The sequence below is a fragment of the Capsicum annuum genome, chromosome 9, assembly GCF_002878395.1.
Source record: "Capsicum annuum cultivar UCD-10X-F1 chromosome 9, UCD10Xv1.1, whole genome shotgun sequence".
In the NCBI taxonomy this organism is placed as follows: Eukaryota; Viridiplantae; Streptophyta; class Magnoliopsida; order Solanales; family Solanaceae; genus Capsicum; species Capsicum annuum.
In genome coordinates this window covers 202,095,445-202,156,921 of record NC_061119.1, presented here as the reverse complement: position 1 = coordinate 202,156,921, position 61,477 = coordinate 202,095,445, and the positions used below count along the sequence as shown (strand labels likewise).

General features: G+C 31.1%; 3 protein-coding genes across 3 annotated transcripts; 2 read left to right on the top strand and 1 right to left on the bottom strand.

The window, feature by feature from the left end:
• Positions 1-1,003: 1,003 nt before the first annotated feature.
• Positions 1,004-6,975, top strand: LOC107842183 (putative late blight resistance protein homolog R1B-16). Its single transcript, XM_016685935.2, has 3 exons — positions 1,004-1,108; positions 2,518-5,306; positions 6,196-6,975. The coding sequence occupies exon 2, from the start codon at positions 2,527-2,529 to the stop codon at positions 5,296-5,298; it is 2,772 nt and encodes a 923-aa protein (XP_016541421.2). The 5' UTR covers positions 1,004-1,108; positions 2,518-2,526; the 3' UTR covers positions 5,299-5,306; positions 6,196-6,975.
• A 10,765-nt stretch (positions 6,976-17,740) lies between these two features.
• On the top strand, positions 17,741-30,460 carry LOC107842184 (E3 ubiquitin-protein ligase COP1). Its single transcript, XM_016685936.2, has 13 exons — positions 17,741-18,672; positions 22,258-22,335; positions 23,649-23,804; positions 24,136-24,495; positions 25,549-25,706; positions 25,807-25,872; positions 26,154-26,232; positions 27,496-27,651; positions 27,735-27,833; positions 28,804-28,908; positions 29,564-29,743; positions 29,853-29,963; positions 30,036-30,460. Exons 1-13 carry the CDS (start codon positions 18,364-18,366, stop codon positions 30,204-30,206), a joined length of 2,028 nt encoding a protein of 675 aa, XP_016541422.2. The 5' UTR covers positions 17,741-18,363; the 3' UTR covers positions 30,207-30,460.
• A 21,775-nt stretch (positions 30,461-52,235) lies between these two features.
• On the bottom strand, positions 52,236-52,634 carry LOC124887180 (secreted RxLR effector protein 161-like). The gene has a single exon (XM_047396367.1). The coding sequence runs from the start codon at positions 52,632-52,634 to the stop codon at positions 52,236-52,238; it is 399 nt and encodes a 132-aa protein (XP_047252323.1).
• Positions 52,635-61,477: the final 8,843 nt, after the last annotated feature.

Sequence of the window (61,477 nt, the reverse complement as noted above, 5' to 3'; positions counted from 1 at the left end):
TATTTTTTCATTATTTTCGGCTCAAAGATGAAAATAACATCTAATTTATTTTGTTATTGTGGAAAAAGAGCAATATTGAAGATTTATTAATTAGGCGGATCAGCCTCATATGAAAAAAGTAGAGGACGAATTTAAGTTATATAATATATCTAAATATTATTTATTTAAATATTAAATTAAAGATGAAACTATACCAATAATAAAAAAATTATAGTTTTAATAAAACGTTATTAAATTAATGTTATTAAGGATAATAGTAGTAGTATATTAAATTAACGTTATCAAATTAACGTTATCAAATTAACGTAATTAAAATGTTATTAAATTAACGTTATTAAAATGTTATTAAATTAACGAGGGACGGACCTATGTAGTTGCCATGGGATTCACCCGAACCCCCTCGGTAAAAAAATTATGTTGTATATATATAAGATAGAAAATGTATATTTATGTACGTATATTAATGTTGAACCACATGAAACAAGACACTTAGATAGCCCAGTGATGTTATTTGCTCTTATTGGGTGCTTCCTTCAGCCTACTGTGCGGGTTCGATCTCTGCTAGTGGCTATTTTATTTTTAATTAAAAAAAAAGTTATGTGTTGCTGCTATAGAAATAAATAAAATAATAATAATTTTTTAAAATTAAAAATAATAATAATAATAATAAAAATGGCGTCGTTTTAACACAAAAAGTAAAACTTTGACACTGCACATATATGACCTTTAACTATTCAAAACTACACAAATATGACCTCTCTTCAAGTCAGCCCTTTTAACGACGTGACATCGTGTGATTGGATTATCTTTCCACGGAGGCGTAAGTGAGACTCACGTATGGGGTTACAAAATCAAAGGTTATATTTATTCAAGTTTTGAATAGTTAAAGATCCTATTTGTTTACTATCAAAGATTAAGGTCAAAATTATAATTTGACGAGTTTATGGTGATTTTTATGTATTAACTATGACTTTGACCCATTAATAAAATATCTAGTGAATAGTCCACACCTACCAAAATTAAGGGGCAATAAAGTATTGTGAGCATTGAATTGTCTACTCTTACTGCTACTTTGCACTCTTCTTCTTCTTCTTCATTGCAATATCAGGTAGACTTTCTAATAATCACTGCTAATAATTTTCTAGTATTTTCACTATTATTTAATAGTACTTATTTGTAGCTATTGTTCCTTAGCAATATTTGTTTATCACGTATATTATATGTGTATACCATCTCTAGGATTGTTGATATTTGAGTTTCATATTTAACTATTAGGACTGTGAGTTTTCTATCTAAAATATCATCTCGTTCAAATAGGAAAAGGAAACAATCGATAGTTTAAGTGTGTTTTGATAAATAGTTGCCGGTAGTTCAACTAGGAAACTTACATACCTCAAAGTTCAGGTCTGAAACTCAAAATTTCAGAATGCTTTAGGTGCGTTTTTGACCATTAACTCATTTTTGTAGGGTGAATACGTTAAAAGACCCTAAACTATATCATACCAGTAGCGGAGTTAGAATTTTCACTAACTAAGGGGGTTTAAAATTAGAAAAACTAAATATACAAACTAGTCGAAGGAGTTCAACATTTACTAAATATACATTAAAAAAAATAAGTTTAACAGTTATAAATAGTATAATTTTCCCGCCAAAAAGGGTTAGAATGAACCCCAGACCTAAAGGTGGCTCCGCCCCCGGAGGATATGGTATGTTACGTGAACGTCACGCTTCAAAAGCTCCTCCGAAAAGTCTCAAGTTGCAGTACACGTGGGAAAAAAATGTGTAAATACTAAAAACCCTTCCTAAACTATTGTCATTTTATGAGTTGCATACCTAAACTATTTGATTGATGTTCGCAGAACCCCCGAATACCATGAGCTCATTGTGCCAAGTGCACTCATTTTTAAGAGTTTTTTCGTCTTCCATTTGCATTTCAGCAAGTTATCCCAAACATTTCACTACATAGCCAAATGGGGATTTTTAAATCTAAAGGGAGTAATAGTTTTATGGTTAACAAGAATACCTAATATTATAGGTATGAAACTCGCAAAATGATGATAGTCTAGGTTTTTTTAACCTATTTAATATTTTTTGTGAAGAGTTGAGGGTGAAAAACACAGGTAAAGTATTCCAGCGTTTTGAGTTTCATACCTGAACTATTACTAACTATTTATCTAAACAGGTCTCAACTATTAATTGTTTGAGTTTCATACCTGAGCTCAACAATAGTTTCATACCCCAACTATTGTTTATATGTTTCATAACACCATTTGCATATTGTAATTGGATATGTCAGGTTATCTACTTTGTTTCCTAGGTTACTGAATTTAGGAGTACTATAGACTGTGTTACCTGTTATTGCTGTCCATTTTAACCTGATACACTATCATGCACAGCAGTTGAACTCATTTTTTCATTAACAAAGTTTAAAAGTGATTAGAGAAGGAGTAATATTATGATGATTACAGAATACATATATCGTGGTAGACTCATCGTTTGGTTTATGTAATTTCTAAGGAAGAAGAAATGGCTTATGCTGCTCTGACTTCTGCTGTATGCTCGCTTGATCTATTCCTGAAATGCGATCATCCCTTACTGAATAATCTTCGGAGGAAAGAGGAGATCTTATCACTATGCAAAAGAATTATTGCTTTTCAAGAGTTCTTGACGGATTATGAAAAGATAAAGCATAGACATGAAGGGCTGAAATTGTTGGAAGGAAAGATCAACGAGAAAACATATCAAGTTGAAGATATTGTTGACTCAAAGCTGAGAAAATATTTCCTGGCTAAAAATGCAAACTGCCGAAGAAAGGCCTACTCAGTACTATTCAGGAGATTGCAAGTAGCAGTTGAAGAAATGGAATTTATCAGAAACGAAGCCATGAAAATTAAGGGTGACAAGATTAGCACTTTGAAGTTTCATTCTAAAGTTTCACCGGCTATGCTTGTACGTAGTCCAAGTGGGCAACAAAAGCCAGTTGGTTTCCAGGACGAATTGGAGAAAATAATTGATAGGCTCAGACATGGGCCGCGTGAACTAGATATCATTTCTATAGTCGGAATGGCTGGTATTGGTAAAACAACTCTTGCGAAAAGAGCATATAATGATCCTTTAGTTGTTAATCGGTTTGAAGTTCGTGCTTGGACCACTGTTTCTCAAGAGTATAGAGAAAAAGACATATTATTTGACTTCTTTTATCAAGTTGTTCCTCCAACCAATGAAATGAATCAAGAGAGTTACGAGCAAGCTGCTTATCAAGTGTATGATGGGCTGATGAATCATCCTCCGAAAGAAATATATGAAGGAAGTGAGGATGAAATTGCTGACCGATTGAAAAAAAGTTTAAAACGTAAGAGATTTCTCATTGTTGTCGATGACATGTGGAGCACTGCTGCTTGGGACAACATGAGCAGGTTGTTTCCTGATGATGAAAATGGAAGTCGTGTCATCCTAACGAGTAGGCTCATTGATGTAGCAACTTATGCTAATCCAGACCGGCAACCTCACCAACTGAATTTTCTAAATAATGATGAAGGTTGGGAGCTACTCTGTCAGAAACTTTTTGGGAAAAGAGGATGTCCGTCTGAATTGGAAGAGATCGGAAGAAGTATTGCAGAAAAATGCCAAGGACTACCTCTAGCAATTGTTGTGGTTGCGGGACATCTCTCGAAAATGAGCAAGACTCCTGATTGCTGGAACTCTGTTGCAGAAAGTGTGGGTTCCGTTGTAAATCGTGAGCCAGGACAGTGTTTAGACATACTTGCTCTAAGTTACAAATACTTGCCTCAACATCTAAAAGCCTGCTTCTTGTACATGGGAGCATTTCCTGAAGATTTTGAGATTCCAGTGTGGAAGCTGATCAGGCTGTGGATTGCCGAAGGCTTCCTTAATGCAACAGTGCTAATGACCGTGGAAGAGATAGCAGACGAATGCTTGGAGGATCTTATTGGTAGAAGTTTGATTTTAGCTGAAAAGTGGTCTAATGGAAAACTCAAAACATGTAAACTCCATGATATCATGCGAGACTTTTGCTTAGAAGAAGCTAAAAGACAAAACTTTCTACATGTCTTGAAGCACTCCCTCAGTGTTCTATCAGAAAGCGAAATAACAGCTCTGCGTCGAGTTAGTTTCAATTGTAGCACCATCTACGCAAGTTACTCTTTCCAACCCACTGATCGTACTGTTTCTGTTTCTCGTTCCATCTTGGGATTCAACATTTCCCAGAGTTCAATCTTTTCCTACATAGATTTCAAATTGCTCAGAGTTCTAGATATCACCTTCCAACATTTCCCACAGTTTCCCAGTGAGATAATGCAACTTGTTAATTTGCGTTACCTTGCATTGGCCACTGGTAGCGAATTCTTTCCACCGGTATCTCAGTTTTGGAGTTTGCAGACTTTAATCCTTCATGTGTATTCAAGAGACTCCACTTTGCCTAGGGATATATGGAAGATGCAAAACCTCAGACATCTCCGTGTTAAACCAAGCATCCGTTTGCCAAGTCCAATCAAAGAAGAACGTAAAAATTCCTCGGTTTTAAATAACCTACAAATACTTGCCAATATTGCCCATGCAGATTGTACAAAGGATGTCTTCTCAAGCACTCCTAATTTGAAGAAATTGGGAATATGTGAAACGGTCGAGTATACTTATCCAGTCCAGATTCCCTGGAGTGATTTTCTCTACACATCTGAAAATCTGTGGCCTTATTGTAGTGAATCAGTTTCAGCCTTGTGGTCAGATTGCATTAGAGACCTTGCTCTCCTGCCTCAACTCGAGGCGTTAAAGATTGTTGGATTGAAACCACCCGTACAAGTACCAAAATTAGCTCTTCATCTCGATGCACTTCCAGAGAATCTTAAGAAATTGACTTTGAGCTTCACTTACTTGCCATGGGAGAGCATGAGCTCTCTTTGTAGATTACCAAATCTCGAGGTACTCAAACTAAAGAATTACGCCTTCACAGGTCCAAAGTGGGAACACGTTGAAGAGGGGTTCGTTTCTTTAAAACTGTTGCTGATCGAGGTGTCCGATTTAGAGGAATGGAGTGCCTCAAATGATCATTTTCCTTGCCTAGAACATCTAGTTCTTAAGAGTTGCCTTCGCTTGAACAGCATCCCTCACGATATGGGAGATATTCCGACTTTACAGATAATTGAGGTGGAAAATTCAAGCCAATCTGCAGCGTTTTCAGCTAAAGAGATCCAAGAGGAGCAGCAGAGTTTTTGTAACGACACTCTAGAAGTGCGAATAGGGAGAAATTTTTGGAGAGTAAATGTTGTTGCAACACCTTAGTCCACAAGGCAAGTAAAGAAATGAATTTATTACAAGTTTTTATTGTTGATTTAATTGACAGCTTGAATATGAAATTTGTACTCTAGAAGTCTTGCTGATATTGAAAATTGAAAATTGGAAATAACAAAGGCATAATATAGACATACACTCAGATTTGGCCTTAGCTGGCTATTAAACATTCCAACTTTGAAGTATACATCTAGACGCCTTAACTTGGTCTCAACTGACAACTAAACACTCCAACTTGTCCCCGTTATATCTCATGGACCCACGATGCTGTCATGACATATAAATTATAGAGGTGTCTAGATGATTATTTTGTAAGTTGAATTGTTCATCTGATACCGTGGAGACGAGTTGAGGTGTCTAGATGTGCATACTCAAAGTTGGATTGCTTACTTGCCAGTTGAGATCAAGTTTGAGTGTTTGTTTATGTATTATGCCAATAACAAATGTGGTAACTCCTACTGCTAGCTATTTTAATTTGTTAACACCCAGTATTATTGTTCTTACTTTTTAAAAGTATGAAAAATGTTATTTATCTACTCCCATAAAATCTATTGTACCCATACTCTTCGAAAATACTGACAGGTGCTTGTTGGATCCTCCAGAAGTAGTGCATAACTGCATATTTAGAGGATCCGACAAGAGTGGCTTAGACATTGTATTCATATCAATTCATCCAGAAGTTCATGTATAATATTAGTGTTGGATTGTTGACTTGGATCTTGGTAGAGCAGAGAACTTTGAATTCTTCAATGATTTGCATATTGTTGTAATAACAATGTGTTGAGTGGAAATATCCTACCTCTTATATGCCGATGATACTATTGTGACATGTGATACTTTGAGATTGATTCTCACTGTTATGGTTATTGTAATGACAATCATTGGCAGGGCAACAATGATAAGAGAACTTTCTATGTAGTCAAGTGAAAGTCACTTATACTTAACAAGAAGGGGGATTACAGTCGGAACTTTGAGGCAACACAATTGTAGTTTAATGATGAATTGACCATGGAGATTCACTTCAGAAGAGCAGGCACTATGAAATGAAGTAACTTCAATCAATATAAAATATTGGTCTCAAGGATTGTGGACTACAAAAAGTAGTGATTACTCACAACAACATGTCCGGTGTTAGGGTCTGAGGAGGGATAGGATGTACGCAGACCTTACTCCTACCTTTGAGAGATAAAAGTGGTGTAAAGTTTTATTTTTTTATCAATGCCCTTTCCTGCTCTGGTCCACAGTAAGTTTATTTAGCTATGGACTGAAGCAACTGTCTTGTGATCGAATGACTCGTCACAGCTGAAGGATTGTGAAAACTGGCTCCTTTACTTTCTCATCCTCGACTTATTCTCAGATTGTAATGGTGGTAAGTGGTGACCCATCCCCAGCTTTAAACATGTTGAACGTTTTCAATGGGTAGTCAACGATTCTGAAAATTGAATCTATTTCCCAAGTCTATCTGAAACGTTCTCTCCTATTCTATTGCTGTGATTGCGTTAAAAACCATTTTTGTATCAATGTGGAAAACCTTCAATGTAAGGATAAATTCTCTTTGCTGATATAGTTCACAGTATCGGGGAGCCAGCCAAATGATATTGGGACATCCTGATGGTTTCGTTACAAGTTTGTATTTGTTAGAGGTTGATGAAGTCCTTGGTTGTGATAGTCCCCTTGTCAAATAATTGCATGAGAAACATGATTTAGACGCCTCGGTTCATCTTTATGTCATGTCTGCAGGATTTTCTTGTAACTCTAGACCATGACATTTGCCACGTAAATGCAGAACGTTTCCATTTGTGGAGATTAGCTCCTCTTGTTCTCTTCTAGTGAGCACCATAAAAGGGCCACTTAGTTACACTACTTGCTACAGATACCTGCAAGTTTTGAGCTGATGGCTTTTACTTTTTGTGTTGGAGTTGGAAGGATAAAGGGGAAAAATGAGTTGAGAATGCCTCTCTGGTCTCCAATTTATTAAAAGGAATGAGTGGGTCCGTAATATTAGCGGGTCAAGTCCTTCGAACAGTTAATTGCACACAATTGTTCGACAGTATTAGTTGTTTCGACCACGTTGTCTAACAACTTTGCACAATTGTTGAATTAATTTTATAGTTCTGAGGCGAAAGTAAAAAAATAAAAAAACTGAATTTTTTTAATCATTTTTATCTAATTTTTACAACTTGAAGAATACTCACTTAATAGACACTTATTTTGTCATGTTTGTTCGATCGTGGTTTTCTTTGTTCAGAGAAATAGTGTATTTTTGTGGGTTTACCTCGTGAAAGTTAAATATGAATCCATTTTAATTGTCGGTTATACATTCAATTTAGCAAATTTTTTTTTTGTTATGCTGATGTTTCATTTAAATTAGCGCTTAAGGTGTTTCTTCATCTTCTAAATATGTCAACTATTTTGAGACAATTTTTATAGCAAGTATGCCAGCTATTTTTTGGATGGAGAGAGTATTAGCTACAAGATTTCACATTGTTTCATATTATTTCAAAAATAAAAATCGAAGAGAATTTTTTTCAATTTAACACATACTAACCATGAAAAAAATTGTTTAAGTGAATATTCTGATTTTTTTGCTAGATAGACTCTTCCAAACTATTCATGACGTTTTTTGGAATTGTGAATTGCCTCAACCCCCAATTTGCCAGTAAAACTAAGAAACTTAACCATGAAAAAAAGCAAAATATTATTAACTTACTTTAATTCATCTCCGATTCCAATACACTAAAATTCATTACCATAAATCCACATATTAAGTTTGTTTGTATGTTCAAATCAAATACTACATGAAGAAATTTTTTTCATGAAAATAATTCCCAACACTTGATCGTCTCCATTTCGTAAGACCATGCGGCTTTGTGAGGCATGGTGAGTTGATTTCATACATGTACAATTTTCAAGCATTTCTAAAGTTTGTGCATTGTTTCTCAACAAAATTAATGGTCTAAAATAAAATTTCTACAAATTTTTTTTAAGTATATATAATATAATTATTTAGAATTATTTTTAAAATTTTACTTGTTATTTTTAGTTTTGTATTCTTAGAAAATATAAAATCTTACAATAACCTTAAGTAGTAATGTAATTATTTATATAACCAAGAATTAATTCTAGTTGTTTAGTTGGTATGATGTTAGTCATGCGTTTATAATATATTACCTTGGATGTTGTTCTAAAAGTTTTTATTATTAATATGAATATTCAAATTGTTTATTCTAAGGTTCTAAAATATCCAGTATATATATATATATATATATATATATATATATATATATATATATATATATATATATATATATTTTGAGAGAGAGAATATAACATAAGTTCAAAACAAAAAAAAAATATAGTATATGTCCAATTTCAACATAACATACATATATATGATTCAACAGAAAAGAAAAATCTAAGGGTGTATTTGTTTTTTTTAAGATTAAGACGTCTGAATCTGAATGTATGGCTAAATGATTAAGATGTTGTTTCTAGATCTGAATACTGAATGATTAAGACTGTTTGTTTTTTTAACATCTGAATATATATAATTTATTTATTTATTTGTAATAAATATGCAATTCAAATTTAAAAAGTAATAAAATATTATATTATATGAAAAAAATATTTAGATAAAGTGTTAACTTAAACAACAAACATTATTTGAGTGATAATTAAAATATTTAAAAATATAAATAAATAAATTATGTTAAATATAATCATTGAACTATCTAAATTATTAAAAAAAGATATATCGATTAAAAATTATTGTGATAAGAAGTAATCATAAAATGAATTACTACAACAGTGAGAGAGTTTTGAGGTGTAAGTTAGAATTACTAGAATAGTTCAATATTTGTAATAACAAAGTGAGAGGAAAATAAATAATTCAATACGTGAATTATTAGTATTATAATCCATTGCATTATAATTCATTTGGTATCTAAGAAAGCATTAATAGCCTGTGGTGGCTGGTGGATTCAACCTTGCTGAACTTGCATTGTGGAATAATGGTGTTATACTTAAAACTTGTGTGAAATTCGTGTAGGAAAAAAGACAAGCTCTAAGTGCAATGGGTCCGTGCCTACTATATTAACTAACTATTCGTGATCTCACTAACACAAGAAAACATATAGTAACTTACTAGGCGATTTTCAGAAGGTTGCTTGAAGGAGATTGATATGTAACAATTTTGGTGTTGCTAAGTGGATTTTTATACTAAGACTAGTTATGATGAATCAGTTATACACAAAAGACACTATTCATATCAGTAAAATGTGTGTCTTCGGCAGAAATGAGGTTGAATCTGTAGAGCACTTGTTCTTTAGTTGTCATTATATTGCAAACTTATGTGGATTGAGAACAATATCAAAGGTCGATTAACTATGTCTCACATATTCAGGATGGTGCTTGTTGCAAGTGTTTACTATATATAGAAGGAAAGGAACTATATGATCAATGATCTAAACTACTACCCCCTTGCTAACAGTCTGTTAATTGGATCAATTTTGGCTATATCAGGCTGCGCCATCAGTTTGGTAGATGATTTTTGTAATCAAATGAATATGTTAGTTACCGAAAAAAATATAAAATAAAAGATATTTTTAAACAAAAATTAGAATAAGAAAACTAAAAAGAATTTAAAATAATAGAAATCAAGAATAAATTAAAATAAAAAAATAAAAAGTAACCAACTTAGAAGTCATCAAAATTAATGAAAACTAATACCCTTTTCATTAATTTAAGAATTCTAAATCAACTAAAATTGGTTTTAAGACGATTTGAAAAATCTAGAAATAAATATGAACCGTTAGAATAAAAAAAATATAAGAAATACCAAATTTTTAAAAGTTTTTAGTAAGAAATCAAAGATTTTCTAAGGATTTAACTTTTAAAATAAGAAAAAAAATTAAATATAGTAAAAAACAATTGTACTACAAATATGGTTCAAATTGATGTATCTCTCTTAGTCTCAAACAACAACAAAAAAAGGTATTGTATGATATGATCTATTAACTACTTGAAATTTTTTGTGGTAAAATATAAATGTGCTTACAATAAAATATATGTTATGTTTACATTATTATATTAAAGTATGAAGGATCTTTGAGAAGTGAACTCAACTTTTTGTATTTTATTAAAAAATCTTCACAATAGACAAAATCATCTAATTTTAAATAATCAAAAGTTACACGTGTGAGGCACGTGCAACTAAACTATTATAACTAAAAATGGTGGGGGGGAAACACATGTTTCTTTCTCTTTGCTTTTATTGTTGTTTTATCTCTCTTTGCTTCTATTGTTGTTCATTGTTGATGTTGTTTTCATCATGTTCTTATTCATTATCATCTTCTTCTTTATCATTATAACCTTTTCTTGTTCATCATCTTCTTCTTCTTGACCGTTGTTGTTGTTGTTACCGCTACTACTGCTACTAGATCAAATTTTTTTAGGTCAAATTTTATTTGTATATCACTTGGGCATTACCTCAGAGGTGATTTTGGTAAGTAAAATTATGATTTTTAGTTAAATTTCTCATCTGAGTGTACCTGCTAATGTTGTTTTTTCAACAACGGATAGAACCTGTTACATGAATCCAACAGATGACTCATCTGTTGGATTCATGTTATAGTGTTGTAACATGAATCCAACATATGGGTCATTGAAAAAACAGCAATAGCAGATACACCCAAATGAGAAATTCAACTAAAAATCATAATTTTACTTACCAAAATCACATATGAAGTAATGCCCAAATAATATACGAACAAAATTTGACCTAAAAATATTCAAAAATTTCAACAGGGGCACAACGAATAAGTTAAGCAAATGAAAAATTTCATGAAATAGGCAGATAAGAAAAGAATAGTATATCACACATCAAATGCAAAAGGATCAAGGGAACAAACATTTGAGTTCTCCTAAAAATGTTTGAGTTCCCTAGTATTTTAATTACTTTCCAACAGATGACTCATCTGTTGCAACATGTTAGTCATCTGTTGCAACAGATTTTCTATCTGTTTGATAATTTTCAACAAATGAGTCATTTGTTGCAACAGGTTAATCATCTGTTGATTTAATCAAGCAATTATTAGTAATACGTAAATTGATTTAACTAAAATTAAAGACAAGTCTTTGAGACAAAGGGACAAACGTTTGAGTTTCCTAGTATTTTAATTATTTTTCAATAGATGACTCATACTTTGCAACAAGTTAGTCATTTGTTAGTTTAAATTAAGCAATTATTAGTAATAACTAAATTGATTTAACTAAAATTAAAGACAAGCCTTTAAGACATGACCTTGGACAAAGGGACAAAGTTCTCCTAAAAACATTTGAGTTCCCTAGTATTTTAAATTATTTTCCAACAGATAGGTAATCTGTTGTAACAGATATTCTATCTGTTTGATAATTTCCAACAGATGAGTCATTTGGTGCAACGGGTTAGTCATCAGTTGTAACAGGTGTCTATTTGATAATTTCCAACAGATGAGTCATCTGTTGCAACAAGTTAGTCATATGTTGCAACATATGTCTATATATATTTGATCATTCCCAACAAATTACTCATTTGTTGCAACAGATGAATCATCTATTGCAAAAGATACCTTTATTTGTTTGGTCATTTTCACTAAATTACTCATCTGTTGCAATTTGCAACATGTTAGTCATCTATTTATTTAAATTAGCCATTATTAGTAATAACTACATTGGTTTTACTAAAATTAAAGACGAATTAATAAGCTCAATTATAATTTCAATTAATCTCATAGTAATTACACGATCAACTAAGTGTGTTTCTCCTGAGTAGAATGATCAATTGGCCAATTTTATTTGAAATGATTCAAATTAAACCATTATTATTAATAACTTTGTTAATTTAACTAAAATTAAAGATGAATTAATAAGTTCAATTACAATTTTAATTAATCTCATAGTAATTACATGATCAACTAAGCGTATTCGTCTTTAGTAGAATAATTAATTGACCAATTTTATTTGAACTAATTCAAATTAAACCATTATTAGTAATAACTATATTAATTTAACTAAAATTAAAGATAAATTGATAAGTTCACTTACAATTTCAATTAATCTCATAATAATTACATGATCACTAAGTGTATTCTGCATGAATAGAGTGATCAATTGACTAATTTTATTTGAAATGATTCAAATTAAGCCACTATTAGTAATAACTAAAATTAAAGATGAATTGATAAGTTCAATTACAATTTTAATTAATCTCGTAGTAATTACATGATCATCTAAGTGTATTCGCTCTGAGTAAAGTGATCAATTGACCAATTTTATTTGAAATGATTCAATTAAGCCATTATTAGTAATAACTAAATTGATTCAACTAAAATTAAAGATGAATTGATAGTTCAATTACAATTTCAATTAACCTCATAGTAATTACATGATCATCTAAGTTAACCTACTGCAACAGATGAGTCCTCTATTAAAAATTATCAAATAGATATACACATTTATTGCAACAGATTGGTTGATTTAACTAAAACTAAAGATGAATCGATAAGTTCAATTATAATTTCAATTAATCTCATAGTAATTACATGATCATCTAAGTGTAAAACCTACTGCAACAGATTTAACCTGTTGCAACAGATAAGTCATATGTTGGAAATTATCAAACAGATATACACATTTGTTGCAATAGATTGGTCATCTGTTGCAACAGATATCTTTATCTATTTGGTCATTTTCAATATATTACCAATCTGTTGCAACAAATGTCTTTATCTATTTGGTCATTTTTAATAGATTACTAATTTGTTGCAACAGATGACCAATCTGTTACAACAATTCTTTTTATTGTTTGGTCATTTCCAACAAATTATTAATCTATTGCAACAGATGATCAGTTTGTTGTAACATATATCTTTATTTACTTGATTATTTTCAACAAATTATCCATCCGTTGCAACAGATGGGTCATCTATTACCAATCTGTCTTTAACTTTGTTGTAATAGTAAATAGTCTTGTGTTGTTATTTGGTTTTAGTCTATGACTTTGATAATTTTAACTCATTGTTAGCAATGTATGTTGGCATTTGTTACAACAGATGAGCCATCTGTTGGAAGAACTTAAAACCCTTGTTGCTGGAGAAATTGTGTCAAATTCAATTAGATTTTTTGTGATCTTGTTGAATTGATAGACTCAATGAATTGTCATTGAAAAATTCATCAAATAGATTTCTTGTGAGATTGTTTATGTGATAGACTCAATCAAACACTTTCTTTCTTGTAATTGATTCTTTTCACTCCCAAACGCTCAAAACCCTACACCTCTCAATGAATAAATAAATAAATAAGAATAAACTAGTCAATCAAAAGTAGATTTTCTCATTCATTAGATACAAAATATTTATGACATTAGGCAGATCCGATAAAAATAAAATAAAATACATACGATAAAAAAATACATGACCTAATTATTATTATTGTTGTTGTTGTTATTGTCAACTGGAAATCCATTGAGCTGCAGGTCCCTTCGCCTTCGAATCTCAAGAAGTACCCTTGCTTTCGTAGCGTCCAACTCCACTAGAGTTTATGAACTAGCCTTTCAAGTTTCTTCACGGTGTCGAGCAGAATTGCCATGTCCCAAACCGGATCAGCCATATTTAGAACATGCATGGAAAAAAAACGTAAAACACTAAACAACGTATACTACCAACTGATAGTTTAATCGAAAAATGTGAAACTTAACAAGAAAATGGACGCATGTTAACAATTTTCATATTAGAACAAGAAAATAAAACATGCATCAACAGATAGAAAAGAAATTTGCTTTTGAAAACGACGTGGTTGAAGATGTAATGACGTTTTTATGCAAGACAAGATGCAAGAAATAGAGCGGAGGAGACCTATTTATAGAGGATTGAATGAGTGAGTAGTGTAGTGTGTTAGGCAACAAATCACGATCTTTCACCTCTTTTTATAATTATATCCCTTAATTAAATCAAATTTGGTGACTTTTCGATTATATAAATTTAAAAAATTAGCTACAAAATTGTGTTTAGCATTTTTTTTCTTATTATTATTTATTTACAAACTATTTTTTTATTAAATAATCGAAAAGTCATGACTCTTTAGTTTTTCAAACAGATGACCCATCTGTTGGAATAACTCAAAACTTGGATTGAGTTCTTCCAACAGGTTTTGAGTTCTTCCAATAGATGACCCTTCTGTTGCAACACATAACTCATCTGTTAGAATAATTAATTTGCTTTTGCAACAGATGGTTTATCCATCTATTGCAGTAGATAATTCATCTGTTGCAACAGATGGTTCATCTGTTGAAAAAAATAAATCAGTAGCAAGATTTATGCAATAGAAACAACAACATTATCACCATTTATCAATACACCATATTTACTAAGACTAACAACAACAACGTTGTACAAGCACACACCGAGAACATCAATATTTACCAACAACACCAACATTTTGCAAACACAAACGACAAAAAACTTCAAAAAAAGAACACCAACAAATCAACTGTTGTTTGTTAGATTTGGTCATAGTAGATGTATCCGAAAAAAAATTAAAATTCAACTCTTGCTATTTTTATAACAATGTTCGACAAAAAAAACTACAGTAACAACAAAAAGTCATATTTCACACCGAAAAGAGAAGAGAAGAAATACCACAAATTAGGATTTTCTTGAGTCTCCATTTCAAATTTAAGCAACAACTATTGAAATTGTTAACCCATAGTAGAAGAGAAGTTAACTAAAGTTCCTCATTTTCTTCATAACTAAAAAATTCTAATTTTTTACTTGTGAAAATAAAAAAGGAACGATGAAGAACTCGAAACTGTTGTCGCCAAAAAATGTTGTCATGTCGACTGACTGTTGAAAGTCGAAAAGAGACGCTCAACAACTCGAAACTATTTGTTGTCGGAGGTTGAAACTGCCGGAGATTGAAGGGAGAAATTTATAGAACTGTTGATTGGGGGAAGTTTAAGAGAGAAACTGTCGAGAGAGAGGAGAGACGGTTGATTTGGAGAGAGAGGGGAATTTTGTGGTGTGAGTTGATTTATATTTTTAAAAAAATTAGAAAGTTTTGAAAATATTAATTAAGTTCATAATTAAATTAATCAAATTTCTTAATTATGTTTTGACCCTTTAAGTTGGTCAATGTCACCAATATCTAAATACAAACTTAAAAGACACCTTTTGTTCAATTTTCTCTAGTTACAAGCATAATTCAATGTACTTGTTATTTTATATACTTAAAATGTGTGGTAACAATGGTTGCATTCTCAATGGGTCTCGACAATATGTTGGTTGGTCCTAAATGTAGAGATTTAATGGTAAGTACTAATTTATCCTTTATTACAGATTTTAGATTTGAATTTCAAAAATAAAATCGCCTTTGCTAAAGCACTTTACTCTCAAGAGAGACTTTTCAGTGCGATTTACGATTAATTGCGGACCAAAACATTTCAGAATACCAATAAAATGAGCACAGACGCTTCTTTGTGGTGCAATGGTTTCAAGTTTTTTGTTTGTCCTGTTTGCTAAAGCAAAGCAATTACTTCATATGAAATTAAAGGTGGTTCATTACACAAGGTTTAATTGTGATGATATAGTTCCATAATAGTTTTTGCAAAATTTAAATAAAACATGTAAAGTAGTGTAGTTTCAAAAAAGACAATATCCAATTCCACTGTTCCATGACAAATATAGATTTCTTTTATATTTTATTTTTAATATTATAGACAAATAAAAGTGACCAAAAAAATATACATATAAAAAAATTCATTTTATTTTATTTTATTTTAAATTAACACACAAAATGAATATCAAGCTTATGCGAAATGGCTCGTAAGCTATTCCAACGATCTGCTTGCTAGTAGGAATGTCAGGAAAATTATAACATAATTTAGTATGTTAAGTGACATTCTTTTCAACCATAGTAAAAAATAATTCTTCTTCTTCTTTTTAAAAATCTTTTCATATTTGATAATAATAATAACTTATTTTAAATATTTCGTTTACTCTTAATAATTTTTATTTTTGATTTCTCATCCGCTGTTTGGTGCGTGCATTGGAGCGCGACTAATCCGGATCGCGCGTTGCAGGGCTCATTAAGGTGGCAACGCTCCCAACAGAGTTTTCTCCATACCCAGGGTCGAACCCTTAACCTCTGGTTAAGGTGAAGCAGCCCCATCCACTGCACCACAACCCATGTTGGTTACTCTTAATAAAATTATTTATGCCATATAAAATTTTTATGTTTTGTTTAGATCATCAATTTTAGACTTTTTTTTGTAAAAAAATCATATTCAATTAAACAACTTCAAATAAATTAAAATGAAACAAACCATCCATAAAATTATTATAATGTGATATCATATCACAAGTTCAAATTCAAATTTGGGAAACAATTTCTCCAATAAATACAAACAAAATTGCTTGTATAATTAAGTCATAACGGATTAACATGTCTTTTTTTTTTTTTTTTTAATTTCCCGTCCAATATTCGATATTCATATTGGAGTCCAATTAATTTGAACTCGCATCGGGTAGATCCCATTCGAGGGGTAGCGCTCCTTACCAAGGATTTTTTCATACTCAGGGCTCGAACCCGAAACCTCTGATTAAGGGAGAAGCAGCCCCATTCATCGATGGTAACATGTCCTTTAATTTGCTTGTATAATAAAATCATATATATATATATATATATATATATAGGATTAACATGTCTTTTTTTTATTTTATTTTCCATCCGATATTCGATATTTATATTGGAGTCCGATTAATCTGAATTTGCCTCGGGTAAAGTTCCATTCGAGGGGTAGCGTTCCCTACCAAGGATTTTTTCATACCCAGGGCTCAAACTCGAAACCTCTGGTTAAGGGAGAAGCATCCCCATCCATCTATGTTACCATGTCCGTTAATTTGCTTATATAATAAAGTCATATAATATATATATATATATATTTATTTATTTATTAATTTATATATATATATATCCATTCTATGACTTTGGGTTGACGCAAGTAGACATTTTAATAAAGTTGAACAAATAACTACATGCATTTTTTCGTGGTTTGTTACATTGCTAGTTTGCATCTTAAGTGGCATCACACGTATATTATGTCACGTAAGATACAAACAGTGATAGAGTCAAGATTTTCATTAAGAAGGTTAAAAAAAAAACATATAAACTAATTGAAGGAGGTTCAACATTAATTATATATAATATAATTTTTCAATGAAAGAGAATCATATGAAAAACTTGAATATAGACTAGCTCTGTCTTAAATATGAAAATCTATTTATTCAATTTTATATAAAATTAAGTATCTGCTTATACACATTTAAAATTATCTTAAATAAAAGTTTAACATGCCTGTAATAAATGTTTGTGATGGGATCCTTCGTTCAAACTGAATGACCAATCCCAGGCTGCTTACGAAGTGAAGATTAGGAGAAAACGTGGGTACTATAGGTTCCACACCTTCACCAAATTCTTTCCTTTTCGTGGGGCCTTTTACCACTCCTTTGTACCTCCACCACAAAATTCCCTCTCCCCCTCCCAAATATAGTAGTAAAATTTTAAAGCAAAAATAGTAGAAAATTCCACTTCAGTTCTTCAATTTTATCACTTGTTCACTGATTAATAGTTCCACTTCCACTACTTTAACAAATAAAAAGCAGAAAATTATTGCAAAATTTGTTTGGGGTTGAAGTGTAGTTGATTCTTGTAAATATCCAATTTGCAAAAATACCCATTTTGCAAAAGTCTTTTTGGGGTTGAGGGGTAGTTGATTCTTGAAAATACCCAATTTGCAAAAATCTTGTTTGGGGGTTGAGGGGTAGTTGATTCTTGGAAATACCCAATTTTCAAAAAACTTTGTTTGGGGTTGAGGCAAAGTTGATTCTTGAAAACACCCAATTTGCCAAAAAAAATTTGTTTGGGGTTGAAGAGTAGTTGTTGTTTGGGGTTGAGTGCTAGTTGATTCTTGAAAATACCCAATTTGGTAAAATATCCAATTTGCTATTGGGAGTGTAGAGGGAGATGGTGGAAAGTTCAATAGGAGGGGTGGTGCCAGCAGTGAAGGGGGAGGTGATGAGGAAGATAGGGGACAAGGAGGAAGGGAGTAGTGTAAGGGATGAAGAAGCCGGGACAGCAACAGAATGGGAAATGGACAAGGAATTGTTGTGTCCTATATGTATGCAGATCATAAAGGATGCATTTTTAACAGCTTGTGGGCATAGTTTTTGCTATATGTGCATAGTTACTCATCTTCATAACAAGAGTGATTGTCCCTGTTGTTCTCATTATCTAACTACCAATCAACTGTATCCCAATTTCCTTCTTGACAAGGTTTGTTTAATTTAATGTTGTTTCTTACTAGCAAGTATTTATGGATTTGTTATTGTTGTATATGTTGAAAATTTGTACGGAATGGATTTTAATTATTCATATTTTCAACATAGTAGTAGTAGTTGTTTAGTGAAGTGTTGGTATATGTTGTTGGGGACCGAAATCTAAATAGCTAACCTGACTAAGTCCATGGTGTTGAAGGGCATAGTACACTCACAAATTTGTGTATTGGTTTTTAATGTAACCGGTTAGCTAAGTGGGTATAACTATTCATATTGCCAGCATAGTAGTAGTAGTTGTTGTTTAGTGTAGTGTTGGTATTGGTTGTTGGGGACTGAAATCTAAATAGCTGACCTGAATAAGTCCATGGTGTTGAAGGGCATAGTACACTCACAATTTTGTAGTATTGGTTTTTAATGTACCCGGTAAGCTGAGCGGGTATTAACTATCCATATAGCCAACATAGTAGTAGCAGTTGTTGTTTAGTGTAGTGTTGAAATTGGTTGTTGGGGACTCAAATCTAAACAGCTGACCTGACTTAAAGTGCATGGTGTTGAAGGGCGTAGTACTATCACAATGTTGTAGTATTTGCTAAAATACTACAAAATTGAAAATGTTTGGGTGAAGATGTGGATGACCTCCTGCTTCAATGTCAGGTGACAACTTGCTTTTGGTGTGAGGTTTTGAGATTGTTCGGCCTACCATTGGTGCTGTCGGGCATAGTGGAGGATGCACTCTGCATTTGGATATTTAGATAAAGGAAGAGAAGTCGAAGTGTGTCGGACAAAAGAAGAGAAACAAAAGAGTTTTTGAAGAGATGGAGAATGACTATGCATGTTTGAAGGATATCATCTCATTCCTAGTCGCTTTTGCATCCAAAAGTTCCAATACATAGAAGATTGGTTGTTCTCTGTTAAATCTTTCAACGAAAAGCTTTTGCAGAGCGACGAGGTTACATTCTCATGTAGATCGATTTGAGTCCCCAAAGTTTTGAGAAAGGTGTGTTTATTCACTTGGCTAGCAGCTAGGGGTTTATTTTGACAATTGAGAACTTTAGGAAGAGGAAAGCCACCTATGTCAGTTGTTGTTTTATGTGTGAAAGGTCAAGCGAAGATATTGATCATCACATCATACATTGTTTAGTAGCTTCGAGGTTTTGGTGGCAAACTCTTAATTGGTTTGAAGTTCTTTTGATGATGCCTGGCACTGTGAAACATGTTTTGTTATCCATTGGAGTGTTGGTAGAAAGAGAAGAAGACACAACGCGTGGAATTTGACACCGTTACCATATATGAGGCATAGAAATAAATTTTGTACAATTAAGTAGTATTCTTTTGTCCCTTATTTTCTTTTGGTGCATTCATGATATTTCTTTTTGTATAGAAGATAGGGTATTGTTTGTAGAAAATTATTACTCCCTTTTCCCAATCTATGTGGAACACTTTCCTTTTTTGTTTATCCAAAAAAGAATGGCACCTTCCTATAATTTGAAACAACTTAACTTTAAAATTTCCCTTTTACTCTTAATGAAATGATGTTCTTTTTGATAACCTATTATTAATGAAATGATTTATAGTCATACAAATGTCTAAAGTTTGTTTAGACCATAAATTTCAAGAGTCTCCCTTTCTTGCTTAAACTTTGTGCCAAGTAAAACGATGCCACAAAATTTGGGACAGAGGCAGTATCATAGTATCATTTTGTTACTTTTTGGTAGACTTCTTGTGTATGCCAGGCACTTACTTTGCCCACACTTTAATGGAATTTATTATTGAGTGCCTGTTTGGGATTGCTTATTTCCCCAAATAAGCACTTATTTTGAGAAAAAAAACACATTTTTTTTAAAACAAGGGTGTTTGGTTAACTTGCTAAAGTGCTTTTAAAAAGAAGCAGAAGCAGTTTTTTTGCTTCTCGAAAAAAGCAGAAACAGAAAATTATTTTTTTTCAGAGAGAGAGTATATATCCCTTATTAATTAATTAACATATCTTATAAGTTTGATTAAAGTTTAATTTTAAAATTTTATACTTCATATTTACATCATAATTCTTTATGAAATAACTTTTTCCATATGTAGTGATTTAATTTATGGAATAATTTTTATATTCATTTTTGTTTGATGTTTTTAAATAATATTTAAATTATTTAAGTAATATATCATTATTTAATACTTTTAATGTATTTATGTATATAAATATTAATTGAAAATTTTATAGTACATACTTTTTAATTAAATAAAAGTAAAATTTTAATTAAAAATATTATAATAGATATTTACAATAAATTTTCTCTATAAATTGATTTTAGTAGTAAAAGTCTTTTTTGGTCATTTGTCTCAAGCTATTTTAGAAAGTGCTTCTCAACTGAGCAGTTTTGTAACAACAATCCCAAACGGGCTCTGAATTAAAAAGATGTACAGAAGATTGATTATGGTTTGTAGAGGATCTTATTATGACATAGATTCTCTACTTTTTGATACATTACTTGTATATGGGAGATTCTCCATTATTTATGAAGTTGTTTACCTTATAAAAGAACATGCGAAGGGTATTGATAGGGACATGGCAACATTTAGTAGCTCTCCTTTTATGTTATATGGGAATGATGTCTTGTCTTCTAGTCAATACTACACGTTTTCTCTAATAGGTAAACGAGATTATGCTGAAAAATTAATTTTTGACTTGAAAGATGTTTTATTGGTTTCTTATAGGAGAGGACAAATCTCTATTTCAATGCAAATTTGACAATTCAGATTTTTTCCTAATTAAGGGTTTATTATTTATTATTTGAGGTACATTCAAAATTGTTTGAATTGTGTAATCATCAGTTAGGGATTCCATATTCCTTATCTTTCTCTTTTACGCTTATATTTTTGGAAATGGATTCGAGCGTCTAGGATCTCTTTTAAAATACCATGCATAAATACCTTGAACTTATGTGAAGTAGAATTCGCCCATTTCACAAGCATAAGTTATCTAGGAAGTCCTTTGCCATTTATATTAAGTACATTAACTTATCAAACACATATTTAACAAGGGCTTCTTCCACTTTTCTATTATCACTTTAATTTAGTAAAGAAACATTTTCTTCGTGTACGAAGAAAGAATGGTTCAAAAAAAAGGGAAAGGAGAAAATGTTGTAAGCATATAAGTAGTTAAATGTGCTGTTAGCTCCCTTGGGAAACAAAAGAGGGCCTTCAGAGATGGTTTACGCAATGCTCAGAATAAAGATTAGGATGATGTTCTTCCATCAGTTCAGGATGTTGGACTCGAATTAGAGTCCAAATTATTCGTTCCTTTATTGCCTTTGAACATATTTCAATGATAACGCTTTGTTGATTTTTTTCTGCATTTAAATCTCTCCGAGAATTGTTATCAATCATTCTCATTTTTCATTCGATCTTCTTTTCCATATTAACTGGTAAGGTTTAAGTTTCATTTGCTCTCAAGTACTAGTATGTCTTTACGGTCTAATAAACTGTTGCTACGAGATATTAATGTTGCATAATTATGAGATGGTGGCATCTTGAAATGATTTACTTCACAATGTAGCTTATTGTTAAAGGTTTCTATGTACCACCTTTGTAGCTATTGAAGAAGACATCTGCTCGTCAGATTTCAAGAACTGCATCCCCTTTCGAACAATTTCGTCATTCATTGGAACAGGTGAATCTGTTTTCTCCATCTCTAGGTGAAGTCACTATAGAGTTAGTGTCCGAAGTTTGCTATTTGTTTTGATACCGCTAATTTACGATTCTTTTATAAAGGACCTTCCTGTTCAAGTTTGTTATTTAACTATTGATCTAAATTTGGATGTTTTTTTTTTTTTTTTGAGTTATTGTATGCTGCGCCGGAATTCTTATTTTAGTTTGATATCTTATTTTGGCTCTATGTTTTAAGTAAGAGCATAGTAGATTTAGTTATCTAGGAAATTTGTAGGGCGTAATTATTTGTTTATATAGTTAGGTTTGTTTAAGTTGACTCAATTGTTGAGCTGTCAAAAAATCGGATTTCAAAATTATTGTAAGGTCATCCTTGTAATGTATTGGCTTGTGATTGTGAGTAGTTCTCACTTATTCTTAGTTCTTAGTGCTCAAGTTCCTGGTAGGAATGACACAGAGGTGAAAGTAGGGTATCCCGTGATTAAAATAAGAAAAAAGAGGTGGAAGTATGGTACCGGAACTATGCCAAAAAGAAGAGAGAGTATAGGGACTGAACTTTGGACATTAATGAAGCTACAAATTGCTTGTTCGAATATTTAAGGTGTAGTAAGTTTGGTGATACATGACTGGAGATGGGATGCCTTTGTTTAGTTAAAATAGAATGGTACTATAAGAGAAATTGCAATGGCACTTGAAGGAGGTGATATCTGATCTGTAGCGTTCATAGGCTACGGAATGGCAAAAGGTTAATAACTTTCTGCGAAAAGAAGGGTTAAAAGGTAATTGGTAAAAATTGGGTTAAACTATCTACAATCAAAAAGAGTAAAAAGGCAAACTGTCTACTGTGGTCTGATGTTGAAGTTGTGAATCAAAATTTCAAATGATAATTTAGATAAAACTAATGAAATACCAAGTGTAATCCCACAAGTCGGGTCTTGAGAGGTGTGTGTACAGCCTTACTCTTACCTGAAGCAATCAAAATAATTTTAGACACGTCAGAATATCTTCTTGTGATGTTAGTTACATTTGTTGTTCTGAGATTCTTCTTCATGGGTTGAATGCGGGTAGTTTAAGATATGCTTCATATTCAATCTGGGAGGAGTTAAAAACTCAATAAAGAAGCATTCAGGTTTTACTTACTATCCCAAAAAACCATGAGTCCTTGCATTTGGAACCAAACATAACATTTCTGAGTTGCTATTTCCCCTGTTCCGTTTTTTGGTCTGCATGGAATAACCCACACACCGGTAAATATTCAACTGTGAGTATCATTTTTGTGCAGAAGCTTGAGATCTGATACTTGTTATGCTTAGACAGGGTTGTGAAGTATCAATTAAGGAGCTGGACGCTCTTTTGTCGTTGTTGTCAGAGAAAAAGAGGAAATTGGAGCAGGAAGAAGCAGAGCGAAATATGCAAATTCTGCTAGACTTCTTACAGATATTACGGAAGCAAAAAGTTGATGAACTCAATGAGGTTTGTGATTGTTTTAAGACAATGTGAAGAACAGAGATTTATCTTAAAGAAAAAAAAATGTATTATGGTAGAAAAGGGTATGACCATATGCTAGATTTTGGTTTCACATTCTTACGTTGGTTGTTTGCCTTTTGCTGACTTTCCGTCTTCTATTTGGTGGTTCTTGTTATCATTGTTTCCTACTCCCTAAATAACTTTTAAGATTATATTATATACAAGTGGTTCTTCACTGGGGTCATTGTGTCTCCTTTAAAGTTGCTTGGATAGCTGCAGTTTGCTTTCTCCAAATAATAACCTGATAGCTAGTTTGTTGATTTGTGCATTTCTTTAGGTGCAAAATGATCTGCAATACATCAAAGAGGACTTAAACTCAGTAGAGAGACATAGAATAGACTTATACCGGGCTAGGGACCGGTACTCGATGAAGCTTCGAATGCTAGCAGATGATCCTATTGGGAAAAAACCTTGGTCTTCATCCACTGATAGGAACTTTGGTGGTCTTTTCTCCACTTCACGAAATGCACCTGGAGGATTACCAACTGGAAACTTGACATACAAAAAGGCGGACGGCAAAGTTCAAATGAGCTCTCCTGGACCACCGAGGAAGGATACTTCAATCAGTGAAATGAATTCACAACATATGAGTCAATCAGGTCTGGCTGTGGTTAGGAAGAAGCGCGTTAATGCACAGGTTTGTGGTTGTGACATCATGTCACTTACAAGATTCTTAACTACGTCCTCCGTTTCATTTTATGTGACCCTTGTACTTAAATATATATTTTTCTTTTGACTTGTCCCTTGTAGTGAAGGGGAGCCTTGGAGTAACTGGTAAAGTTGCTGCCATAGTTGCTGCCATGTGACCAGGAGGTCACGGGTTCAAGCCTTGGAAACAGCCTCTGGCAGAAATGCAAGGTAGGCTGTGTACGATACACCCTTGTGGTGGGGCCCTTCCCCGAACACCGCACATAGCGGTAGCTTTAGTGCACCGGGCTGCCCTTTTACTTGTCCCGTGTAGCAAATCAAGAGAGATCTATTATTTTCTTCTAATATTACCCTTCTCTCTTGTGGGATTTCACTGGCTACGTTGTTGTAATATTTTCCTTATCGTTAAGTAACTATATAAAGTAATAATATTCAAACTTAGATTTCCAAAGCATAATTAATAAGGATAATCTAGTAAACTAAACCCCTAACAAATAGTTGTTTAAAGGGAGTGCCAAGTCAGCAAAGGCCAAGTAAAATGAAACAGAGAGAGTATTAGTTTACTTTTTGCTGTAGTTTCGTTGTTATGAAGTAGAATGGTCTCCGTTATCGATCCAGAACTTGGTTTCACTACTGGACTCATGACTTACTGGGAAATTTGATGAGGAAATAGATTATTCTATGACCACCTTTTGTTCACATATTTCTTGTATAAAATCTTCCATTGTGGTGATCAAACTATGGTGATTACATCAAATCCTAGGTTCTCATTTAACTATTTTTCAGTTACCCAACTTATTCCCGTTGTAATTGTGATATCAAATTTGCTGATTTTGAAGAAATCTATCGTGCACAATTCTTCTTGATAAGTCATTTTCCATCAACTTTCAAGCTTTCTCGTGGAGAAATATAAGCAGTACATATTCCCCCATCAAGTAATTATATGAACTGCCTTATGCCTATGTTGGTTATGGTCAACTTCCTAGCCTGCCTTTCTACTCTTTGATAGCTATTGGTGAATGTTTCTTATATTTGACTACAGTTCAATGATCTCCAAGAATGTTACTTGCAAAAGAGACGTCAATTGGCGAACAAATCGTGTGTTAAGGAGGAAAAGGACGCAGGTGGAGTACAAAGAGAAGGTTACAGTGCAGGACTAGCAGATTTTCAGTCTGTACTTAGCACTTTCACTCGTTATAGGTATAAGCTTTAGTCTGTTATTCGCTGAACATGCTTCCTTCTAATTCTTGCACCTGTTTTTTTCCTTTGTTTATCAATTTTTATTTTTATTCTTTCACAGTCGGTTAAGAGTCATTGCTGAGCTTCGGCATGGGGATCTGTTTCACTCGGCCAATATCGTGTCAAGGCAAGTTTGGTCTTTCCGTATAATAGAAGGCTTAAAGTTCTCCTTTTACTAGTCCCCTGTGTCTGATTTAAATATGGAAATTAGCTGTTAAAGAGGAGAGCTAGAGTTGTGGTTGTAGCAGATGTTATGTTTTTAGTAATTGCAATCAGAGACAAAAAAAAAAAGAAGAAGAAATTCAGGAAATTGTTTTATTGCCCATCTCATTGATTTGGTTCTCGAATTTAGCTCTTGCAGGCAAATCTTATTCCAAGAACTAAACTTTAAATATGTTTATATTGCAGTATTGAATTTGATCGTGATGATGAGTTGTTTGCTACCGCTGGAGTTTCACGGCGTATAAAAGTTTTCGACTTCTCTTCAGTGAGTTTTTAACTTGTAGCTGGTCTTTTGTCTTGATACCATTGGGTGCAATGACATTACTGACTGACATATTGTGGGTCAACCCTAACGTTGATGTTGCAAATGAGAAAGTGCAAAAACTATTTTATTCTGAGATTATTTTTCACCTTTTGATTATTCATATAAAACAAACTGTGGTGATCCAAGTTTTGGTTGTTCAAATGCAACTTCAGTATTATTGTATTATTGAGCAGTTGAAAGCAAGCTTGATCACAGCAGCAACTACACCTCAATCCCAAACAAGTTTGGGAAAGCAAGACTTACATAAATTTTAGTGAAAATTGAACTTGGCTCAGCTTGTAGAACAAATTAACAAGCTGATGAATCAATTTTGAGCTAGAACCTCAATTCGAGCTCATATATTAATAACATTATATAAAAGTAAAACAATAAATTTTAGAATTAAATGGGGTTATAAAGTTTTTTTTCACACTAATAACTTGAAAAATGCATTTATAAAGTAATATGCAAATAGTTACATAATAGATATTTCAAACAAGTAATTTTTTTAAAAAATAAATTGTTCCGTGAATATATAAGTGCAGAGCTTGAGTTTGTACAACCTCAGCTCCTTTAATGTACTAGCTCAAAATTTAAAGGAGCTTAGAGACCAAGAGTTGAACTCAAAACAGTACAGTTCATTTACAACTCGAACAATCAAGACCTTGTTGGCATATATAATGATGCCTGATAGTATATGTATTGTGTCTGAACATGAAGCCTTCCTCAGGGAACAAATTACCTTTCTCTATGAACGTCACCTTCTTTCTGGAATAATATTTTCCTTGCTGTACTGTTGCTGCAATTTCAGATGGCAGCAGCCAGCAGGTTCCTGGTCGCAGATGCCACATTGCCTGTTTTGTGCATAGTTTATTTATAATTTTTTTAATATGTTACCTGCACCACTTTGAAGTGGTACTATGTAGGAGAAAAACACCGGACTTTTGGAGCTAATTTTGTTTCCATCAGTACATGCATGAACAACCTTTAGCAGTGTTTTGCTTCTTATTACACAGCCTACATATTCGCCCTTTAAGGTTATAGTTAACCTTATAGCGTGCCATGGTGGTATCTTCTATTTGTCTTAGTTATTTTGTAGGCAAATATTATGGCAGAGCTCGCCTTTGCATATTAGTTATTTTGTAGGCAAATATTATAGCACAGCTCGCCTTTGCATATTGATGTCAAGATACTTATCTGGCATGTTATGCTTCTGCATTTCAGGTTGTCAATGAACCTGCTGATGTACAATGCCCTGTTGTTGAAATGTCTACCCGATCTAAGCTGAGCTGCTTGAGCTGGAATAAGTATACCAAGAACCACATAGCTAGTAGTGATTATGATGGAATAGTAACTGTATGGGATGTGAACACTAGACAGGTGAATCAGCACTTCCGGTATCTGTATTCACTCTAGACTTTTTCATCTTCCTACGACTGATAGGGATCCTTTATGGTGTTCAGAGTGTGATGGAATATGAAGAGCATGAGAAACGGGCATGGAGTGTTGATTTTTCACGCACAGAACCCTCGATGCTTGTGTCTGGCAGTGATGATTGTAAGGTATTAGAGGATCACTTCTCACTTTTCAAACATAAGTTGTAATCTTTTTAGTTGGTAATACTCAGGCCAGGCCTATCCAGAAGTGAAAATACTCGGGCCTATATGATGTGACGGATCACTAGAAATTAGTGATACTGCTGAAGCTAAAGAGAATGCATTTGGAAAAAAATCCTATTAAATGTGGCACAATTGTCTTATCCACAAATACCTTGGACTTATATTCAAAATTTCAGTGTCTCATCATGTCTCTACTATGTGGGCCTTTACTTCACACTGAAGAGAATCTCTGTGCATACTATCCCTCCATATTAGTTTTTGTTGTTTTGGTATGAATTATCCCTGTTGCTTTCTGGTTAGTTCATTATACAACCATATTTTTCACTGTCGGAGCCAATAACTTGAGTACTTGTTGGAAGGATGGCAAGAACAGGCGATACCGTTTGGGCCTGTGTCAAGAAGACCAAGAAACTGTGGAGCACCTTTTTCTCCATTGTAAAATTTCTAGAGAATGTTGGGAGTTATTCCTAAATCTTCGTGGTATTAATTGGGTGATGCCTCAAAAAGTGAAAGATTTGTTGGAAGGATGGCAAGAACAGGGATACCAAAAGAGATTAAATAGATATAGAGAACTATTCCGTGGTGCATCTTATGGACAATTTGGTTAAAGAGGAACAAAGCTTGCTTTGAGGGGCTGCAAACGCACATTTCTAGAATTAAGGATAGATGCTTACATAATTTGTATTTTTGGAGTAAACCGTCATATGGATTTAGTGGATATGCTAGAAAAAAGATTATAGGAGGGTTTTTTTTTTTTTTTTTTTTCTTGTTTTTCTTGATGTTTTTGTTCTTTCTCTGTACCATCTTGGTACCTTTCAATAAAATATCTACCTTATCCAAAAAAAAATAAAAATAACTTGAGTACTTGATCTTTTTTCTAACTTAGGTTTGTCATCATTATATGCTGCTGCAGGTCAAAGTTTGGTGCACTAAGCAGGAAGCAAGTGTCCTCAATATTGACATGAAGGCTAATATATGCTGTGTAAAATATAATCCTGGATCTAGTGTTCATATAGCGGTAAATTCATTATTTTTTGAAGAGCTTTCTTTTATTCTTTATTTCCAGTCTGCGCTGCTGGTGAATTCCTTACTTTGATGTGGTGATTTGGGCGTGGAGTGGGATTTCCCAGCTGTAGATTAATACCCGTCTTATGATAGAACCTTTTCAAATAATGTCTCAAGTTCTTTTGGCATGGAACACTAGTGAATCTGAAAGATTCTGTCAAGTCTAATTAACTTGTCTAAAGAAGAAAAAATTCTAGCGAGTCTCTAATTTACCACCTTTCTACTCATCAAGCGTGTGGGTGACAACCTGTACTTTTGCAATCTGAAAAGACCGTGACTGATGTTAATAGGATTGTATCCTCTAGTAAGATGTCATAACTGAACATATATACGATTAGTTGCTCATACTACATGCATGTGTCTCTTGGTTCTTTTGGGTTGATGTCCATGATCATTTTTTTCTGTGATTTTACTATTCTCAAATTTGTTATGCAGTTACACATGGATACTCTTTCATTTATTCCCTCGTCTATGATAGCTTCATTTGTGTCCGAAAGATTCTAGACCCTCCATCATGTATTCCTCAAAAAGTTTCTGGATGTTATTTGGAGTATGAGTCAGTTCTGTGCGCTTGATCCTCATGGTCTACATCTCTTTCTATCTTGTAGGTTGGCTCTGCGGATCATCATATTCATTATTATGACTTAAGGAACACCAGTCAGCCAGTTCACATTTTTAGTGGCCATAGAAAAGCTGTTTCATATGTAAAATTTTTGTCTAACAATGAACTTGCTTCAGCATCAACAGACAGTACATTACGATTGTGGGATGTAAAGGAGAATTTGCCAGTAAGGCATCTTTCAAGTCTAGTATCCTTCATTGAGGAATATTTTCTTCGAACAGAAGGTATAAGTTATTCATGACAACTAACTAACACTATTCGAGTTTTTTTTCAAGGTTCGGACACTTAGAGGACATACGAATGAGAAAAACTTCGTTGGTCTCTCGGTGAACAATGAATTCCTCTCATGTGGCAGTGAAACAAATGAAGTATTCGTGTACCATAAGGTTAGCGACTTCTTAATCTTTATTGAAATGCTGATCGTATTTGATTTTAACCAATGATTTTTTATTCTATAGGCAATCTCCAAACCTGTGACTTGGCATAGATTCGGTGCCCCAGATGTGGATGAAGCCGATGAAGATGCAGGATCTTATTTCATCAGCGCAGTGTGCTGGAAGAGCGATAGCCCAACGATGTTAGCTGCTAATAGTCAGGGAACTATAAAAGTTCTAGTCCTTGCAGCTTGAGTTAAGAATATGCTTTGATTGGAATTCACTTGAAATTTTATAGTGAAATGGAATTTCACACTCAATTTTTTTCTGTAGATATCTATTATTCAACCATCAAGATGGCATGGTTACCCCATATTTGTCAATGTGTTCATATATATTAAAACATGTAACACAAGTTGTAGTGGCTTGGTTAATTTAGAAGGATGTACTTCTCTTCAATGACACAGGCAGAGTTACATACTACAATGACAAAAGTTTGGTTTTTCTTTTTTGCTTTTTCCGTCGAGTGTGCTGAAGTAGATCGGTTTTACACACTGTTTCATGAACAAACTTACTCGCATCCAGTGTTTACATCGGTTTCATGAACAAACTTACTCGTATCCAGTGTTTATATCAAGTGACGTTCTTTGTAATAAATCGAGATGAAAGTACACGTTATGAACAACCATATTTAAGCGAAAAAAATAAATGTGGGAAAGTATGTGCGATGTTATCATTGATTCCATGTGAACATTCTAGTGTTTGCATCAAAAGATGCTCTTTGTCATGATAAAGTAATAAATCGAGATGAAAGTGAACCTTTTGTTAAGTGATAAAATGTATATGCAATGTTATCATTGATTCCATGTGAACATCAAAGTGTTTGCATCAAAAGATACTCTTTGTCATGATAAAGCAATACATCGAGATGAAAGTGCATGTTATGAACCTTTTGTTAAGTGAACAAATGTATATGCCATGTTATCATTGATTCCATGTGAACATCAAGTGCTTACACCGGACACCATTCTGTCGTGATTAAGTAAGTAATAAATGGAGATGAAAGTACACGTTATGAGCCATTGTTAAGTGAAAAAATTTATGTGGAAAGTAAGTGCAATGTTATTGATTTTTCAAATTTATGTGGAAAGTTGTCTACGCATGCATGTACAAAGATGAGAAAGAAACAAGGGTTTTTTTTTTACACTATATAACATAAAAGCGATACACCTTAATGGGTTAATATTTTAGAAGAAAAAGCTCAGGAGGGATAGAAGAGATACAAGAACTTTTAGTGACCTTGCAATTTTGAGGATTATACAAGACATTACGGGCTTGCAAGGTCAAGAAAACTCGAACAAGCGTTCAAGAATTCTAAAAGAAAAGAAAATAATATAAGAAGAACAAGCTCAGGAAGGATAACGTCACTGCATGTGTCACGATGATGACTCTTGATGCCTCATTTCATGAATCTCGATGACTTTTAGCACCATTTCTTCTTGGTCAAGTACATCCATGGATGTCATGAGAAGATAACTAAAAACTTCACAAAAACTTAAAAGGATCCCATACTTATTTTCCTTCACTTGACCCAACATGGAAGACTTATGTGATGAGAAAATGTGTCCAGACTCCAGAGTGGAATGGTATTTATAGATTGGAAAGAGTCTTTAATTTGGTTATATGATAAGAAGTAAAGTTTTGTTGAGAGTATAATAGGGCATTCAATTAACTGTGTGGTTGGTGTGTCATTTTCTCTAAAAGAAAGAAGGGACAAAAAGGGAGGTAAAGGTGTTGATTTCTAGGTTCTACCAAAAGGACATAATAATCTAAATTCACATGGGAGGAGACACAATATTAGGTATGGATTCGGACCAACCTACTGAGTTTTGCTTCGAATAACATATTTATGTTAAAGAATTTATTAAATTTATATAAATATTTAAATGTAAAATTTGAAACTAAAACGTGCTATAAATTTATCTGTCTTAAATTCAAAATTCATAAATTTTAAATTTTGACTCTAATTGAGGCTTATCCATGCTCTTTCTTCGTAGGCACATGGACATGAATTGGTGATATTTGAGAAAAACAAAGTAATATTTAAAGTTAAAGTTGAAAATTGATATCTGAACATGAAAACATAGTTGAATTTTTGTGAGTGGGACTTTGAGAAATTCCTAAACTGCATTTTTTAAACTTCTAATCCCTTATTTTAAAAATAAGTTTAAAGTTGAAATAATAAAACAATTTGATAAACAACACTCTTAGTTGAAACAATCTCCATTTTTTTTTTTTCCACGAAATCTATGTGAAAAACGACTCTAATAAGCCGAGTCTTCACAAGGTGCCAATACTATAAATTATAATCAATGTGTTGAAGAAGTTTTGAACGTGAATTAACACTCAAACAATAAAACAGTTATCCCTCAAATAATATGAGATAGTTGACATTTAATATAATATTTATAACTTAATTTTTCTTATTGATGATTCTGCTCTGTCGATAGATGCTAATATAACATCATATTAGAAGAATTAAATGGAGTTAATTAGGTCAAGTGTTATTGTTGGGATATATATATATATATATATATATATATAATATAAAGGGCTACCCGGTGCACTAAAGCTCCCGCTATACGCGATGTTCGAGGAAGCTTTAGTGCACCGGGCTACCCTTTTTATATATATATATATATATATATATATATATATAGGACTTCACTATTAATTCTATGAGTGAAAGTAATAATTCATTTGGAATTTGGAAAAATAAAATACAAACATTTAGAAGAAGACAAAATGACCAAAAAACATCCATTTAAGTTAGACAAAAATTTGGAAATCAAAAAGTTGTTCATACTAAATTAGTGAATGGTTGTAAATAATGGGGTCAACAATCACCATATATAAGAAGCTACTAGACAAAAATTTTACCTCATCTCTATTTTCTTTCACCAACTATTTCTTCAAGCTAAGCACTAGCCTTTCTTTGTTTATACGAAAAAGGGTCTAAAATGTTCTTTAATTATGTGAAATGGTACAAAAATATCCTACGTCTATTTATTGGGTCTAAAATACCTTTTATGTTTATCTGTTGGGCCTAAAATGTTCTTTCCGTCTACCTATTGGGACTACTTTGCTCTTTATTTAGACAAATTATATGAAAAGACATTTTTATATACTATAACAAAATTTTATGTTTTTCATTTCTATTGCCTGCTTCACGATGCCTCCATACAAATATATGGTATATTTATACCATAAAAATTCATGGTATATTTATATATTATACAAATTATATTAATATCATAAAAATACATGATATATTTATACCATACAAATTATATTTATACCATATAAATTATTTTTATACCATAAACATACACAGTATATTTTAGATATAAAAAATTTATATCATGTAATAGTGAAAATATATATTTATATTTAATAAATAATTTTTAACAAGAAAAGTACTTTCATAAATATTTATTCCATAAATTATATATAAAATATAATAATAATCTGACTTTGACATAAATTATATTTACACAGCTAAAAGACGGTATATATGTACTTGTAACATAGTGATTATAGTGATTTTTATTCCATAAATATTTATCCATAAAAAATTATGGTTAACTCGTTACATTAGAATTAAAAATACAAGATAATGAAATAATACTAGATGATTAATATACATGAAAACAAAACGAAAGATACACGAGCAAATAATGAAATACTTAATTTATTTATAAATATTTAAATTTTTAATATAAGAGAGAAAGATTTGAAAGCATGAATTATCTTTTCCACTATTAATTTGAAGATTGAAAATAAATATCTTAAATTAAGGTGAATTGATAATTAGTTATAAAATTAAATTAGGAATTATAATTATTTTTTCTGATTTTTTTAAATGGCTATATATATAAAAAAAATTATTTTTGTAATATTGAAAAAATGTTATTAATAATGTAATTAAGTTTTACGGATTACCTTTTCATGTAATTTACCTAAATAAAGGGCAAAATAGGTCCAATAGGTAGACGGGAATGATATTTTAGGTCCAAAAGGTAGGTGGGAAAGACATTTTTGACCCAATAGGTAGATGGAAAGGATATTTTAGGTCCAATAGGTAGACGAAGGACGTTTTTGTATCATTTTACATAGTTAAAGGACATTTTAGGTCCTTTTCCGTTGTTTATATAATACTTAAAAATATTTTTGTTCGGACTTTATATATAAGGAAAATTTTAATGCACCAAATTATCTTTTAATTATAATACAAAAATAGTTACAATTATAGTAATGTCAAAGAAGCGGGCAGAATTGGATTTAGACGGACTAAAATAAGTTGTGTTAATAAATTGGGAGGTCTAAAAATTACTTGTTTAATACTAGCTTTTTAAAAACAAATAATTTGTTTAAGTACTAAATAATTTTTTTTCTTTATTAGGAATACACACAACATATCAATTTTTTTTAAAAAATCTATATAATGTTTTGACTAGATTTTTATGGGTTAATTTGATTTCTATATCACCAGGGTTGAAATGGATGACTCAAAATGAATCGAGCTAATAAATAAGTGATTTAATAATCCATCCATATATAAACGGATTTAATGAATGATGTATTCATGATTTAACTTTGTCGCCCCCAGTTACATTTATCTAATGAGCCTTTGCTATAATACTAGTAACTTATGAGATTTTTCGTATAGTTTTAAATATTTAATTTTCAACTTTAAAATATTAAATTTATTTAATTTAATTTAACTTTGAATATTTGTAAAAACCAACTCACAAAAAAATAAATAATAATATATAAATTTAGGTGAAAAGAGTATGATATATGAACATAAGTTTTGTTTGAATAGGAACAAGTTATTTTGAGATTAGTTATTTTTTACATTTATCCTAATTAAATATAAAATAAACTTATGAATAATTTAATTTTGGAATTAATTATCCCTCCATCGTACCAAACGAGCCCATAATGGACCAGTTTTAATAATTATTGTAGGTAGAAAGACAAAAAGAATTTGGTGGAGTTGATCAGTGGTGTATTTAATACTAAAGAAATCAAACTGTACTCCAAAAATGGCAAATAGGCAGAAGTATATAGACTATAGGTGTGCATTAAATTCATGTTTTGGAACATTTTGACCAGAAAATTAAAGGAGACAGAAGAATGAAAGTGACATAACATAAATTCTAGTAATTATGTATTTGTATTCAGAATTTTTAATAAAAAGATTTGAAAAATAAATGGGTGGAATATGAATTTAAAATTGGGCTTTAAAATTTAAAGATAAATTTTGAACCCCTTAAATCACCGAGTCAACTCTAACCTTGCATTCAGAAGGTTCAAAATATATTTATACATAAATTAAAATATTTTTAAAAAAAATTGGCCAAAGAAATTTGGGTGAAAACTCTGACAACCCCTAGATCCGCCCCTATTCGTATTGGATGTTTATATTTATTAAATATAGTATAAATTTATTATTGTTAAGTGACTTAATGAGATAAGAATGTATATTAATGAACCATGGTTAAACACAAAAAGGCATCGTCTTTTCTTTTTTTGTTTGAAAATTCTCATTCAGGAGTTGTTATCCTCGTTCCCACTTTGTGACATTATATAGGATATATTATTGTTGTTGATGATATTCGTTATCTGTATTGGGGCTTTGATTAAATCTGAGATCTCTGAAAAGTCTTATATTGGGATAAAGTTTTTCCTAATAAAGACAATTCTAAACCCATCATGACTCAAATACGAAATATTTGATTAAAGATGAGAGTAAAAAAACCTATACTTATATTATATTTGTCATGCATCTATTGATTTAATATAAACATCTGACATGAATAATTAAGTTTTTATCTATAAATGATCCAGTGATGTAGGAATACATATTAATTAATTATAATTAAGTGCAAAAAAAAAGGCTAAATTTAGATTCATGCCAGAAAGTATCAGATTAGATCAAAAGCGTCTCTAGTAAATATGACTATGTATCATTCAAAATGAGATAAGCATCTAGTACTCGTGAATTATGACTAAATTTGCTACGACACACTCCAACTTCACGAGGGTTCTATTACCCCTAAACTAAATTTTTGCTTTTTTTTGTCAACCTTTTTAGCTGACTTGGTATATAGCAGCCCTTCACGCGCCTCAGGTATTTTACTTTACAGAAGGTGCCACATCAGCACGAAAGGGTGTCAAAAATACATTAAAATTGAGTTCAGAGATAATAAAATCTCCATGAAATTAGAATATATCGTAGCAACTTTGATCATAATTCAGAGATACTAAATGCTTTATCTAATTCAAAATCTTTAATTAAGAGTAACAGAGTCAAAAAAGACTATAATACAAATATCGATCATGCATCTATTAACTTGACCTAAATATTAAATATGAGTAATTAATTTTGTACCCATAAAGAATACCCCAAAGAATTATAGCACCAAAATAGTGATTCAGTTGCAGTGGGTTGACCATACTTTTTGTTCTTTACTTCATTTCCAAAAAAAAAATCTCATTTGGCATTTCAGATTCAGTACAGTGTGTCTGTTGCCCTTATTCCTATGTTTTAATTGCAAGATTTTGCACAAACTGTCCATATTTTGCAGTCTTTTAGAAGTGGGGGATTATTTTTGCATTGTTATGTCATTCTCATATGATCCCTTTTATTTAATGACTTTTTGGAACTATGCCTTCCCCATAATAAATGAAATCACCTATATTCCCTTCTTTATTATTCTTTATCGTAAGTTATACTTTTAAATAATTATATTGGTGTAATATATCACGATTTTTAAATATTGCAGTCAAAAAAAATGAAATGAATAAAGATGAATAAGAAATATTTTTAGAATGAGATGTGGGGAACTCGCTTTCATTAAGGAGATTCAAGTCTACGGCGATACAATCTACACTAACTCGGTAGTATAATCTTGACTTGTCTCATTCGGGATACAACAATCCAACAACATCGTATAACGTAAGCAACTCTAGATTAATTCAAATGTCCAAATCTCCACTAAAAAATACCTTCCTTCAATATATAATAAAGCTCTATATTTTCTCTTTGTTATTCTTTATAGTTATACTTTTAAATAATTATAAAATATAGCGAGATTGTGTATCTAAAGCTCCCACACATCACTGCCCACCTCAACATCACAAATTTGTTGTTGTCGAAATTCATCGACGTTTTAGTTAGATACTGAAAAGCCGATATTATTTTACCATAGATTCTTCATAGATAAAAGAGATAATACATCGAAACACTCCTAAACTTGTAGCCAAGACTTACTTTAGACCCTAAACTAATCGGGCAATTATTTACCCCTCTTAACAACTTTCAAGTGAATTTTTTCCACCCAAATTGCTAATGTGGCAATTTTTTTAAAAAATCAGCGTGTAATTTGCTTTAAAAACATGGAAAATGGTGGGTCCCACCTTTTAATTTTATAAGTTTTCTTTATATATAGATTAGATTAAAAATAATCTAATATATATATAGAGAGAGAGAGAGATTAGATTAAATTATAAATTTTTTAATCTAATATATATATATATATATATATATATATATATATATATATATATATTAGATTAAAAAAAAATCAAAAATTCACTTCCATCATCATCTTCTTCATAACTACCCCCTTCCCCCACCCCCACCCCCGCGCCCAACACCCCCATATCTTCATCTTCTTCATATCCTCCACCCCCACCCCGTTTCTTCATCTTCTTCATTTACTATCTCAATATATTCTAATACAATGTTAACATAAATAATATCAGCATTTACTAATAGAAACATTACTAATACAAATATTACTAATATATTCTATTCAAAAAGAAAATTTATACACTATAACAAACGACTCCTACATTTCAATGGAAAGAATATATACAAAAGAAAAGTTTGATAAAAAATTTACAGAAGTATATTTTATAAGTATATTTTATCGTACCAATAAAAAACATTCTACTGCTCAAACTTCTACTCCAACATAAATTCTAAAACTTAAAAATTGCAATCCACATATTTTATTGTTGGGCCCATATTGACACGAAACTTGCAGTACAATTAGAAACACATACATAATGAATTCAATTGGTCACACGTACAATCAATGTTTTCACATGCATTCAACCACTTATTATTGGTCATACACACATATGGCTACCATCAAATATTGTATTCACGATTTCAGTTAAGAGAGATATTGTATGCGCACGAATACAACTTACTTTGCTTCATTTTAAAATCAAAATGCTATTACATTTCATTTTTTCTTTTAAAAAGACTTAGCACTATCTATGAAATTTTCCTTATTTTAATTGTTTGAGAGGACTTATACAACATATAGGTAAATATTTAAATTATTATCGAGAAAATAACCTAAAACTCGCCCGACCTATATCCAAAATCTCAACTATACACTCGAATATTACAGGGGTACTATCCCCCCACCCCCACACCTCCAAATTTCATTGTGGGAGTTCCGATAACTAACCAACTAAATTACTACGATTCCTTTCAGACATAACTTATAGAGTATTATGATATGAAAATATTAATTCTTAATCCCACAAACAAAATTTATTTATTTTGAAGGACAAAAATTAAAAACAGATCACGAAATACATGGCAAAAGTGTAAATGACCCAAAAGTGGCTTGTGAATGCAATTCCTACAGTTTACATAAGCCCATTCAAGTAGTGGGCCTTTGGCTGCAACCTGTTTTCAATATTTTGTCTTTAATAACTAGTTGTGAATAGACCCAAATGTGAGTAACTTTATTTTTTATTCTAATAAAAAAAGTTTTTGAAAACTAGACTTTCTTCTTTTTTTAAGTGTTGTACAAGTACAATTTTACCCCTCTACACATCAAATATATTTTTAAATTTTCCATACTCATTTGTCTTTTAAATTCTATGTTTTCTTATTTTCACTTTTTTTATTTTTTCTTTAATTTCATTTTCATGTTTTAATTCATTTGTCTCAACTTTTATTTTTTTCTCTTTTTTTTTTCTTCGAGCATTATCTATTTCTTCAATTCCCCCCCCTTTTTTTAATTCATTTGTCTTTAACCTTTATTGTTGGTTTTTATCATTTCTCTTTTTTTCCTGATTTTTCTCAAATACACCCTCCACACCTCAAATATTTTTAAATTTTTTATACTCATTTGTATCTCATGTGCTATTTTTTATTAATTTCACTTTTTACTTTTTCTCTTAATTTTATTTTCATGTTTTTAGTTTATTTGTCTCAACCTTTATTTTTTCGTCTTTTTTCTTTTTTCTCAAGCATTATCTATTTCTTCTCTTTTAGGTGTAGTACAAGTACAATTTTGTCCTCTATACCTCAAATATTTTTTAACTTTTCATACTCATTTATCTCTCAAATTCTATTTTTATTTTTATTATTTTCACTTTTTTTATTTTTTTCTTTAATTTTATTTTCATGTTTTAATTCATTTGTCTCAACCTTTATTTTTTCTCTTTTTTCTTTTGTCTCAAACATTATCTATTTCTTCATTTTTTCTTTTAGAAAAAAAATCATTTGTCTCAACCTTTTTTTTTTTCTTTTTGGCTTTTATCATTTCTCTTTTTTCCCCTCATTTTTCCCAAACTTTATTTTTATTTTTTTCTCTAATTTGTTGTTTGAAAGTCCTTGAGCTAAGTTTTACCTCAAAGGCAATAGTTGTAGAACATCTCATAAATGAAAATATAACGTGGTAGAGGCAACTCTTGCCCGTGGGGCATAATTTGTAGTTTGAAAGTCCTTGAGCTAAGTGTTGCCTCTAAGAAAATAGTTGTAAAATATCTCATAAATGAAAATATAATGTGGTAGAGTCAACTCTTGCCTGTGGGGCATAATTTGTAGTTTGAAAGTCCTTGAGCCAAGTTTTGTCTCTAAGGCAATAGTTATAGAACATCTCATGAATGAAAATATAACGTGGTAGAGTCAACTCTTGCCCGTGGAAAATAATTGGTTGTTTGAAAGTCCTTGAGTTAAGTCTTGCCTCTAAGGCAATAGTTGTAGAACATCTCATAAATGAAAATATAACGTGGTAAGTCAATTCTTGCCCTATTGTTTGAAAGTTTCTGAGCTAAGTCTTGCCTCTAAGGTAAGAGTTATAAAACATTTCATAAATCAAAATACAATGTGGTAGTGTCAAATTGTGCCCATGAAACATAACTTGTTGTTTGAAAGTAATGAGTCTTGCCTCTACAATGTAGTAGTGTCAACTCTTGCCCGTGAAACGTAGCTTGTTGTTCGAAAATCATAAGTCTTGCCTTTATAATGTGATAGTGTCAATTCTTGCTCATGAGATATAACTTAAATGGAAGAAATTGAAGAAAAGAACAAAAATAATAAAAATTGCAAAAAAAACAAAAAACAAAAGGAAGAAAAATATTAAAAAAATAAAAAACAAAGAAAATATAGAAGTTGAGAGAGAATAGGAAAAAAATAAAGTGATAAAAAAAATAAAGATTAAATAAAAATAAAGGTCGAGAAAAATTTAAAAAGAAAATAAAAATAAAAATCAAAGAAAAATAAAATAAGTTTTTTATTTTATAAAAGTAGACGTTGAGAGGTGTAAAGAAAAAAAGTAAGGATTGAGAAAAACTAACAAGAACAAAAAAAAAAAAGAGGAAAGAAAAAAGAAAAAAGAAGAAAAAGAAGTTGAGAAAAAAAAGGAAAAAAGTAAGGGTTGAGAAAATAAAAAATAAAAAGAGAATATAAAAAATAAAAATCAAAGTAAAATTAAAAAGAGAAAAAATAAATAAAAGTTGAAAGATATAAATATGGAGTTGTTATCCATTATGAGGATAATTTATGTAATTTACTCCATTGATCTGGGGCAATTTCGTCCAAAAAATATTAGTTAATAGGTAAAGGCTATTTTAAGGTCACCCTAATTTGGATCTATTTTTGAGATTCACCAGTTTAATAGTGAAAAAATTATTCCATATAGTATTATTAGATTTAAAATGACAAATTTTAGCAACACTTTTAGATAATTGCATTAATAGCAATTTCATTGCAAGTAATAGAAACTTGTTAAAATATATATTATTTTTAGTGTATTTTCCAAATTTATTTTTAATTATATAAATTAAAATCTGTTTCATTTTTATAGGTTTGTAATCAATATTCCCCTTAAATTGTGTATTGATAATTATGACAAATATATATTATGTTTTTATTTAATAGATTGCACACTTTTATCAGATAAACTTATTGAAGGAAGATGACATTAAAACCTACTTAATTATCCGAAAAAGTTTCTGAAGCACCTCTCTGTTTCTCCATTCAAATACTCTAACCTTCAAAACTTTATCCTCTTTCTCAATTCTAATACTAAACCTTCAAAACTTTATTGAAAATCGATTCTCCATTAACATACTCAAGATAAAAATTGAGTTTCAGATAATATTCTTCTTCCCGTAAAAACATAAAATTGATATATTTAGGTTTTTCATTTTCCATTGTGAATTCCTAGAATAATCGAAAATAGTAGCCCCATTCATCTTTGTAGACCTTTGTTTGATTTAGGTTATTTCACTCAATCTCCTCTATCGAAGTGTAAAAAAAAAAAAAAAAGATTGTTGAAAGTGAGTCTTACATCAAGAAGCAAAATCAGTGGTTGTCCGATAAAATTGAAGTTTCGTTTGTTGATGAACCATCCAAGAAGCTCAATTTGAACATATATTGAAAAAAAATCTCAACAAACAATATAAATTCCGACAAATAAACAACATTCCTTTGGTCGAAAATTACAAGTTATAGCAATACTTTGAACTTTGCAAGTTATAGTAAAAAATCATTTATAAAAGGAAAAACACATTTTTTAATGATTAAAAATAAGAAAAAAATAATTTTAATATATGGAAAATATATTACATACCCATAAAAAAGGGATTACAGTTATGACAGATATCAATCATCCCTTAATCTTCTCTGAAACGGTTTTGTTTCAAATTGATTAACATAAAAATGGTTCTATAGCTCTATTAAGTCATGTCTCTCCTCTAATCCCTCGTCTTCTTCTTTTTTACATCTTCTTCTCTGTTTTCTTTATTAATATTCATTAAGTACACATAGAATTTACAGATTATATAACAAGTAGATAATAAAATTTTGGTATATCAACTTTTGTAACTATGAATACTAAATGTGAGCATTTAGAAGATTCAATTTTCAATTAGGAATGCATAATTTTATAATACACATACTGCAAATCATTAGCAAGCATTGGATTTGGTTGACTGATTTGAGGGCTCTAGAATTGAAAAAAAAAAATAAGAAGGAAAATTTTACTTAGAGATGCAAAATTAGGGCCTTAATTATTTGATTTAAAGAAATAATAAAACTTTCAAAAAAGCTAGCAATAGTGTTTTAACAAAACATATATAAACATAATCAACACACCAGCCACATACACAAAACATAAAATTACCTTGTCGCATATATACAGTAAAAATATAAGAATGATATTTACAGCACATATAATTATGTTGCTACATGCATTTGCATTTGTATGTTATTGTATATCCAGTGATACATTGAATGTACAAATAACATACATTCGGCATACAATTATTCCACCATCGGCAATGAAAGGGACGAATGTTTGTTTGACGTAAGTGTATATCTTATGTATCACTGTACATACACTTACTTACGTATCACTATTTTTAGTGTATGAAGCTAGTATAGTACACAATACAATATTAATGAATTATTTAATAAATTGCGTTGAAACTAGTTTATATACTCATTTCATACTTAAGTATTTTTATTTTTTTTTGAGTTCTCAATGTATTAAATTGATATTGATGAAGTTTCACATATGTCACATACATTTTTATTGAATGAGTTTTATGAACATGACAATCGATTAAAAAAAATAATATTTTATATTACATAACCTTTATAGTGTATGTAATAGATATTTACTGAAAAACTATAACCATACATGTTGAAAATAAATTAATTGATAATTGTTTGATGTCAAATAATTTTTTGTTGCAATAAAAAAATAATCAATATTAACTATGATTGATGTTGGTATTGCTTTCTGGCAGAAGAAGATGAAGAACATTATATAAATACTATGTTAAATGTCAAGACTAAACTTTATTTATACCAACAATCTTAGAAAGATAGAGTAATAAGCACAAATAAACATCAAAATACAATACTCATGTCAAATATTACTAATTGCTGAATCTAAAAATTTATAATTTGATGTAGTTGATATCAAATTTAATACCATCTGATGCAATTTAGTTCATATAAATTTCATTCAACGATGTAAAATGCTAAATAAATGTTAAAGTATCATAACACTATATAAATACTACTTAAATACAAAAAATTAAACTTTGTTCATAACAACAATCTTAGAAAAATAAAAAGTAATAACCAAATAATTAAACATCAAAATACAATATCTATGTCTATGTATGCCTCCGCACTTGAGTTTTTTGGTTTGAGTAATGGAATCTCATCCTCAAAATTTGAGTCCGACACTTGCTCACTGACCATATTCTTTCTCTTATAATTCCTCTTATCTTGAGGAATAACAACCTTTTTGTTGAGATTTTTTTCCAATATGTGTATTCAAATTGAGCTTCTTGGATGGTTCATCAACAAACGAAACTTATTTTTTCCCAATATGTATAAATGCTATTTTTTTCCTTTAATATTAGGACTATAATTTTTTGGACAAATAACATAAATTTCGACAGTTTGAAGTTTAATTACTAATAATCCTATTATTTTGGATAGTTATTGAAAATTCAATTTTGGGTCAGTCAAGATACATAATTAGCTCCTGATACATCCAACGAAGATGCATTTTTTTCTTTGTAAAGATATATAATTAACTCTCAATATATTTTTTTCAATTTTGGGTCTGTCGAGAGACATAATTACCTCCTAATACATCCAATGAAGATATATAGTTAGTTAAAATTTTTGTAATTACTTTTTAAGGGTGAAAATTTGTGTAAATATACTAAGTTAAGATGTATATTTATGTTATTTTTTTCTAATTTTTTTAATCATAAAAAGCAATTTTTATTATATTCCTTTTTTAAAAAAAGTCCGAAGTTATAATATTTTATTATATGACTATATATAAATTAATATTGACAAATTATGATTATCGACTGATCATACCATAAAATATGAAAATCAAACTTTAAACTATCGAAAATATATGAAAATCAAACTTTAAACTATCGAACATATCAAATTAATTTAGCATATACAATATTTTTAAAAATTAAATACCGAATTTACTAAATTAAAGTTTCAATTTCCAAATACCAAATCAAGACGCTAGTAAAGGACACTTACATTTTACAAGGTGGTTGTGTCACACCTTTGACATGGCATCACCATGACGTCAGAAAAGGCAAAATCGTTAAATAACGCAAAATTTTTTTTAAGACAGTAACTTTATTTCTCATTCAACGAAATTCTTTAATTTAATCATAATGACAAAAACACCCCCATGGGGCCACGTTGCTCAAGATTGGACTCACTTGGTATGGTAGCACATAGGGATGAACAACATCAAATAAAAAATTGAATCAAATCGCAAATTAAGTCAAACAAAAAATTTGACTAATAATTTAGTTTGACTTGATTTTGATAAAAAAGTAGACTATAATTTGTTTGGTTTAGTTTTAACTAAAAAAGTCAAATCAATTCGAACCAACTCGATATTAAGAAAATCTAATTTTACCGATTTGATTTTGTTTATAGATTTAAAAACCTGACACAAATAATTTGTTTGGTATTTAAAAAATCCGAACCAATCCTATCACGTACATCCCTATTAGCATAGATGCATGGTGTTTTTGTCATTAAGAACCCCAGGCCATGTTCACGTATAAGCAGTGAAGCATATAGCATAAACAAACATTGCACACAATTTAGTTTAATTGACCAGCGTAATCGGTTTGGTTACGTTAGTAGTCATATTGACTAAGATACATCCATTATTTGAAGTTATTAGGTGGAAATACATAATCCTGTTCAATATTAAAGAGAGATACATAATTAAATTATGTCTCATGCATGAAATTAATATTAATTATGTATCTCGAAATCAAAATTTATTATTGAGATACATTCATGTTTTAATCTATTTAGTCGGCATACATAATACAATAATTAAACTGAAAAGAGATACATAATCAAAATTATGTCTCATGCATGAAATAATGCCATTTATGTATCTCGATGATAAAAATATGTATCTGATGATTTTTTTTTTAATTTAATACATATGTATAATATCTTTTGGAGTATGTCTTTTTTGATTTTTTCAACAACTTTACGTTTTGAAGGATCAACCTTCCCTTTCAAAGAAGCAGAACTCCATTTTTCTTTGATTTAACCCCACCAATGACGACATTGGGAGTTGAATCGATTTTTGTCATTGATGGTGTTGGTGTGGTGATGTTAGTGGATTAATAATAAATCATTCTCTTGAAAAAGAAAGAAAGAAAGAAAAGCCAAGAAATTTCTCCAATAAATTTCAATGATAAATTCTTTGATTTAACACCATCAATGGTGGCATCAATGATAAATCATTTTCTGGAAAAGGAAGAAAGAAAAGTCAAGAAATTCCTTCCACAAATTTTAAACCTAAAGGAGAAATTGAAGATGAAAGAAGGAGCAATAAATAAGGAAAAGGCGGATCTTTAGGTGAGACAGAAGGGTGTTTTTTCCTCTTTTGTGATGTAAATGATATTTTAAGAGAGAGAAAGTAAATAAGGGATTTAAGTAATTATTTAAAAGGGTTGAGATTTTAAGTAGTTAGGATAAGTTAAGTTGTGCTATTAAGAAATTAATCTTATATTTATTTGTATTTGTAATTTTATTTATTCGTATTTGTCACGACCCAAATAGCCATGAGTGGCACCCACACTAATCTTTCTGTGGGAGAACCATCTAAACCCAATCATGATACCAAACGGTATCTAAGAAGGCTCAAACAGTCCACAAATTCACAAAAACAGCCCACACGAACAAGACATCAAATGGCAACAACAACAAAGACTAACTTAAGATACAAAAGGATAAATAATTTGACATAGAGAGAATATGTAAGATTAGAACTAGAGAGTATATTAAACTCTAAAACCCTTACAAACATGTAAACTAACACCAAGTTCTTACAAAGACACAAGAGAGTAGTCTACCACTCAAGCACCAATCCAAGCAAATACAATCACTAGTGAATCCACACTAGTTTCTTGTCTTAGTTTCGGTTGTCTCAAGTAGAGAGAGGACTTTGGTGTTTCAAGAACTTACAACAATAATCAACTAAGTAAATAAACCCTACAATATTCTATTTTTACTACATTACAATAATAGACAAATGACAAAAGAGCCCTTTAGTGAATATTTTTCAAAATGGGCGCCCATTGAGTGCACCATATGGGCGGCTTTGGGCCTCCTTCACACTTAGACTTGTGCACTGTCTCGGTTGCCTTTAATATACTCAAAAAATATTCATGATCACGATCATACTTGTATCATCCTCTCTATCTTGAAAGAAATTTTCCCACAAATTCACGACCGCACCTCGTTCAATTGGGCACTTCAAAGAAACCACTCAAAACAGTACGCAAAACACATAAGGAACCCGAGAGCTTAATAACACAATTCTCGGCCAATATCTTCATTTTGAACCTAAATTTCCTCTCCATGTTGAGCCTTGTCTTCAATCTCATCCGAAGCACATCCCACCTCTTTTCTTGGTGGTGGGTTCCTTACGGTTCCCCACGTCTTTCCCTCAACTTATCTTTCATCATATAAGCATCATTTTAGAATCCATGTCCCTCATGTTCCTTTCTACCATACTCCTCTAGATGGACATATCGATTTTGGGGAAGTGGATTTTCGGTTAAGAGAATTATTTTGGTAATGTGGAGCTTCGATTGTGGAGCTTGGATGGGAGGAAATTAGCTTCCAAGTCCTTCTTGTTGGACTTGATCAAATTGAGGGGGAAGTGACCTATTTAGGTCTCGGGTTGGAGGGCATTTGGTGGCTTGGCTTATGTCTATGTCACTTGGTGGTGGTCTTGGAGTATTGATCGTTTGAGGTAAAGTTTCGGAAGTAGAAACATGAGAGTTCCTTTGACTCTCCACTCAATCCAACTTCTCAAGTATAGTAGACATATTCGAGCTAATTTTTTTAAGGCCCGCATTCGCCTTAGCCATATCTCGAGAAATAACATCAAGGTAGGCCAAAATGGCTTCTATTATGGCCAAGAAGTTACCTACAAAATAAAAAAACACGTTAGTTGTACAAGGGGTGACGTGACAGCCTTTGATTGGTTGCGGATAGTGACATGGCAGCCTTGGAATGGATGAGGACTTTGAGAATTTTAGTGTTTGTCTAGCTTGTGGAAGAGCAAAATCGGTTTTGGAGGGAAGACAACAAGTTTTTGGAGCCTCTTTTCACATTCAAAAGGGTTGACTTGTCTTGCACCTTCTGGGCAAGACATCTTTTTGAAGGGTTGGTGGCTCTTTCCTCTTTTGTCACCCTTGGAAAAAGTTCTTTCTCTCTTTTGGCAATAAGCCTTTTTGAAAGCTATTTTATCCCTTACTTCTTTGGTATAGCTGTGGGACTTGTTTAAAGACAAACAAGAAACTTCACTTCTCTCCACTAGTCTTTAAGACCAAACACCACTATTAAAAGTTCTTCTTGCCACAAAACATGAAGATGGTTCAAGAATATTAAGAACCTTCAATAGAGATTTGAAGACCAAGGTTCAAATTGTACCTCCCAACAACAACAACCCCTCTTCAAACACAAATCCACAACAATAATGCCAACAATACACCTCTAAATCTCGGATTCCACAACAACAACACACAAAAAACGTCCAAAGTTTGGATCCACCAACCAACACCAATAATACTTCAGCCAATCCTTGAATCCACACAACAACTATATAAATAGGAGTTCAACGTGGATCTTGACTCTATTAGTATTAGGGAAGAAGAAACCAACACTAAGAACACTCAAAGCACATGAAGTCCTCCTAGATCTAGCATCCAAGTTTCGGCCAAGATAACAACTAGACATACTCTCGGCCAAGAACATAAGAAACAACTTCTACTTTTTTTTTTATTTTTTTTGACTAAGAAAGCCCAAGATTAGAAGTGTAGGAACACAACCAGCTTTGATTTGACATCAAATGATACCAAGCGGTATCTAAGAAGGCTCAAACAGTCCACAAATTTACAAAAACAACCCACACGAACAAGACATCAAACGGCAACAACAACAAAGACTAACCTAAGATACAAAGGAATAAATAACTTGACATAAAGAGAACATGTAAGATAACTAGAGAGTATATTAAACTCTAAAACCCCTACAAACATGTAAACTAACACCAAGTTCTTACAATGACACAAGAGAGGAGTCCACCACTCAAGCACCAATGTTTCCAAGAAAATACAATCACTAGTGAATCTACACTAGTTTCTTGTCCTAGTTTCGGTTGTCTCAAGTAGAGAGAGGACTTTGGTGTTTTAAAAGTGTTTCAAGAACTTACAACAATAATCAACTACGTATATAAATCCTACAATGTTCTATTTATACTACATTACAATAATAAACAAATGACAAAAAGGCCCTTTAGTGACTAGTCTTCAAAATGGGCGCCCATTGAGTGCACCATATGGGCGGCTTTGGGCCTCCTTCACACTTAGACTTGTGCACTATCTCGGTTGCCTTTAACATACTCAAAAAATATGCATGATCACAATCGTACTTGTATCAAATCATTACCCAATCACTTAGTCAATGTTAAAACGATATCATCATAAGACCACCTTAGAACAATAATTCAAAGCTAATCTTTAGTAATGCGGAAATCAAACAAACTACTTACTAAAATTTCCAAGACTCAAAATCATCGTACAAGAACTACTAACAAAGATCTTGTCTAAAGAGATATTCAAAAATAAAGTAAATAAAGAATGTTTCATTGCTCAAAAGATGGATAAGAACAAATAAGATGGCTCATGACAGTCTGGAGATGGAGTGCTCACCTTTGGATCAAGATCTACTATCAAACTCTGGAGGTGAGGTCATGTCTGAGCCTCTAGAACACTTTCTGCACTCAACAAAAGAAGAGTATAGGGTAGTATCAATATAAACCACTATGTACTGGTAGGTATCATAGGCCAACTCAATTTAATGGTATGTACACAACATAAATCAAATAACAAGTAGACAGACATTGTCACATAACAATTATTCAATGAATCAATAATACAACAACAGGTCAAATAGTGCTCACAAACAAGCCACATAACCATTAAGAATATCAATCATACTGTAAATATCCACAGAATCAACACAATATGTACATACGTGCTATGGGACTTATTTTTTCCCAAATAGTCATGACCTGCAGGGAACAATCTCTATTCATGTACCGTACCGACGTGGTACTTGATCCACCATAGACATATCCGTACCGTGTGGTATCCGATCCAACATATACATATCCGTACCGGTGTGGTACCCGATCCAATGTATACATATCCGTACCGGCGTGGTATCCGATCCAATATATACATATTCGTACCGGCGTGGTACCTGATCCAACGTAAATAAGAAATATCAATATCAAATTTACACCACCTCACAGCATACAATACGACGTACCAAGTTTACAAGTACATTTAAAATCATAAGACAATTCCAACAAGTAAATTTACAATAATCATTTATACATGCCTCAACAATCCAAACATCATCAATTTCAAGCACGTCCGAATACCAATCAAGAAGTATCAAATTTAGGAGCATACACATAATTAAATTGAGTCTAAACTCCAATTAAACCGTAACCTACCTCAACCAAAGAACCCGCATTTCACTAGTCCACAAATGTCTTACCCTTCCTCACTACATTCAACATCTGTTCAAATATATAATCTTCATAAGAGTATGAACTAGTATGTCAAATTTCAACTAAATAGATCATTATTCAATCCCCAAATTAATAAATTCCTACTCCAAAAATTCTAAATCCAAGCCCAAATATGTCAAAATAGTAGTTGTTAATATCATATATATATATATAAAGTTTCTACGAAAACTTAACCAAGACGAAATAGGAGTACAAAACTAAAAACCCAAGACTTATCTAGATTTAAGGCCTTTGATAAAATTCTTTAATATGCTAAACCCTTTGTCACATAAGTTTTATTCTTATATATAAGTAAAATATCGATTTGGCCCATTAATCACCAACTACACTACTATTTAAAATATTCTATAGTTCCTCGCATATTACTCGAAACCTCAAGAAAATAAACTAAATATGTATATTGACTGAAAAGTTCATTCCAGACCTATTGAAAATATTGTGACACTCAATGAGGTCGTCTCGGTCAAAGATTGGGCATTATCGGGTTTAACTTCCTCAACTCAATAACCCCGTTAATGACTTAAATTACTTCTGAACACCTCAAGAATATATACTGCTCATCCCGTGAGTCATAATTCATGTACACCAACTATGGGGAGAGCTAAATTAGGAAAGATGAGAAAATTTCACAAACGACCGGGAGGGTCGTTACAGTATTTGAATTTGTAGTTGACTGCATCATTTGTATTTTAAAGAACTATCCCCTGAACTATGACTAAATTTGCTACGGCACACTCCAACTTCACAGGGATCTTATTACCTGCTTGAACTCAATTTTAGTGTATTTTTGTCATCCTTTTTAGTTGATGTGTTATCTTTTTAGCTGACGTGATACTTTTTAAGTGAGTCTCATTTTTATATAATAAAGTTGTCATGTCAGCACAAAAGGGTGACAAAATATGCTAAAATTGAGTTTGGGGGAGGGAGGAGGGGGTAATAGGATCCATTTGAAGTTGGAGTGTGTTATAACAAGTTTGGTCACAGTTCGAGGGGGTATTGGATCTTATCTCTATTTTTAAACAAGTGAAAAAGAATTGTTATTTTTCTTTCTATGAACACTTGTGTTTATATTCATTGATATGAATTGTATTTTATTGATATAAATTGAACAATATAAATACAAATGATAAATTATACGAATACAAATTTACATTTACATCAAATGATACATGTTTATACAACTTGAACCATACATATACAAATGATACATGCTTATATATATACACAAATACAAATTATAAATTAGACATGTAAATACTAACACTACATTTGTATTAAATGGTACATTACATATTTGTATATTTTAGGCTCAAAATAATATAATTAATATATATATATATATACTTATTTGTACGCAAATATAAATGATAAATTATGCATATTCACAAATAAATTATTCAGATTCAAATAATAAATTTATTTAAAATATGTAGTTTGATACAAATAAACAAAAAATGTAAAAAAATATATAAAAATAAAATACAACAAAAAAATGAAATAAAAAATCTATATAAATAATAAAAAGGAAAAAAAAAGAATGAAACAATGAAGACAAAAAGAAAATACCAAAAGGTGCAAAGAAAAAATAAAATGTAAAAAAATGAAGGAGAAAACTAAACAAGAAAAAAAATACAAAAAAAATTGTAAAGATAAAAAAACATAGTAAAAAAAAATGAAAAATACGGAGGAAAAAACTGAAAAAGAAGAGAAGTAAAAATAGAAAAATATTTATTTTTACTCATTCAAATCTATTTTCAGTTTTGAAACTCATTAAAAAAGACTTGTTATTTTTAGAAATACAATCTTCAATTAATCTTTAATTAATTGGGTGAACGTTATATAATGACGCTGAAATTCTTTTGCTTTTTTAAACTCAAGTTATTTTCTAAAAATAAGATAATTAACTGTATTTGTACATGTATTTAATGTTGTCTTATGCATTAAATACATATACAAATTATTATTTCAGATAATTATGAAACTATTACTATGAAATGCTTAATTTTAAACTTAAATTTGCTACTTGTGAATTTTTAGTCAATCTTCAACAATCATCACAAAGTAGTACTAATATGTTCAAAACTCACATCTTGTTTCTTGACATGATCTCTAACCATCAAATACTTTATGTCGATGTGCTTATTTGGGTTGCCACTCTTATTATTCTTTGAAAAGAATACCGCAACTGAATTATCACAAGAAAATCTCAATGATCTTACAATAAAATTGACAACTTTAAGTCCTGAAGTAAAGTTCTTCAATCTAATGCTTGTGATGTAGCTTCATAGCATGCTATAAATTCAGCTTTCATTGTGGATGTTGTAACAATGGTTTGCTTAACACTTCTCTTGGACACAACATCTCTAACAAGAAGGAACATGTATCCAAAAATAGATTTATCACTGTCTTTGCATCCATTCAAATTGGAGTCTGAATATCCAATGACTTCCAATGAGTTAGAATATTTGTATGTAAGCTTAAGATCCTTGATTTCTTGTAAATATTTCAAAACATTTTTGCCAGCTTTCGAATGATCAAGATCATGGTTATTTTGATATCTGCCAAGCTTTTCTACTACAAAGGCAATATCAGGTCTAGTGCAGACCTGTGCATACATAAGCCTCCCAACAAGTGAAGCATATGAAATGTCTTTCATTTACTCTTGTTCTAATGCATCTTGTGGGCATAATGAGAATTTGTCATCTTTAATGATAGGTGTGGCTATAGGTAAATAATTTTTCATTTCGTATCTTTTCAATATTCTTCTAATGTAGGCTCTTTCAAATAATTCAAGCAATCATTGAGATCTATCTCTGTGAATCTCGATGTCAATGACAAATGAGGCTTAACCCATATCCTTTATTTTAAACTTTTGGATAAGAAACTGTTTCGTCTCATGCAACAAATCCAAATAATTTCTAGCAAGAAAAATGTCATCTATATATAAGACTCGAAAAATATATTTACTCCCACTTATCTTAAGGTATATACATTGATCAATAATGTTCTCCGTAAATCTAAATGAAGAAACAACATTATGAAATTTAATATACTATTGGCAGAAAGCCTGTTTTAGTCCATAAATAGATTTATTCGACTTGCAAATAAGGTGACTTTCATCATTATCATTAAATTCTTCAGGCTGACGCATGTATACTTCCTCTTCAAGATCTCTATTCAGAAAGGTAATTTTCATATTCATTTAATGCAACTCTAAATTAAAATGAGCTACTAATGCCATGATTATTCTTAATGAATCCTTCTTTGACACAGGAGAAAATATTTCATGGTAATCAATACCTTCTTTTTGTGTGAATCTTTGGCTACAAGTCTAGCTTTATATCGCTCAACATTACCAAATGAGTTCCTTTTGATTTTATAAACCCATTTAGATCCTATAGTAGAGACTCCTTTTGATAATTCAATGAGATTTCAGATTTTATTTTTAGCCATAGATGTTATCTCTTCTTTCATGGCATGATATCAAAGTGTGGAGTTTTCTTCACTTATGGCTTGTGAAAATGAACATAGATCATCTTTTAGTCTAATATTATAATCAAACTCTTAAAGATATACAACATAGTCATTAGAAATTATTGGTCTACGAACTCTTGAGGATTTTATTACTTCCACTTATTTAGGTGTTCTTTCAATAATGGGTTCAAATAAAATGAATTGTTCTTCACGTGGATCATCAAGTGATGATGAATCTTGAACTTGTTGCGTTTCAGGTAATTCATGATAATTTAACTGATCTGCATTTAAGTTTTCAGTATATAAAGGTATCATAAGTGGTTCTTTTATCTCTTTTAGTTCCATCACTTGAGTTGAACCACTCTCACTTACTTCATGTTCCTCAAAAAATTTAGCATTTCTTGCCTCAATAATTTTAGGAGAATGAGAAGGACGATAAAATTTGAATTCGTTAGAGTTAACCATATAGATTACAAAGAAACCGTTTACTGTTCGTTTATCCAACCTTTTTTAAATGTGAATTATAAATCCTTACTTCAGTTGGACATACCCAAACGTGCTTACATTCTCCACTTGACCCACATATCAAAATCAGATAATCCTTTGAGTGAAAATAAATAATATGATCATAAACACATATTCACTCAACTTAATAGTTATGCAAAAATCACCTTTATCAAGAACATATTAATACAAGAATCATGACGGCCAACTCTTAACCAAACCCTTTCTTTGATGTACAATATGTTCTAATTAAAGTATCGAACAACTTTATCAATGAGTTTAATATAAGTCATTTAGAGTCCAGCTTTGTTGGATCCAATGATCAATATATAAGTCATGAAAATCAAAATGTGCATGTTCATGGATAATGTATAGAAAAATTATTAGAGAACATAGCAAGATTACAATGAGTTAATAAGTCTCATACGGGTCATGTAATCCTTGAAAACATTAGCTAATAAACCTTTAGTCATAGGATCAACAATCATCAAAGTAGTACTAACATGTTCAAAACTCACATCTTGCTTCTTGACATGATCTCTAACCATTAAATACTTTATGTCAATGTGCTTACTTGGGCTACCACTCTTATTATTCTTTGAAGAGAATCTCGCAACTGAATTATCATAAAAAAATCTCAATGATCTTGCAATAGAATCGACAAATTTAAGTTCTGAAGTAAAGTTCTTCAATCATAACGCTTGTGATGTAGCTTCATAGCATGCTATAAATTCAGCTTTCATTGTGGATGTTTCAACAATGGTTTGTTTAACACTTCTCCAGGACACAACACCTCTAGCAATAAGGAAAATGTATCCAGAAATAGATTTACCAGAGTCTTGGCATCCATCCAAATTGGAGTTTGAATATCCAATGAGTCAGAATATCTGGATGTAAGCTTAAGATCCTCGGTTTCTTGTAAATATTTCAAAATCCTTTTGCCAGTTTTCGAATGATCAAGATCATATTTTGATACCTGCCAAGATTTTCTACTACAAAGACAATATCAGGTCTAGTGCAGACATGTGCATACATAAGCCTCTCAACAAGTGAAGCATATGAAATGTCTTTCATTTACTCTTGTTCCAATACATTTTGTGGGAATTGGTTTAATGAGAATTTGTCACCTTTAATGATAGGTGCTGCTATAGGTAAATAATTTTTTATTTCGTATCTTTTCTATATTCTTTTGATGTAGACTCTTTGAGATAGTTCAAGCAATCATTGAGATCTATCTCTGTGAATCTCGATGTCAATGACATATGAGGCTTCACCCATATCCTTCATTTCAAAATTCTGGATAAGAAATTGTTTCATCTCATGCAACAATCCCAAATAATTTCTAGCAAGAAAAATGTCATCTATGTATAAGATTCGGAAAATATATTTAATCCCAATTATCTTAAGGTATATACATTAATCAATAATGTTCTCCGTAAATCTGAATGAAGAAACAACATTATAAAATTTAATATACTTTTGGCGAAAAGCCTGTTTTAGTCCATAAATAGATTTATTCAACTTGCAACTAAGGTGACTTTCATCATTATCACTAAATCCTCAGGCTGACGCATGTATACTTTCTCTTCAAGATCTCTATTCAGAAAGATCATTTTCATATTTATTTAATGCAGCTCTAAATTAAAATGAGCTACTAATGCCATGATTATTCTTAATGAATCCTTCTTTGACACAGGAGAAATATTTCATGGTAATTAATACCTTCTTTTTTAGTGAATCTTTGGCTACAAATCTAGTTTTATATCGCTCAACATTATCAAATGAATTTCTTTTGATTTTATAAACCCATTTAGATCCTATAGTAGAGACTCCTTTTGGTAATTCAATGAGATTTCAGATTTTATTTTTAGCCATAGATGTTATCTCTTCTTTCATGGCATCATATCAAAGTGTGAAGTTTTCTTCACTCATGGCTTGTGAAAATGAACATGGATCATCTGTTAGTCTAATATCATAATCAGACTCTTAAAAGATATACAACATAGTCATTAGAAATTATTGATCTACGAACTCTTGAGGATCTTATTACTTTCACTTATTTAGGTATTCTTTCAATAATGGGTTCAGATAAAATAAATTGTTCTACACGTGGCTCATCAAGTGATGGTGAATCTTGAACTTGTTGCTTTTCAGGTAATTCATAAGAATTTACCATAAGTGGTTCTCTTATCGCTTTTAGTTCCATCACTTGAGTTGAACCACTCTCACTTACTTCATATTCCTAAAAAAATTTAGCATTTCTAGCCTCAATAATTTTAGGAGAATGAGAAGGACAATAAAATCTGAATCCAATAGAGTTAACCACATAGACTACAAAGAAATCGCTTACTATTCGTTCATCCAACCTTTTTAAAATGTGAATTATAAATCCTTACTTCAATTGGACATCCTCAAACGTGTAAGTGGCTTACACTAGATTTTCATTCTTTAAATAAATCAAAATGTGTCTTGAGAATAGTCTTGGATGAAACTCTATTTAAAATATACACAACATTTCTTAAGGCTTCACTCCATAAGGATAAAGATAAATTTGATCTGCTAATCATGCTTCTTATCATGTTCATTAATGTTCAATTCCTTCTTTCGATCATACCATTTTGTTTTGGTGTTCCTGACATGATATATTATGCAATTATACTTTCTTTTTCAAGAAACTCAATGAATAAACCTTTAACTTATCCCTTTAATGTGTACCTACCATAATATTCTCTACTCTTATCAGACCTTACAATTTTGATTCAAGCTCTAATTATATTTCTACTTCTGCTTTAAAAATTCTAAAAGCATCAATTGCTTCTGATTTATTAAACAAAAGGTAAAGAAACATATATCTTGAATAGTCATCAATAAATGAGATGAAATATCTTTCACCATTTAAGTAAGGAGTAAAAAAAAGCTCCACAAATATTTGTATGTATGACCTCAAGCAATTGAGAACTCCTTTTAGCACATTTAATGAATTTGTTGATCTGCTTACCTTTTATGCAGTCCACACAAGTTTCAAAGTCAGAAAAATCAAGAGCTCCAAGAATTCCATCATTAACTAACCTTTGGATTCTTTTAATAGAAATATGCTCAAATCTCTTGTGCCAAAGACTTGACGGGTTCTCATTGATAATACATCACTTAGTGTCAATTTTTGTATCATGTAAAGTTATGACATTACATTCAGTCATGGGGGCCAACTTAAAATTAAATAACTTTCCAAACACATTTTTAAAATCAATAACTTTATTGCCTTTCAAAAGTTTTATTGTAGACAAATGAAAATTGAAATCATAACTAGCTATCGATAATCTAGAAAGAGAAATTAAATTCCTAAAATACGATGGAACATAAGAAGTGCTTTCTAAATCTAATTGAAAATCATCTTTTAAAATAAGCCTATAAATCCCCACGCCTTTCACATGTGATGTGGTTCTATTGGCGGAATAAATATTTTATTCACTTTCCGTCGGCTTCCTTAGAGTTAAAAAATCCTGCATGATTTTGACAATATGAGTTGGGAAACCAGAATTGACCCACCGTGTATTATCATAAATTTCAATGAAATTAAATTCATAACATACAAAGGTAAGATTACCTTTCTTTCGGAGCCACTTCTTGTATTTCAGATAATCTTCTTTTAGTGTCCCTTCTTTCTGCAGAAACAACAAGTGTCTTTGTCAAGACTACCTTTCTTCTGCATAGAAATACTTTTACCCTTTATTATATTTTTCTTATAATGAGTTACTAAATTTGTACTTTCGGGTGTCTCATATTTCAACCTCTCCTTTTCTTGCACACACATAGTTAAGATTTTATTGATACACCATTCATCTTTATGTGTGCTGTAAGTTATCTTAAATGTATCATGTTCCATAGAAAGAGAGTTGAGAATAAAATGCACAAGAAATGATACAAACATATCAACCTCAATAGACTTTAGTTTAAAAATAATATCTCTTATCTTCATAATGTGCTCACGTACTGTACAACTTATATCAAATATCATACTTGAGAGCCTCTTCATAAGGGTGCAGGCCAACGTCTTGTCAGAGATTACGAATTGTTCGTCAATTGCTTTCATGTAAGCTTTGACATTGTTGTTATTAGGCATAGAAGTCCTAATGCTTTAACTTATATGAGCCTTTATGAATGTTTTGCGAAAATTTTGACTTTTTCAGAAGAGAGTCACTATTTAATTTTGAAAAGAAATTAAGAAACCTTTAGAGAGTTACTTCAAACGATTCAAAACAGGAAAATTGTTGTAAGTTAGAGATTCTAGATAAGCGGTTCCTATTAACGTTTTAGGAAGGTGTTAGGCACCTAAAACGTCCGCTAACTTGCTGTTATCCAGACTGTTTGAAAATCGTCTTTTGATTAACTTCGAAAAGATTAATTTGTTGAAATAGTGGTTTGATTTTTTCAAAAAAAAAAAAAGACGTGTAAAATAGATTTAGGCAACTTAGTAGGGATTTTAACTAAGTCTAAACAAAAATAATAAAAAAATAAACACATAAAAGGGGAAGAGAGGAGAAAGTAAAGGATTTAGGCCATTAGGCCCAAATCAACGAGACCTATCCTAGTCTAGTTGGGCTTCCAACCCATTTCACCTGTCCTAAACTATTTTTCGAGCCTTTGGCTCGAGTCTTGCTTCACCTGTATTAAATACAACTTTAGCTTCGAGGCCGAAATGAATGAATAAATAAATGACTAAATGAATAAATAAAAAGAAGACAATAATAAAAATTGAGACTTTTCAAGTTTTTTAGTGACCTCATCAATGGGTTTTGACCCATTTTCCTTCTTTGTCTATCTTCTAGCACCCGCACTCCATGTAGTGGACCTTGGGTTTAAACTTCGAACTTGACTCGAAGGGGTAAGCCTCATTTATCCATTACGAAATGCAGGAGGAGAGGAGTCCATTTGGACTCGAGATATTTTTTGCATACAAAGAAAAGATAAAGAAATTAATATATGTTCAAGGCATAAAAGTAACATATTTCAAAGTAAAAGAAACTATCAAGAACCAATTTTTGAATGACAAGAATAAGCATACTTGCACAAGAATGAGAGTCAACAAATAAAAAATACAAAGCAAAAGTTTCACAATTATATTATGCATGAGTCAAAAATATCCAAATAATTTTATTTAGCCGCAAAAGTTCAAACTTTCTTATCATTTTGAAAAAACAACATGCGAACAAAGAAGAATAAACATCTTGGATGAAAAATAAAGCTAGCACTTCATATCTTATATGAGGGTTTTGAAATCCATTAAAATAATTAGTAAGGAAATGATAAATTCTTGATTTAACTAATTACTATTTTTATTAAGGCGCAACAAATAATAATAACTATTCTTCCAACATAAAATAAACAATTTTACATGCTAAAAAAAAATATCTACCAACAATAAGTTTAAACAAGACATGGGTATTGTTTTTCAAGTAAGGATCTAAACTTTATCCAAAATAATCAAAGAATAAAGTAAAAAAACAGAAACAATCAATATTATCTATTCTTTTCAACATAAAGGAAATAACTTTACATGCTAAAAACAAATATATCTACCAACAATAAGTTTAAACAAGACATGAGTATCAGCTTTCAAGTAAAGATCTAAACTTTATTCAAATAATCAAAGAATAAGGTGAAAAGACAAAACATTCAACATTAACTATTCTTCTAAACATAAAGAAAATAACTTTACATACTAAAAATAAATGTATCCAACAACAATGAGTTTATAAAAAGCATCTTTTAGCAAAGATTGAAACTTTATCTAAAATAATCAAACAATAAAGTCAAAAAAAGGCACATACAACTATTGCTAGCTCATTTTTATATCATGAATATGAAAATAATTAGAATATCGATACCACAACGTCCTAGGGCCTTCAAGGCCATTTATAACATACAATCCCACCAAATAAAATTATATCTACGAACTACGAAGAAGAAAAAAGATGAAGAGAAAAACGATAATAAAAACTAAAATAATAAAAAAAGAAAAAAAATAAGGTGTGTTTACCTTTTGTGGGGCAGCAAAACGAGACTGCGAGCTTCGTTGGAATCAACCACCACCAAAAAACGTCGCCGGCAACTCAAAAATTTTGATTAGCCGATCAACTTTATGAAACAAAAATTTTTACTAAATAAAAATAACTATTTTTGCTCAAAAGGATTTTTTTCCCCTTTCTAGCCTTTTTTTTTCTTCCTTCTCCCTCCTCTCTCTACCAAAGTAGTGGTAGTATTTATAGGAGAGAATGAGGTATTTTTTTTCCTTTTCCACCAATGTGGGAGAAAAAACATTTAGGGGGGTTTTTGGAATGTAAAAATTAAAGATAAGGTGAGGTGGAAGATAATGTGGGGGGAAATAGTACAATGTAGTACAATCTTTGAATTTCAAAATTAGAAAAGGACAAAGTTGGGGGGAATAGTACAATTTGAATTTATTTTTTGGTGGGAATTGGGTAAAAGTTCTGAGAGTTCTTGAGAATTTTGGGGTTATTTAAAATATAACCCCAATTGAAATTTAAAATTTAGCCATATTTATTTATTTTGACCAAATTAAAAATTAATTGACCAATTACATTGCAATTATGACCAATTTTCAATTATGGTCAAATCTAATAGATTGGCTAAATTACATTAAAATTCGATAATAATTAATACTTTTTTTTTTAATCCCGAGCTTCTTGATTTAATAAAATGAATGCATATTTATCCAAATAAATTATTTTTGAGAATGAATTATATTTAAATTAAGATTTTAATCATTTGAATTTATTTTCAAGATAAGCTTTAATTAAATTCGATATTTTGTAAAATAAATATTTAAGTAATAAATTATATAATCTCGTATAACTGAACACGATAGTATATAATCGCTACTTAAAATGACAAAATCACATACGAAAAATATTTTAAGTTTTTTTTTTTAATTTGGATGAAATAATTATTTTGGTTTATTAAAAACTGAAGAAACTCAGGATTAAATTTAGTCGTGGAGGGCAAAAATTAGGTGTCAATAATGAACATTAAGTTCAAGCGATTAGATCACTCCCACCGCTCATAAAAATTCTTAGCCTCTGGTGTACTTAATTTCACGGGCTTAGATGGTTTGTCCACACGAAGTGTCAGATTCAGATTAGAACACCCTAAAGTGAGAAGAATTTTCGCCTTCCATTCAGTAAAGTTATCATCAAGCAACATTGAAATTCGAGCATTTTCGTTAAATAAAGCAGTAGAAAAAGCTATTTTAACTTTAAATTAAGGATACACATACATAAGCTATGAAATACATAAACATAAAATAAATTGTGTAAATACTGATTCTTAAGTAAATTCTAAACCTTCCTGTGGCTAGAGGTTGCATTCATGCATAGAATTACTTAACTTCATTAGACTAGTAAATCGAATAAAACTTGAAAATAATCCATACATGTGGGCATAGGATAACTTTTAAATCGAAAGGTTTACTATCTATTCCAATTAATCTAATCAAACTAGTTA

What these genes read in the sequence shown, in the direction of transcription:
- LOC107842184 (XM_016685936.2), top strand. Translation starts at nt 18,364, where the DNA reads ATGGTGGAAAGTTCAATAGGAGGGGTGGTGCCAGCAGTGAAGGGGGAG. An exon ending in AGCACTTTCACTCGTTATAG is followed by an intron (nt 25,707 to 25,806) that starts GTATAAGCTTTA and finishes ATTCTTTCACAG; the next exon opens with TCGGTTAAGAGTCATTGCTG. An exon ending in AAGTATTCGTGTACCATAAG is followed by an intron (nt 29,964 to 30,035) that starts GTTAGCGACTTC and finishes TTTATTCTATAG; the next exon opens with GCAATCTCCAAACCTGTGAC.
- LOC124887180 (XM_047396367.1), bottom strand. Translation starts at nt 52,634, where the DNA reads ATGAAAGACATTTCATATGCTTCACTTGTTGGGAGGCTTATGTATGCA.
- LOC107842183 (XM_016685935.2), top strand. Translation starts at nt 2,527, where the DNA reads ATGGCTTATGCTGCTCTGACTTCTGCTGTATGCTCGCTTGATCTATTC.